General features: G+C 33.9%; 2 protein-coding genes and 1 pseudogene across 3 annotated transcripts; all 3 read right to left on the reverse strand.

Annotated features, from left to right (window-relative positions):
- Positions 1-31,742: 31,742 nt before the first annotated feature.
- On the reverse strand, positions 31,743-33,688 carry LOC149559981 (cleavage and polyadenylation specificity factor subunit 3-I pseudogene; annotated as a pseudogene).
- A 3,217-nt stretch (positions 33,689-36,905) lies between these two features.
- On the reverse strand, positions 36,906-55,043 carry LOC149559982 (uncharacterized). Of its 2 annotated transcripts, none has more exons than XM_089824390.1 (7): positions 54,682-55,043; positions 47,992-48,039; positions 42,489-42,590; positions 42,326-42,388; positions 42,152-42,193; positions 41,664-42,065; positions 36,906-37,245 (listed from the first exon to the last, which is right to left on the reverse strand). In XM_089824390.1, exons 2-6 carry the CDS (start codon positions 48,001-48,003, stop codon positions 41,664-41,666), a joined length of 621 nt encoding a protein of 206 aa, XP_089680516.1. In that variant the 5' UTR covers positions 48,004-48,039; positions 54,682-55,043; the 3' UTR covers positions 36,906-37,245. The 2 variants fall into 2 exon arrangements, with proteins under 2 accessions (XP_089680516.1, XP_089680515.1); XM_089824389.1 differs by having other exon boundaries at positions 42,489-42,602.
- LOC149559983 (uncharacterized) lies at positions 44,406-47,923 on the reverse strand. The gene is made up of 5 exons (XM_089824388.1): positions 47,198-47,923; positions 46,798-47,102; positions 46,143-46,702; positions 45,869-46,048; positions 44,406-45,785 (listed from the first exon to the last, which is right to left on the reverse strand). The coding sequence occupies exons 1-5, from the start codon at positions 47,294-47,296 to the stop codon at positions 44,914-44,916; spliced, it is 2,016 nt and encodes a 671-aa protein (XP_089680514.1). The 5' UTR covers positions 47,297-47,923; the 3' UTR covers positions 44,406-44,913.
- Positions 55,044-72,089: the final 17,046 nt, after the last annotated feature.

Genomic DNA, 72,089 nt, shown 5'->3' on the forward strand with positions numbered 1-72,089 from the left:
TCTATACCCAAGGAAACTAAGTCTTCAAAACTGCCCATTGCATCCTTCTGGATGTCATCAATGCCAATGTGATCCTGGGACTCATCTATACACACTGCCAAATATGAAATATCATCAACACATTCCAGCAAGTATGGCCGACTGGATATATGAACAAAGCCCAACATTGGTGTATAAAAACTAATACCAACATCAGACAAGATACTGGCACAAGAAAAGACAACACCATGTAATCTGCTAATCAAATCCATGATAGCACCCAAACAAACACTGCTACCAAAAAGTGTTAAAGATCTCCAGTCAACTGAATCCCAAATGCCAATATAACAATCTCGAGTCCATATCCGTAAACTAGAATTAGCTGGTAACTCAAGCAAAATCCTGACTTGAGTAATATGACCAATACCAACTAACTCCACATACCTGTCATGATGAGATAATGTAGTGACAATACTGTCTTCACACACCTTCAGCTGGCGGGATAAATCATGTGAAGTAATACTAGCCTCAACCTCATGTGACGAAGCATCTAACTGTGCCTGGTACTCTCTCTCAAAAAAGTCATGAATGCTCAATGTCTGCTCATCTACACCAGGTATCTCACCATCATGCACAACAACATCCTCATAATCATCATCCTTGAGGTCAAATCTATCTATCACTCTTTGACTAAAATCATCAAATGTAGTTACCTGATCATGACCTTGAGTAGTCATTCCATGATACCACCAATCATAGGCTGCATCTTCCAAGTGTAGACTTGCAATTTGAACAACATCACTCTCCTTCATGGGGTTAAGTGTGAAGAAGGTCTGTAATTTTTGTAGCCATGCTCTAGCTGAAATTTTATTTGTTCCATCAAAAGTAGGTGCTATAAACTTGCTTATTTTATTTTTGAGCTCTCTTCCACTTATGTCATGCTCCCTTCTGTACTCTTTCTTGGGTATCAAAGTGTTCATCATATCCACATATTCTCTAAAAGGAACTGAACTACAAAAGTCATCATCTAAGCCATTATAAGTAGCTCTTAATGTAATCAAGTTACCTGTAACCTCTTTCATAGGATTAATGGCTAGATTTGGTACTGGTGGCTCATCTGCAGGCAAGAAAATAGTTTTGGTTGATTTAGATGGTGTGGATTTCAGATTTCTTGGCTCCTCTGAAGTGCTCCCTTTCTCATTAATAGATGCAACTCCTTGTAGTTTTTCTGTCAATATTCGCAAAGCCTCTCTAGTTTTTGCCAAACTATCCACTGTTTGCTTCTGAGTATTTTGGATGTCTTGGAAGAATTTTTTTGCCATCTTATCTAGATCAGCCATACTTTTCCCTTCCTTGGATTTTGTACTTTTACTTTCAACTGGAGGTTTGATCAAAATTTCTTTATTCTTTTCTCGCTGCAAATATCTTTTTTCTCTTTCACTTAGTTGCATGCAACCATAAATTTTGACATGCAACTGATTAGAAGCAACATGCAACCACCAAATTCACCAAGAACTAACATGCATATGATTAGAAGTAGAATTCAACCATAAATTTTGACATGCAAGATTTGGGTAGTTATCAAAACTGACATGCAAGATCTGGGTAGTTGTCAAAACTAACATGCAAGATCTGGGTAGTTGTCAAAACTGACCTGCAACTTCTACAAACCCTCAGGCTGGCAAGATCATGGCTCTGATACCACTGAAATGTCCCTTTTCTGATTTGATATGGTATTTCACACCTCTAATCATATTTTCAAAAATCAAACAACTGCTATCACAAAGATCCATCAAATTTCTCAAGAAACCCCAAATCGGGTATGTTGAAAATAGTGCTAAAAGCTTCACAACTTCACAAATTATTAATGAATCTGAAAATGGAAATTTTTACAGAACTTTCAGCAGCATAACAGCCTACAAATTGACATTTCCAGATCCGTATAGCCTTTACACAATAGCTTGAAAATGTAGGACCAAAACTATGCTCATCGGGCTCCCGAAATAGCACAAAATATGCCCGGAAACACCACAAGAACACTAATAATCTATCTCAGAAGTTTAATCACGTCCCAATATATATATTCAGATTTATTTAACAGCTTAAAGTATAAAATACAGCAGCAACCAAAACTGATATGAAATACTCAACCGGAAACACCAAACTCTTACAAAAATACACCCGAAAACTCACAAATCTGCACTGTTCAGCACAAAGGCAAACTCTGTATGAGCATGCACATGGAATGGCTTCAAACTCCCATCCTTAGCCTTCCTGGAAACCTTCAAACTCCCATTCTTGGGTCTCCCTGGAAACCTGCAAACTCCCGTTCTTGGGTCTCCTTCTCCACAGGTTTGGCAGCCTCTGAAGAATAACAAAGAATGAGTGAAAATCAAGTCTGGAATGAGCCCAAAATGCCTCCAAACCCCTTAAAAGAGGGCATAACTGTAACTCACGTCCAAGAGAGGTTAATGAAACTTATTTTAATAATAATTTTCATTTATTAGTCCAACGGTTTCCAAAGATTAACCCCCTTTTTTCGAAACTTCACTTTCTTGGGCCTGCCTGCCTTAGCAAAGATTTTCTTTTTTAATTATTTGAAAAGGGGACATGACACCGAGACCCCCAGATTCCCTTGGGAGACAACAGAAATCTCAAGCAACTTTGTGAAAACCATGATGGTCAGAACCAGAGGCCCAAAATAAATCTCTGAGCAAACGTTCTAATTTGAGATAGGAAGCTTTGGAGGGAGCCCAACAAGAAGAATAATACACATGGGTGGCAGCCAAAATCTTAGAACAAATCTGGAATTTACCAGCAAGAGAAAGCGGCTTAGTGATCCAATTATCAAGCTTTTTGCTAATCTTTGTAAGCACAACATTCCAAAGTTCCACAGGGGAAGCCTGGAAAGCAAAGGGAATGCCAAGAAAGCGAAAGATTTCTCCATGAGTAACCCATTTCCATTGGAATTGGCTGAGCCAAGGTGGAGCTGGCAAAAAAGACTGTCGGTAGCAGAGCGTTTTATGCCATTGAATGGCAAAGCCAGAGGCTTGACAAAAAGTGTCCAGACAATTTAAAACATTTTTGATGTTTTCTTCATCTTCAAGAAGAGTAAGAAAAGAATCATCAGCAAAATGACCATTGACTAATTGGGAGGAAGAATCAGGCAAGGAAATGCCACGGACCAGTCCTGAAGACACAGAGTGAGCAAGTAAATAACCAAAACCTTTAGTAGCAAGGACATAAAGTGCTGGAGCTAGCGGACAACCTTGTCTAATGGAACGAAAAAGTCCAAAAGCTTCAGATTGCGAATTATTGATGGTGATGCAAGCATTAGTGTCACCAACGAGCATCTCCACGGACTGAAGGAAATTGGGACCAAAACCCAGAGCCTAAAGCATAGCCAAAATGAAAGGCTATTTTAACCATATATGATAAGCTATTTTTTTTTAAGACTACACATTGACAGGGTAATTTTTTTAAAATTGTAAATTTGATAATTAAATTTCTTAATAAATCATCAAAATTTCGATAATATAATACTTCACTTACTAATATAGATATAACATTATATTAAAATATATGTAATATATGTATAATAAAATATAAGATATTTTAATTAATATATAATATATATTTTGTATATTAATAGTAATTTAGAATCTAAAATTTATGAATTTTAGAAACTCAACTTACTAATAAATAATACTATGATTTAATCGTTAACATATTTTATATTATTAATTATATATTTCTATTTCTATATTTTTAGCTTAATTCATTATAATTTGTTTTTATTATTATTTTAGAATATTTTTTTATAAAGCATGTGATTTTAGGAACTTGTTAATATTTATATTGATTTAACATTTTTAAAATTAAATATATTAATTTTAGAAAGTTGCCAAGTTCCTTTAATATTTTAATGATTTTATATTTTTAATCTTATAAATTAAATCTTCTATGTGTTAACATTTTCTTATGTTAATTTAGAAACATCTATGATTTGTTAATATATGATTGACTTGTACTTATTTTTTATTATTGTTTTAATAATTGTTTTCAAAACAAATATGAAAAATTTAGAAACTTGTTGTAAATATGAGATTTCTTTATTTGTTACTAAATTATACTTATTCCAATTTGTATCTATATAATCATATCACCAAAAATATTATTTTTTGTCAAAATTCTTCTTCATCAATTGAATCGCATAAGGTAAATTTATGTAGTTTTCAAAATTCTTCTCTTCATTATGTTGAATCACATAAGGTAAATTGTATGTAGTTTTCAGAACTCTTATTTTCATACATAGTTACTAATGTTATATATATTTTTGCAAGTATATAAATGATGTAAACTGGAATGAAATATATCAAATATGCAAGAACACAAAGTCAAGAAAAATTCTTGACCTTTGATTAATTTATTTTTATTAGTCTATATTTTGTATCCCAATTTTTTAATCAAGAATTATTTTTCTTATAGATTGAAATATTAGATGGTTTACTTTTGAGTATATTTTTTATATTTAATATGTTGCAAATTATAGTGAAAATTATTAAAATTTAAAAATAATTTATTAAATTATTCATATAAAAAAATTTGACAATCAATAATTTTTTTTGAACGTAAAATGAAAGGCACTAAAATGACTCAACCACCATCAAAAATTCATATGATAGGCAAAGGTGACCATCAAATTTCAGGCCTACCTCCGAACTCTTGCTGTGGTTTTTAAGAACTATATTTTATTTTTGGAGTGCCATAAAATATTTTTAACCCAACATCTTTTTGGCTATGTTTTTCAAACTTCACTTTTGGAGAACTGGTAGTAGATCCGGCTGTTACATGATCCAATGTGTAGAAATAATTTTCCATGAAAAAAATGGGTGTACGTGGTGTGCTCACAATCTTGGGTCTACATAAATCCATAACATTAAGGTAACATATTTATAATATCTAATATGCACATCCAACCTAGTAAAATGTACACTATTGGAACCTAGCCTAATTCACCATGATATTTTATTAATATTTTATGTTTGACGAAGATGATGTTTTCAAATTACTATTTTAGCTTTATGATTTGAGTGATGATCAAAGATGAAATATACAAGTGTGTATGGCCTATAAAATTATGATGTGATGATTTGTGTCATGTAGTTCTCTTGATTTTGTTGTTGATAAAGTAAATGTGTAAATGAATGTATTGAAATATCAAAACACAACTCTTAAGTTACATGAATGTGTACCAGGATATCCTAAAATGACTATACTATAAGTGGATGGGGAAAATGGGAGATTGAATCGTAAATTTTAAATTTGGAAATCTCAAAGCTTTTGAAATTGATCTCAAAGTACTCAAGGTTGACCTAGAACATAGAAATGTGAATCTCAATATCATGGACAAGAGTATGTAGCTGTGAATTTAGAATGTGGTGAATGTATGGAAACATGTACAGATAGGGATGAGTTAAGGTCACTTTTATAGAAATAAGTTAAATTTTGTGCTGATAAAGATTAATGATTAGAAAATGAACCTATTTATCTATGAAATGTAATGATGCAAATCACAATTATACCACTAAATAACATCTAGATTTAGTGGAAGGATCCGGTGGAAGGCATGGCCATAAAAGCCAACAAGTTTGTTTTCTTGGAAGTTGTGAATCAAGAGGAAGATAAGATTGATGAGCTGGAGGCACAAAATCTTATGTAAACCATTTTGGAGGCGAATTCAAGATAATTCTAGGAGAAGTTTCTAGAAAATATAAGAAATGGGGTAGATACATTGTATCTTATCTAGAGAAGGTAATAAATTTTACAATTAATTATTTTAGATTTAAGAATAATATATAAGTATTTTAGAATTAAAATATTTGGCAAATATAGATAAAGCCTACAATAGTAATTTGTGAGCTTTTAGTTTTGGATAAATTTTTAATTTGGAAAATTCAAAGTTTTTGAAATTGATCTCAAGGTACTCAAGGTCGACCTAGAACATAGAAATGTGAATCTCAATATCATGGACAAGAGTATGTAGATGTGAATTTATAATGTGGTGAATGCATGGAAACATGTACAGATAGGGATGAGTTAAGGTCAGTTGTATAGAAATAAGTTAATTTTTGTGCTGATAAAGATTAATGATTAGAAAATGAACTTGTTTATCTATGACATGTAATGATGCAAAATCACAAGTATACCACTAAATAATATCTAGATTTGGTGAAGGATTCGGTGGAAGGCACAACCATGTTCTATATTGGTAGAAAACTTGACAAAATAAAAAAGGAGGTGAGAGAATAGAGCAAATCCTTATTTGGGAACTTATCTAAGGAAAAGAAGGTTACTAAAAAGAAGTTGAAAGCTCTCCAAATTCAACTTGCACCGAGAAATGCATAGATTGAGCAGTAGCAGCAGGAGAGGGAGTGTAGAGACAAATGGAAAACCCTCTTGAATAGGGAGGAAGTCTTCTGGAAACATAGATCTAGGGTCCAATGGTTGAAGGAGGGAGACAAAGACACAATGTTTTTTCATAGATCAGCCTCAAGAAGGAAAAAAAGAAACACTACCAACATGTTGATGGATGATAATGACCATGAGCTCATTGAAATGGAATAGATAGAAGATAGAGTCAATTTCTATTTCTAGGAAATGTACAACCCCCCAGCTGCCCAGGTTAATAGCAACTTACAAAGTGATATCCTAAGGTTGTTTCAACCAGTGACTAATGACCAAATGAATGAGAAAATGGTGTACAAGGTCAAAGAAGAGGAAGTCAGAATGATTGTTTTCAGTATGGATCAATATAAAGCCCCCGGTCCTGATGGGTTTCCTCCTACTTTCTTCCAAGAATTCTGGGACATTATTAAGTATGACATCATCCATGCTTCTCATGACTTTGTTAGGATGAGAAAGTTGCTGAAGGAACTTAACCAGACCTTCATTATTCTCATTCCTAAGATGGAGGACCCTCAGAGATTGGAAGACTTCAGACCCATCAGCCTTTGTAACATAATTTATAAGGTTCTTTCAAAGGTTATGGTGCCCCTCCTAGACAAATTCATTGGCCCCTTTCATAATGGCATTGTGCCTAGTAGGCAAATTCTTAACATGGTTATAACCACCCATGAGGTAATACACTCTATGGAAGGTCTAAGAACCTAGGTATGGCACTTAAATTGGATATTTCCAAAGCCTATGATAAGTTTAGGCATGATTTCCTCTTTTCTATTCTTACAAAACTCAACTTTAATGAGAAGGCTAATAGTATTATAAAAAAATTGTTACCTCTATTACTTTCTTGATGATCATTAATAGAGCCCCTAACAATTTCCTCTCTTCCTCCCAAGATCTTCACCAAGGTGACCCCCTATCTCCTTACCTTTTTATTATTGTAGTGGAAGTTCTAAGTAGAAATTTAGTTTCTTTGACTCACTCTAGAAAAATTAAGGGCATTAAACTTGCCTCCTGGTGCCCCCCACAAATCATCCAACAATTTGTACTAGATGATACTTTCTTATTTGACATCTCCTCCATCCATGAAGCTAGAGAATCGAAAGACACCTTGAATCAATATGCACTGGTCTTTGGTCAATGCATAAATTACCAGAAAAGAAAAGTCTTTTTCTTTAATTCCATTGCTAGTTTGAGAGAAAAGGTGACAAGTATTCTTGGCTGCCAGGAGGTGTCCCTCCCAGATACTTATCTTGGTCTACTGCTTACAATAAAGGAAGTCCCTAGTCTATTTTGGAATGGTTTGGTTGAACACTTGCAAAAAAAGCTAGGGGACTGGAAAGAAAAAATCTTGAATAATGTTGGGAAACTCCAACTTCTCTCCACCTCCCTATAGGGCATACCGGTGTATTTCCTCTCCATTTTCAAAACCTCAGGCAGGTTCAAAGACATTATTGAGAAAATCCAGTGGAACTTCTTATGATTTGGCACTGAAGAGAAGTTAAGAATGAATTTGGTTAGCTGGGAGAAAGTTTGTGGATTGAAATCTCTTGGAGGTCTGAATTTAAGAGGTATAGGACACTTAAATAATGCCCTATTACCAAAATTGGTTGGAAATTGGTGAGCTCCCAGGGTAGTTGGTGCAACACTATAAAGGCTAAATATCTCAAAAGATTGTCTCGCCAACAATTCCCCTGGGCACATGTTCTCCCCCAGGACTTCAAGATCTGGAACAATGTGGTTAACACCTAAAAGATCCTAAAAAAGGGGTGTCACTAGATTATGGGGAATGGTAATTCTAAGGACTTCTAGGAAGATCAATGGATTCATGACAACTCCTTCATGCATACTAAGTCCTTACCTTTGCGTGAGATGTGTACTAGATTGTATGGCCCTCAAAATAGAAACTCTATCACCCTTGATAGATAATGGATTACTTTCCATAACCTTGAGCCAATGGAGTTAGGGCTTTCTCAAGAGCTATAGGACCTTCTCCATACCTACAAGATCCCCCTCACTTCGTTTGAGGATTCCTTATTTTGGAAACTCATGCCCTTGGGGGAGTTCACAGTTAAGTCTTCATATCTTCATTGAATTGGGGGCGGGGTGGAGGCGGGGGGGTGGCCTAGGATGTTTGGAGAAAAGCTAAGTACCCTTGGATCCTACCAAAGATAAACTTCTTTTGGTGGACATCTTTGCATAGGTCGATCCTCACTATTGATAACCTCTAGGGTAGAGGGTGTCAACTTGCTAACTACTACATTTTATGTCTCCAAGATGTGGAATATATTTTACACCTAATTATCCACTACCCCTTTTCCATGAATGTCTATCTGGAGGGAAGTTCTTGCCCTATGGGAGGTCTAGTGGTGTATGGAGAGTGAATTGAAGCAATTTATTCATTGGGACCATTTGGCTTCTCACCCATACCTTAGAAACTTATGTCTGATTATCCGTTCATATGTTACTTGGCATATCTAGAAGGAGAGGGACAATACGATTTTCAGGGAACAAGCCATTACTAGTTTGGAGTTGGCCTAGTAGATTATCAGGCTCCTAAAAGAATGTAGCAGGATCTAGCATTGGAAGCCCCCCCTTGGGTGGACTAGATATGAAATGAGCTTCAACTTGGAATGTTGACTCAATTGTGGCACAATTTTACAATTCAAAAGTTTTGGCTAGAAAGAAAGAAGATGGAGAGGCACCCACCCCCTGAGTCTTGGTTCAAACTAAATTTTGATGGTTTGGCCATGATGGGCAGCTCTATGGTGGGAGGTGTCCTTCGTAATGGTATGGAAAATATGGTGGTCGCCTGTACTGGAAACTACGAAGGAGGCTCTAACAATGAAGTTGAAGCTCTAACACTCCTATGGGGTTTGAGAATTGTGAGAGCATGGGGAATCAATAAGATTTCCATTGAGGAGGATTCTATGCTAATCATTAAGGCTACTAAGGGTGAGGTTTAGTGCAACTAGTCAATTAAATTCATAATCGATGAAATCTAAAGGTGGATAGAAGATTAACATGAGATCCACATGGCTCACATATATCGGGAAGGGAATGGTGTGGCAAATGAGCTGGCCAAATTTCACCATGGTATTATGAGGTTAGTTGAACAGGGAAGACATCGTATTGTTGCCATCATGAACACAAGTTGCAATGGAAAGGGCGCATACTTTCAATAATGCCATATGAATAATCAAAACAAGTGGCAAGACTTCATTTTTTCGTGTGGGCATAAGGACAAGGTACTCCATAAAGGGATTTTTTTGGAAAGATTATATGATGATATGCATTAATGTTTTGACTTTCATGAGTATTTATTACTATCATAAAAGGACATAGAAGGTGGATTTAGTGAGATATAGAGAATGGTCTACTAATGATCAAAATGACAAGTTGTTGAATTCTCGCACAAACTACAACTAGAATTGGTTGTTTATGGTTGGAAATAGATTGCTCACACATGTCACAGAGGGTGGATTTCTATTTTTCAAGAAACCTTGTAGAACCATGATGATTATGCACTATCTTTTCATTTTAATTGTTGAGGCTTTTCATTTTATAGTCTGTAACTACTAAACCTACAACAAGGCTATGTCGTCTGAGGACTTAGTGGTTGAACTAGGAGAAGGCATGGGCACTAGTGATCACATTGAATTGATGGTTGTGGAGGAATGTATCCATAGCAGTGAGGTGGTGATGGTTTACTTGCAGGAGGGAAGCCTCTTATCATATATGGAGGGTATGGTGAAGCATGATGAGATTGTCTCAATGTAGTTCTTCCAGAATTGGAAGGACAGAAATGTGATTGTCAATGATATGGGATTTGAAATCTCGAAGGAAACCATTGTGAGGGTTAGAGAATTTACTATAGAAGGAAATAACTGGTGGCGGTTGTATGCACCCTAAAATGATCCCCTAGACTATGGCCCCCCATTATTCAATTTATCAAATTTCTTGAATCAATGGTTTGCAATATTTTATTAAATCAATTCAAATCAATTTCTTTGATCAAATTGTAATTAATTCAATTGTTTCAACATTTCCTAAGGTTTGATCATTTTATCCTAAGTCTTATTTAATTGAAAGAAAACCTCTCTTTTAATTAAATAATTAATCCACATTTAATTAATTTAGAGAAATACCCCTCTTTTAATTTAATTAAATATTTCCTATTTAATTAAAAGAACTTGCTCCTTTTTAATTAAATAAAATCCCACATGAAAAAGGAAATAAAATAAATAAAAGTTAAATAAATTCTTTTTTCCTCTACACTTAAACACACATATATCTAAGTGGGATTTTTTTTTTTTTTTCCTCTTTTCTCATTGGTGGAATTTTGTCTAACACAGATCATTCTTTCTCCACCCTTGATTAAATCTTATTGCCTCTTAATCTTAATTGTCCATTCTTTTTTATAAGGGAGAGCCCTCTCCTCATTTTTGACATCCACGATTGTGCTACTGTTATACTATAGGTTTGGAGAGTGATTTTTAGAGAAGGTATTTGAGCATTAAATCTTTTTGTGGAGAACTTCTATCTTCTTGTCTTCTTCTCTCAATCCATCCATGGCTTCCATCATCATGATCTATCCTTGCATTTTCATATTAGCTTAGATCCATATTTATTTTCATAGATTAATCTTCCATTGTTATTTCCTTTCATGGATTATATTTCCTTTCTTGAATTGCTTTGCATTGTTATCATTTAGATTAGCTTGCATCTTCATTTGCATGCATATTTTGATCTTTGAATCTCTCATTTTATGGTGTACTTGCATGGGCAAAAACTAGGTCAAACTGAGGGCCTCTGTCATGTCCCCTTTTCAGATAATTAAAAATAATAATCTTTGCTAAGGCAGGCAGGCCCAAAAAGGTGAAGTTTCAGAAAAAGGGGATAATCTTTGGAAGCTAATGGACTAATAAATGAAAATTATTATTAAAATATGTTTTATTAACCCCTCTTGGATGTGAGTTAGGGTTATGCCCTCTTTTAAGGGGCTTGGAGGTATTTTGGGCTCATTCCAGAACTTGATTTTTGCTCATTTCTTTGTTGTTCTTCAAAGGCTGCCAAACCTATGGAGAAGGAGACCCAAGAATGGGAGTTTGCAAGTTTCCAGGAAGGCTAAGGATGGGAGTTTGAAGTTATTCCATTTGCATGCTCATACGGAGTTTTCCTTTGTGCTGAACAGTGCAGATTTGTGAGTTTTCGGATGTGTTTTTTGTATGAGTTTGGTGTTTTCAGTTGAGTATTTCATATCAGTTTGGGTTGCTCCTGTATTTTAGACTTTAAGATATTAAAATAGAGCTGAATATATGTATTGGGATGTGATTAAACTATTGAGATAGATTATTAGTATTTTTGTGGTGTTTCCAGGCATTTTTGTGTTAATTTCGGGAGCTCGATGAGCATAGTTTTTCTCCTACATTTGTGAATTGTTGTGTAAAGGCTATATAGATCTGGAAATTTCATTTAATAGGCCATTATGCTGCTGAAATTTCTGTAAAAAATTTCCATTTTTAGATTTATTAATAATTTGTGAAGTTGTGAAGTTTTTTGGCACTATTTCGGACATACCTGATTTGGGTTTTATTGAAAAATTGGTGGATCTTTGTAATATTGGTTGTTTGATTTTAAAGATCTAATTTGAGGCTTGAAATATCACACAAAATCAGTAAAGGGACATTTCAGTGGTATCAGAGCTATGATCTTCCCAGCCTGAGGGTTTGTAGAAGTTTGCATGTCAGTTTTGACAACTACCCAAATCTTGCATGTCAAAATTTATGGTTGCATGCTACTTCTAATCATTTGCATGTGAGTTCTTGATGAATTTGGTGGTTTCATGTTGCTTCTAATCAGTTGCATGTCAAAATCTATGGTTGCATGCTACTTCTAATCATTTGCATGTTAGTTCTTGGTGAATTTGGTGGTTGCATGTTGCTTCTAATCAGCTGCATGTCAAAATCTATGGTTGCATGCTACTTATAATCAATTGCATGTTAGTTCTTGGTGTTTCAAGATGTTATAACCTATTGGGTTTGCACTCTACTTTATCCAGAATGGACAGGTATAGTACAGAGTCTCAGAGGACACGATCTTGGACAATTGATATCCAGAGTCAGAACAGTGGAAAGGATAGTTATTTAGACATTCAAGATAAACTTAAGAAAATAAGCCATGACATGTCTGAACAGTTGGTTGAGCATCACTGTATAATGAATGACATGTTGTCCGACCCAGCTAAGGTGGATAAGTTGACTGGATTTCTATTTGGCAAATTTTCTCACAGGGCAGATGACACAATTACCAAGAACTTGTATGAGGAGTTTGAGAAACTAGCTTATAGCCAGGCTGAGGTCTCAGATTCTACTTCGCCATAGGAGGTAGTGAGAAAAGATATTATGCAGATTGATAGTAATGGTCAACTTGATACTCAAATTGAGACAATTGTATATAGGTCGTCAAAGGGTGATGTCACAGGTATTCAAGATGGTATAGTTACAACAGGTAGTGACTACAGCGTAGTGGGTTCAGATGATGATTATGAGGATGTCGTTGTGCATGATGGTGAGATACCTGGTAGAGATGAGCAAACATTGAGCATTCATGACTTTGCTAAGAAAGAGTACCAGGCACAGTTAGATGCTTCGACACATGAGGTTGAGGCTGGTAGTACTTCACATGATTTGTCCAGCTAGCTGAAAGTGAACAAAGACAGTATTGTTACTTCATTATCTCATCATGATAGGTATGTGGAGTTAGTTGGTATTGGTCATATTACTCAGGTGAGGAGTTTTCTTGAGTTACCAGCTGATTCTAGTTTATAGATATGGACTCGAGATTGTTATATTGGCATTTGGAATTCAATCGACTAGAGATCTTTAACACTTTTTGGTAGCAGTGTTTGTTTGGGTGCTATCATGGATTTGATTAGCAGATTGCATGGTGTTGTCTTTTCTTGTGCCAACAACTTGTCTAATGCTGGTATTAGTTTTTATACACCGGTGTTGGGCTTTGTTCATATATCCAGTCGACCATACTTGCTGGAATGTGTTGATGATCTTTCATATTTGGCAGTGTGTATAGATGAGTCCCAGGATCATATTTGCATTGATAACATCCAAGAGGATGCAATGGGTTGTTTTGAAGACTTAGTTTCCTTGGTAGTTTCTTTTGGTATAGAGGAGTTAGACATTAGTGCTACAGTTTTTGATACTCCATATGTTGATATGAGCTTTGGAGTTGATTCACAGGATATGGATGGTAATACTCTAGAGACTAGTAACTTTGAGGATACTCCTTTAGACAATGCATCAGAGGAGGTTTCTAGGAGACAGTCTAGCTAGTGCCATCATGTGTCTAATCAGTTGAGAGTTAGTGAGTGAGACATTGCTATCGCTTGCCAGCATTTTGATGCTGCTCATCAATTGTTAGCAGTTTATGGATGGGGTTCTCCTACTAGTGATGAGCAGGGAGACAGTTATCTTTCCTTGACAGAGTTCCACTCTTTATGGGAGGCAATCTAGATTCTGAGACAAGATTATATGCAGTTGGTAGCCGATAGAGATTATCTTATGGAGTGGGGCAGTATAGCATATGATGCATTGTTGGCCAAGGAAGATGAGGTGAGTGAGCTTACTCAGCAACTTGAGGTGACTTCTGAGATTCTTGAGAGTACACAATTGGCTTTCAAGGAGTCACCGTTTCATTTGGCTAAGGTGACCATGGAGTTAGAGCAACTACAATCTTTACCAGATTCTATACAGTCACAAGCTATGGTGTTTGGTGATCCGAGGATGTCCATGGTCGAGATTGTCAAAGACAATGGAGATGGGGATGCATCCATCCTTGATACTAACATTGGCATATTGGGTTTTTCCCCACTAGAGTCAAGTTCAGTTGAGTTGGGTGTCACAACAGATTGTTGTGGTATGCCTGACATGGTGGTGACCTCTAGTACTAATGGCATGAAGACTAGAGATGATGTATCAAAGACCATGTGTGATGTTGGTGAGCCGACAGTTGGCATGGTTCCTACTAGTAATACTACTCCCTTGGCAATGTCTTCAGAGGTAGTAGTTAGTTCCAACTTGGTTAGTGATCAATTGCAATTAGTTACACCTGGATTGCAGTCTAAGCCACTAACTGAGATTGGTGCATTCTATCGACATTACATTGTGAGGTATGCTCATCAATTCACCTTTGATGACCATGTTGATGAGATGATGATACAGAGATGTACTTTGGTTCCTAGTGCTTATCATCAGTTATGGGATAGTTTGATGCCTCAAGATGAGAGTTGTGATGGGCACAACATGGCGATAGGTCCTACAGTTGACAGCTTGATAATACATGACTTAGAGCAGGAGTTTTGGAGTGATGCTTCAGTGGGTGTTGTTATTGATTCTACTCCTTTGGCTATGACATCTCCTGACTTAGCTGGTGATCAGTCAAAGTGGGCTGTATCACTTGTTCATGGTGAGCTGTTGATTGAGGTTGGTTTTTTTAATCAACATTATATTGCAAGGTATGCACATCAGTTAACATTTGATCCTTGTGCTGAGGAGTTGATGGTAGACAAACTTGGTTTGGGTTCCATTTCTTGTTGTTTATCTTGTGATGGCTTTTCACCATCAGGGGTGCATGGGATTTATGGTTATGAGACAGTGGCTAGTGATCTGCAAAGTTGTGTTGACTATAGGAGGTGTATAGTGTGTGAATTCTCCATACTTGGTACAATTTCATTCAGGAGTGTTCACCACTGTTGCAGAGTTGGATTGTACATTCCGTATAGGCCAGTGAGATGCGTTGATGGTATTTACTATGTTGGCAATTTTATTTTTCCACTCTACTTGAGTTTTGATGTTCTAAGAGTTTATGTCTCATTGGTTTTTGACTGTGGAGGTTGTGACTTTAGAGTTTGGTTGAGCAGTAATTGTCAGTTTGATTATGGATTCCTCTTGGTTATATTGCAGAAGATATTGCAAGAGCCTGTGTTAATTGACAATAGTATAGTTCATGACTACATTTGGGATCCAGGTGGATTGATTGGTCTATTGTTCAGCCATTGCTTGAGGACAAGCAATATTTGGAAGGGGAGGACTTGTCATGTCCCCTTTTCAAATAATTAAATATAATAATCTTTGCTAAGGCAGGCAGGCCCAAAAAGGTGAAGTTTTAGAAAAGGGGGATAATATTTGGAAGATAATGGACTAATAAATAAAAATTATTATTAAAATATGTTTTATTAACCCCTCTTGGATGTGAGTTAGGGTTATGCCCTCTTTTAAGGGGTTTGAAGGCATTTCGGGCTCATTCCAAAACTTGATTTTTGCTCATTTCTTTGTTGTTCTTCAGAGGCTGCCAAACCTGTGGAGAAGGAGACCCAAGAATGGGAGTTTGCAAGTTTTTAGAAAGGCTAAGTATGGGAGTTTTAAGCCATTCCATGTGCATGCTCATATAGAGTTTTCCTTTGTGCTAAACAGTGCAGATTTGTGAATTTTTCGGGTGTGTTTTTTGTATGAGTTTGGTGTTTTCAGTTGAGTATTTCATATCAGTTTGGGTTGCTTCTGTATTTCAAACTTTAAGATTTTAAAATAGAGCTGAATATATGTATTGGGACATGATTAAACTTTTGAGATAGATTATTAGTGTTTTTGTGGTGTTTCCAGGCATTTTTGTGTTAATTTCGGGAGCCCGATGAGCATAGTTTTTGTCCTACATTTGTGAACTATTGTGTATAGGCTATATAAATCTGGAAATGTAATTTTGTAGGCTGTTATGCTGCTGAAATTTCTATAAAAAATGTCCATTTTCAGATTTATTAATAATTTATGAAGTTGTGAAGTTTTTTGGCACTATTTCGAACATACCCGATTTGGGTTCTATTGAGAAATTGGTGGATCTTTGTAATATTAGTTGTTTGATTTTAAAGAACTAATTTGAGGTTTGAAATATCATACAAAATCAGTAAAGGGACATTTCAGCCTCCATTACAAACCTTTGCACTCGATGAATAGAGAGCTATGAGCCACCAATTGAGACCTCACTTTTGAGCAATCTTGGATATAATGACTCATAAAAGTGTGCTCACATTTTAGCATGCATTCTTTGGTACCCACCGTGGAGCAACCCACCTTTACTTGCTAGTTTTAGATATTTTTGGAGCTAACCCCCTTAAGAATATTTGTTTGGAGACAAAAAATCCTAGATCTTAAAGATTTGATCATATCTCTCAAACTGCTCAGTGTTTTGGTCTGAATGTTTTTTGTAGGTTGGCAACATATCAAAGAAGCTTCAATGAAATTTTTAGATTTTTCCAAGGTATTTTTTGTTTTTCATAATTTTTTCTTCATTTTTCATGAAAAATAATTTTAGTGCACAAATTAGCAAATTTGTTAGAAACATCTACATTTTTGGAAAGGCCTCTAAATTCTAAATAGGGTTAGTTCTTTGTATTTTGATTTTAGAGATCATATTAAGACTCAACAATTTGATTTGAAAAAAGTGGTCTATTTTGAAAAAATTACTCCCTAGGACACAAATGGAAAGATCTTTTCAAAATTTGAACATTTTTGGAAAGCTCTCCAATTTTTGATAGGGGTCTCTTTTTTGAATTTAGGGTTTTGGATCAATGCATGATGTGAACTTTCATTTGGATTATTTGCTAGTTATTATTACTCTTAAAAATTATATTTTCATATCTAACCCTAGTTATGCATAAGTTGGATATATATTGCATATTTTGTGTTTTCTTTTTTTTCTTGTTGCTTTATTCGTTATGGGCGAGCACTCAAGCATAAATGAATGGTACAGTAGAGAAAAGATGTGTTGCATAGATTACTAGGTATTTTGTTGAATTTCTATAACATTTGGATTTGGAAATGAAATGAACCCTCTTGTGTGTTTGAATTGAGTTCTTTTACATGCTTTCATAGATTCACACTTCATTTGATGCTCTAAAATTGGATCTAGACTCACATATGTGTTTCAAATAGTAATTAGGTCCTATGAACACTATTTGTGGAGTTCTTGAGGGAATGTGCTTCATTTGATTACCTTAAATGTGAAGCTCTTCTCGATGATAGATCCCTTTATAGGTAGGGAAGGATATTTGTTAATATCTCACTATTTTTCTTAGGTTTGTCCTCAACATCCATTAGTACTTTCTCTTTTGAGATTGGTGGCGTTGGTTGTTGGCTTTTCTAAAAATTTAGTGAGGTGATTTCGAATTAGCATGTCAAATAATCTTGTTTGCTATGTTTGGGTAAGGTAAAGAGGCTATAGGAGTATGCTCTGTTCCCTTTTGGGCACATAAAAAACTTGGAACCCTTGAGTTCAAACCAAGTCCCCATGTGGTACAACTTTGTGAGTCTTCCTTAATTAGAGAGGGTTAACCGTAGTGGACATTCCCTTTATTGGGTCAACCATGTGGATGAAACCTCAAGTGGTAATAGCCATTTTTGACATGGTAGTAGCAACCGCTATAAAAATTTCCTTATGGGGGGAATCCTCATAGGTGTAATCTTTTGTTGGTTTCTCAGATCTCCTTGATAACTTTGATAGATTAAATTCTTGGAATATGTCAAAACCCTAGTGTGTCGAACTTGGATTTCACCCACTCTAGATTGCAAAAGTTGTAAACTTGAACATTACTAAGAACCATAGTGCTCAAAATTTCTTTTCTAGGACTTTATGCATGATTTGAAAACATTTTGAGAACATACACAATGGTGGTTCTAGGGATTAGATTGATACTACGACACTATTCTTGTTCATGTGAAAGGTTGTTTTGTCCCCTGCTCATTGTTTGAAGATGTTTGCTTGAAATTCTTGATTGTTGTCTTGTGTGCCTAGTTCATGATTCAAAACTTATCACACCTAGTTGGATATTTAAAACAAATAAAATTTGAGTTCCTGAGTCGAGACTTTATGATCAAACTACTTTGCTATCCTGTTATTTCCTGTCTCCCTAGGTTGATCTAGTTCATATTAGTCTACTTACCCCATTGTTGGAAACTTGTTTGCACCTTGGGTCATTGTGCTTTAACCTCTTGAATTAGTGATAGTTGATTTCACAAGTGACCTTGTTTGGAGTAGGTGAGTTAGAGACCATCCTTTTTGAGAAAGATATACCTTTGGATTCTTTGATATTATGTTTGGAGAGTCTTAGTAATCTCTTGTCGATCCACTTTCATAAAAATTCAATTTTAATTATTTATAATTTGGGTAAATCATCCTCTTAGTCCATATGTGCTAGGGTATTCACCCAAAGTTGTGGGCACCTCTGTGGTAGTGTTGGTTTATGCCTATTGCAAAATTCTATCTTATCACATCTCTTTTGGACAAGTGAGTGCTTTTACTATCTTAGTTTGGTACAAATGTTTCTTAGGGTTATCCTATCACCTAGTACCTTTTCTTTCATGCCGGTTACAACAAGGTATCAAGCAGATCAAGGAAAGTAGCCTCAAGTCATCTTTAAACATTTACCTTTAGTTCAAACTCGCCAAAGACTTAAGAAAATTGAGCATTAAAAGAAAGCCTTCCGAGATGAACAAGCTTCAAAGGAAGAGCAACTTATACTGCTAGACTTGGAGAGACAAGCCTTGTTATAAATAGAAGAGACAAATGGTTGTACTTACCTTTATCTCACTAAGTGCATAATGGGAATGCAATCTAAATTTGAAAAATTATTAGAGGAGAAGATTATATCATTACATGAATCATCTTCTTTAAGGTCTACATCTTCTACTCAAGACATCAATTGACTTCATCTTCTAGATCCAAAGACTTCTTGAGAGAGAAAGTGATTAATAACTCCTTTGAGAATATGCCAATATTTCATGATGGACCTAACTTTGACTAAGATGAGAATGACAAAAATGGTCCTAGATATACTTTTGAGAGAACTTTTACTCATTTGGGATTTTCATATGACATGGTGCTTGAGACCTTAGTTGTAAAAAAGATCATCACTTTACCATACATATATTCTACACCTTATGAACTTGTGGTAAAACTTTATTGGTGGAGAGATGATCACTATTGTGGACAACATACATGTAAAGATCATAAAATTGAAGATTTTATTGCATTTAAATGTATAATTCAAGATCTTATTGATGATAAAATCATTGATGTTGAAATTCCTAAAGACCTATATAATGAAGATGCTTCTCTTTAGCAAGATCATGTTGAAGAACCTATGTCTAGTGATGGTCTCATTAAGACCCCCACTTCTTCCAGTATTAATGCAACTCCCAAAAGTTCAAAGATATCCAAAATTCCTCCATCAAATAGCCTACTACTCTCCAAACTGATTATGTGAATCCTCAAGGGCTAACTCTAAAAGAAACTCAAGCTAATACACACTTGGCTAAAAACCTTTTCCATGCTACTAAGACTAAAGATGCTCAACCTTCATGTGATGCTATGCCTACTATGCTCACTTCAGCTAGTCCTTTATTACCCCTTCAAGATACTATCATGCAAACCTCATATTATCCCTTATCCTTAGTAATGGCTCCATGTCAAGAGGATTCTCAGAAAGCTAAAGCTATGAATTTCAAGGAAGATCAAGATCAATCACCCTTTCATCTCCTTCAAGATGTCACTCTTCCATATCCTATGTCTTATCCACCTCCTAAGTATGATGAAGACACTACTTCCACTATTTCCCTCGCACTTACTGAGAATTGTGAAGAAACTTGTCAAGATCAAAGCATTCCATCTTCTTGTTCTATCACTCCATGTTCGCCTCCACTTTCTACTCTTCCTAAGTATTTTCATGCTCCAAAAAATCCTATAAAAAAAAGTTTCTCCTATTCAAGATGATCATGATCCTATTGAAAATCCTAATGCTCACTCTAAAGATGTTGATGTCCTTGGTTGTCATATAGATGTTGATGGACTTATTCATTATCCTTTCTCATCTTCCACATCCATCTTTGGACTTCCTCCACCAATACCAAGGGGCTCATGTATTCCTTCCATCTTGGGTCTTGATGTCCCTTCATTTTCTCCTCCTAATGCTCTTAATTCATCATCCATCTTGGGTCCTTACGTCCTCCAATCTCTTATCTTTCCTCAAGATCAATGTAGATGCATATCCTTGAATCCTTTTCATCCACCCATTCATCAAAACCAGTCACATACTCCTTCTTCTTCCACAAGTCGCAAGTCTTTTAGAAGTAGCTTGAATGCTCAATACAAGAAAAAGAACAAATACAAGAATCCATCTAAAAAAGAAGATCACCATGTCTCCTCTAATCGACATAGGAGCATAAAGTCAAAAGAGATATCTAAGAAGGGAACTACAAAACAAGTATGGGTTCCAAAATCCATCATTGAAGATATTCTCCATAAATCATCAAAAAGAAATGAAAAGCCTACTGCTATATGGATTTCAAAGTCTCTCTTGAAAGAGAATAATGTTGAGAAACAAGTGAAGTTGACATTCAAGCTTTGAAAGACTTCCACTTCATCTTCTTCCAAAAGAATTATTCCATTTCATGTGCCCAAACTGCAACCTCTTCTATCTATTCACCATATTCCTATTAGCATGAATGCTAATGTTATGGGGGAGCATTGCAAAACATTGATATGATGTATTTATAACTATGCTTGTCATTGATGACAACATAGTAATAAGTTTGTAAAAAATTAAAAAAGGAGCAGACTATGATTTTTTTATTGAGAACATTATATTACTAATCTAATAATGCACAATTACCAATGCATACTACATTGTGTATTTGTTACAAAGGAAATTGCACAAAACATAATGTGACAATGCATGGAAGATATGGTTGATCTATAGAGAAAAGTAAGGAAACAAAGTATTAGGAAAGAAATTCCTATTGTATGATTGCTACAGTTCATTATAGTTGTAGTGAAGGGTTGCGTAGTAAACTAGAGATAGTATACTGATTGTTGATGATGTCAAAAAGTGTGCATGTATGGAAGTCACACATGTGAAAGTTTGTGTATAACTGTGAGCCGAAAACATTAATTAAATGTGTGTTTCATTTAACTAATGTGTGGAAAGCTGACTCAAGGATTTATTATTGAGCATGGTATAAAGGAAATATGTTTTCCATGTTTTATAGATAGAGAGAAGAGAAGACTTCTGAATTATTGAGCAAAAAAGTGATACAAAAGTAGAGTAACTTACCTATGTGTGCAAGTGACCTTAAGGGTTATTGTTATTGAGTTTAGAGTTCCAGATCTAATTGCATGATCTGAAGGTGAAGGATTCCAATGTACTAGATAGAGGAAGAAGTAAAAGATTGTCACACATCTATTATTCTGAAAGGAATAGTACCAAGGTCAATTGGATAGTGGGTTCATTGATTTGATCCTGGAGTTGTTTGGAAAATGGGTTCAGTTGCCTTCCACAACTCCTAACAAGGTTGGAATCTCCTAACAGGGATTCAAAGTCTCCTAACATGGAATCTTTGTACTAAATGTTGTAATAAACTCCTAACAAGGTCCATCCTCTAGCAAGGAATATTCATATTAGTACATCATTTTGTGGGCATCATTCCCACCAGGGTTTTCCATCTGATCAAGGGTTTCCCTAATCAACATATTTGGTGTAATTATTTATGTGCGTCTCTTTATGGTTGTTGTTTACTTTGGTTGAATGGTCAAGAGGATAAATGTTTAAAATTTTCATATAAATAATTCACCCCCCCCAGTTATATTGGACTATTATTTCTAACAATTGGTATTAGAGCATCAGGTCCTTGAAGAAAAAGTTTAACAACTTTGGGAGATCCATGGTGAATATGTTCAGAATTTTTTTTTTGAGATTTGATGACACAAATTATGGCAGTTGGAAGGATAAAATGAAGACTCATCTTTTGTGCATGGGTCCAGGATATTGGCTTGTAATCAAGGCATCTAAAAACATTGTAGGAGAAGATAATATTGAAAGCTATATTGAGGAACAAAGAGAAGTATTTATGTGCAACATAAGGGCAAGAGAAGCAATATTGTCAGCTCTACCTAAAATTGAGTATAGCTAAGTAAAACAACTCAAAACATCTCATGAAATTTAGAAAACCTTAGAAGCTAATTATGAGGGTGATACACATGCAAAAAGAGTTAGATTAAAAAATCTACATTTCACATTCCAAGATGCTAGAATGATGGAAGATGAATCTGTAAGAAGCTATATTGGAAGAATATCTAAGGTTGTTGTAGGAATCACATCTCTTGGTGGAAAGAAAACTGATGAAGTAATATGGAAGATCTTGAAAAGTCTGACACCACCTTTCAAGACAATAACACAAATGATTCAGGTGATGATACCCTGTACTACTAATTTCACCAAAGAAACATTGCTTGGTAGATTGGAAGCTGAAGAATTCAATCTAAAACAATATGGAGAACTAGAAAAAGTTGAGACAACATTTAGTGCATTAAATATTAAACCTGGTCTGGCAAGGAACACAAAAGCGCAAGGAGACATTTCTAGCAACAGGAAATCTATTGAGGAAAAGATCCAAGAAGGAGTGGCTCTTCTTGTGGAAAGAGAAAATAATGGTAGGAATATCTTTAAATGTTGGACATGTAATGAATATGGTCATTATGCATCTAAGTGTCCCAAAAGAGAAAGGAAGTATAAGGGAAGATCCAAATCTAGAAGACCTAGAAATTGTTTTTATGCTAATGAAGAAGAAGAAGAAGAAGAATCTGATCAAAACAAAAGTGAAGATGAATTAGGATCCATAGCTATAAAGGAGGATGATCTTGATAGAGAGATTAGAGAAGTAAGTATGTTTATTTCACAAGTTGAAAGGAAAGATTGGATCATTGATAGTGGTTGTTCACATCACATGATTGGTGATATGAGCAAATTTGTCTTTTTCAGAAGCCATGATGGAGGAATTGTCAAAGTAGGGAACAATGCAACCTATCACATTACAGGAATTGGATCTATCACACTTGATGGTAAAACAAATACTGATGATGTTTATTTTGTTGATGGAGTGAAACCTAACTTGTTAAGTGTTGGACAACTTATGGACAAAGGTTACCAATTATAGTTTGGTAATGCCACATGCATCATCAAGGACAAGAAAAGAAAAATTTTTGGTACTGGCACAAGAACCAGAGGTAATGAATTTTAGTTAAACACCACTAAAATAACATGTTTAGTAGCTAAAGTTGACAACAGTTGGTTATGGCACAAAAGATTTTGTCAGATAAACTTTAATAACATTGTGAAAGTTACATTAGTACATTTAACCCCAAATTTCTACCAATCAAATATAGATTGCTTGGTTGGTCACATTATAAAGGAAACTTTTTTTTACCAATGCTTTATATTTTGTGTTGGTCTCAATTGTGACCAACACGACAACATAAAGATTTTTTAAAAAAGTGGCAAATCAATTGAGCATTTCACTTGAGCACAATATCAGATGAGCATTTCACTTTTCCAACATTCTATATCCCTCGAGCATTTAACATTGGAGCATTTGGAAACCTTGTGAGCAATGTAACATTAGAATTACTTTAGGCACCATTTTTGGGAATCCTACCACAAAAAATCAAGCAAATCAGGTAAGCATTCAAAATAGAAAAGAAAGGATTTTGTTTTGAATGAAGGTACATTTTGTGAAGTACTCCAATCTTGATATTATTTATTCGTATTTTTGGTTTTCTTATCAACTTATGAACGATGTCCTTGGAGAAAAATAAAACCCTTAATCTTAGGGTTTTGTGAACCAATCTTCCCCACACCATCAAACCATATTTAGTTCAAATCAATTAGAGTTGCATTGTTAATCACAATACTGTAGCTTCACAAAAATGATGATTCTATCTCATGAAATCACACTCTCAGATACAATAAATCTGAAAAACCTTGCAATAAAAAATGATACATGGTTGGAATTGCCCAGACATACATCTATTCGCACATCAAAAAATTGTTCTCACCTACATTTGGTGACATAGTATTAGCTTGGAGACCTGAAATTTTAGAATCCTAGAGAAATCCTAAACACATATCAAAGTTTCAAATTTGATTTGAAGATTTTTTGGAAGAATTTTAAGTTATTTTCCAAAAACTTGATATGTAGGCCTAATTGAATTGGGTATGTTTTTAGGTAGGATTAATAGTTCTTATTGTGCAGTTTTGAAATGAATCTTGTAATATTGAATTTGGGTGATTCTATGTTGGTTTAGTTTCTTAAAGCCTTTGGTATGCTTAGGGGGTGCCTTGAAGGTGTTGGTATTGAAGGATCCTAAGGGGGTGCTAGTGAGTGATAGAAAGTTGAAGAGCCATCTTGGAGTTTGGTGAATCTTTGTGTGTGGGAGTAGAAGTAGGTGAGATTGTGTTGCTTTGTAGATTTTTGAGTACCATTACCTTTCTACCTACTTGCTTAGCCCATTGGGAAATTGAAAACTTGCCTTGTATTAGCTTACCTTGACCAATTGTGGACTTCCCTTGCCTTCATTAGTCCTACTTGCATCAAAGAGACAAAGATAAAAAGGAGGGAAGGAAAGTGAGATAACTATAAAGAAAAAGAAATGAGAGATGAGAGATATAGATGGATCAAGGGAGAGATATTTAGACATTTATACTAGGAGAAATAGAGGGGAGAGAGAGAGAGATGTGGTGAAAAAGATAGAGATTGGGAAGAGAGATCAAGAGGAAGCTATAGTTGAAGATGGAAAGGGAGAGATATAGGTAGATAAAATATTTTTATTATATCTAAATATAAAATTATATTGATTATCTTACAATAACTAAAATTTTAGCAAAATTTCCTTCCATGAGGTTATAGTAGATTTCATTTTTTTGGTGAGCTCCCTTATTGACACAATTAAGGAGAAGGCATGTAAAGGTTTTGAGACTGACTTTCTACATGTTGATTGCATGTGTTGGAAAGTTTCTAGGAATTTTAATTTAAAAATTTTCATATTCCATGGTCACTAAGTAAACCAAATTAATTAAATTTATCTTTATATCTCTCTCACACACCCCCTTGTGTGCATGCGTGCGTGTGCATGACTTCCTATATCTATCTTCAACTTTATATTTCTCCCTCTCTTGTTCTCTTCTTATGTCACCTCTATAAATATTTATCTCTTCCATATCTATCTTCCCCTTTCTCCTCTCTCTTTATCTACCCCTTTTCTTTGATTCACATGCTCGATATTTATATATCTTCATCTCTATCAATCTTCCATCACTTTTACCTATTACAGTCTATGATGTCTCTCATTTTTACATTGGTTTTCTTATTTGACCATTTTATTTGCCAACTCACAATCAATTCCATGGTGTACAATTTCAATTCCTTTTTCTTGATGTCACAGTTTACAAAGGGAAATATGGAGGGAGGAGTTAACACATAAGGCTCTATCATAGACACACAAATTCCAATTTCTTGTTGTTCCACATATCATGTTACTCAAAATTCACAACTTGACATACTCCCACTTCATTACATTAAAATAAACTACACTCTCATTGTTTGATTGCAAAAGTGGAGTTAATGAAAAGGCAAGGAACCCAAATGATGAGATGGAATTTAATTGGCATTTTTTATTGCAAGTATTCATGTCACTTGATGAGTTGAGCTTGGGAAGAGCCTCATCTTGGCATGAGCTAGGAGTCCAAGAAGATTTGTGGTAATAAATCTACAAGTGAAATAGCCTTCCTCAAAATCAAATGCATGATCATGTGTAGTAAAGAAAGTGAGAAATGATGGAAATCCAAGTAGGCAACCCACCATAGACCCAAAAAATGATCCTTGACATGAGCATTGAGCTCTGATGGCTGCAATGCATATGATCCTTCAACTCACTTCTCTCTACAACCTATGCTACAACCCCCCATACTTCACCAATTCGCACAAACACCACCTCAAACTTCCAAATTCCCTCAATTTGCAGCATTAATCATCTTTGATAATTCATCCACCCTTACGCAAACCAAACAACACTGTGGGACAATTTTAGAACATACACCATAACTCTTCCCTCCCTCAAAATCCCAAATAAATTTACCTTTTTCAAAAACATCTGGTAAAGTAAAAGCATTTTCAAATGCCCTTTTCCAAGTACCTTAACATACCCAAACCTTACTATAGACTTCTTTGGACCAGGTTTGACTATCTGCATAATGTCACCCTTAAGTAGCATAAAATCTCATCAATTAATAGAACATCCTCACTCTTCTCTCATCCTTATCACTCCAAACTCTTAGAAGAGTCATATAATGGCTAAATATGACTAAATCCCAAAGTGTTAAGACTCAATCCACCGGAAACCCCCAAAACCCCAATTTATGAGTTCTAAACCCTCAATCGAAGGGTTTCTCAAATCCATTATGTCCGATCAATTCCAAGAACAACTGATAGTTGTTTCTCCTTTAGATGATCATACTAAGATGTTTCAAACCATAAAATAGGTTCCTCCTTCAAACCAAAACTCTATTGCTGCTCTGTACCCACGAATTCCTTCTAGGAAACCTGCACTGTTTCATAACAGTCAACCAATGTTGCATTCTCCTCTGCAATTAAAAGGTTAGAAGAAAATTATACATATTATAAATGTACATCCCATGAAGTCTAGGCCCTTAGAATTCATGGGATGGCCATAAAGCAATAGGTCTTAGTGTTGAAATAACTTAGATCATTTCTGCAAATGTACTTTGATTTCCATTGTAATTGATGATTTCCAAATGCAGATTTGGATCTCATATATGTATAATATGACAGGAAGAGACATGTCTCTATAGTTAGTCACCATTTAGTTTATAAATAACTATATCCATATCTCATCTTATATATTAATATATTAACCTTATATGTAATATAATATAATATTATTATATTATTATATAATAATATATAATGCATAGTATATATATTACATATTGTATTACATATATCATATATATTATATGTATAAGATATATAATGCATTATATATATATATATATATATATATATATATATATATATATATATATATATATATATATATATATATAAGAATCACCAATAACAATTTATCTGAAAAACATAAACATAGATTAATATATCAAATAATCAATGTTTTACTTCTACTGACACTAAAACATTAACACTACCTCTTTAGCAAGGGAGAAGTAAAACATCATTAGATTAGAATCAAAATCCTTATGTAATAAACACAATGTATATTAAAATCTCTTAGCAACATAAAGTATTTTCTATGATCTCTACTTGCACTTAAGCAATGTCTAGAGATGTCCATGACACATTTGCAATTCATGATCTCTACTTGCACTTAAACAATGTCTAGATATGTTCATGACACACTCATGATCTCTACTTGCACTTAAGAAATGTCTAGAGATGTTCATGATACACATGTGATCTCTACTTGTACTTGAGCAATGTCTAGAGATGCCCATAACACACTCATGATCTCTACTTGCACTTAAGAAATGTCTAGAGATGTTCATGAGACACTTATGATCTCTACTTACACTTAAGTAATGTCTAGAGAAGCTCAAATAATCTCTACTTGTACTTAAGCAATGTCTAGAGAAGCCCAAATAATCTCTACTTGCACTTAAGCAATGTCTAGAGAAGCCCAAACCTTGTTTCGTTATTCATGACTTCTGATAACATAGTCATAATAATAGGCCTATCATTTGTAAGATCGTCATCTTACAAAGATTACCTTCTGTTTGTTTGTTATCATGGTGTCTGAAAAATTCCGGCCCAAAGAACCATGATAAAAGGCATATCATATGTAAGATTGTCACCTTACAATGATTACCTTATGTTTATATATGTTAATGAAAGATCGTCACCTTTCATTACATATCTTTAACAACAATTATATAACCAGATATAGATTGAAATCAACATATCAAGTTTCACCTTTCAACTATTTTGATTTAACATTTCCCTTTAGAACTTTTCCTCATAGAGAAGATATCATCCATAAGGGATTGCATCTCAAAATTTCTCCCTCTAAATATTGATCATGGGATGTCAGGTCCTCTTGTTACTTCCTTAAAAACTCTCTTTTCCCAAGGATGCTTGAAAAACTCATCATTCCCTCATGATATACATAGGAGTAGGCCCATCAACATCATGCAGTCACCGACATGGATTTCTAGTCTCCCTCTGAGTATCAATCTTCTAAGCTCCAGTATTTCCTTCGGAGAAGTGTCATATTTTCTCTTAATGTAGAAGGATCTCATAATCTCAATCATCAAAGATACTTGCATCAAGAGCCACACTTTATCCATCTTGATCATCAGGGTCTTTGGAACTACTATCATTAGATTTAGTCTACACAATATTTGGTAGCATATTTGAAGTACCAACTTTCTTTTCCTATAAGAATATCCTCAAACATAAAGGAAAAGATCAAAGCAAATGACCCTTATTGTATGTATAGAATTTCAAATGATAAATGTAAAAGATATAAGTACTTATCTACCCATGAGGATTGTGGAATATCTCCTTTTCTAAGGATGTTTCAAATGGGAATGAAACATTGCCTATTATTCCCCCCTTCAATGTAAAATTCCTACTTTTATATCATTGAACACTTTTACATCACATCAAATTTGACAACTTCCCTCTAAGTCCCAACTTTCTCTTTTCCATTCATTGAAGCTCCAAACATTCATTAAGCTTAATAGTAGAAACTAACACAAGCTCATCTACAATACATCAATATCTTGATTGTGTATGATTGTGCCACTTGAATGACCCTTCAACTCATACATCAAGTTTTTTTAATCAAAGAGAGATTCATAGATAGTATAATTTAAAATCACCACTTTCATATGATGTACACAAAGGTTAGGCCCATTCACATAGTTGCACGAATTACAATCCTCTTGATTGTTATGATTTATCGATTACTGAAGATTCTATCACAACATTGGTTTACTCCCTCTAATCGATATCACTGACTGTAGACAAAACCATATCCTCTATCTACTCCCTTTCTTTCAAGGTTTCCTAAAATGTCATTATATTCTCCATCTTCTTGAAATAACAATCTTGAAAAAAAAGATCAAGGCACATAGCTCTTGGTTGCATACAAATAAGAAAGAGAGACTACGATAATAATAAAATAATAAAAATTAATTATAAAAGATTATTTAAAATATAGATAAATATCTTATATGCTTTGAACATACATACTAAATTTCCAATATATATTTAATCTATATTTAAACATATTATTTTATTATCAAATGGCTAACAATGAGTATGAAATTCAAATAATGAATAAGGAAGTGTTAATAAAAATTTATCTACACAACTGAATAATATATTAGTCCCCATAATGATAATAGAAATTACAATAATATTTTCTCTATCCTCAATGTAATATGATTTTCACAATCCATGCAATTGTGTAATTAAGCTAAGCACATGTATAATTCAAAATATAAAATTATACTAATTCATCATATATAAGATTAAAATTAATCATACAACTATACTTGATTTTCACCTTTTATATTCTCATATAAATAAGAAAACATTTTATCAAATTATCAAATATCATTTTGAACGTGTATATGGGTGTGTGTGTGTGTTTCTTATTTCAAAATGTTAAATACAGAACATATTATATATTATAAGACATATATTTCCAACTATAGCATCTCATATGGTATAGTAACAAATAAATAAATAAAAATCATACCTTTACACATACCTTATGGATGCCTTGTTACAATCGTATCCATTCACTCCACCCTTTAATATGGATGTACCTTACCATAAGTGATGTGACTTTCATGACTAATGCTATATGATGATTCTACAATCTATTATCTTTGAATATAACTATTATCATTCTCTGTGTTTCTGTAACTTGTTTCTATTTTCTCATCACTCTGTAATTTAGTTCTTCTGATCAATTTTTATTATTATTGTTTTTCTCCAATAAATCTCGGATCGATGGCTATGTTACAAGATTGGATCACTCTTATTGATACGTAACTGCTATGTATCTAAAACTTGTATATGCTATTGTGTGTATTGTTATATTCCAAATTAGCTTTGATTTGATATCTCTCATTATTACACTATCGATAACCCATATCATTGTCTCATAATTAATATCACACATGTCATATTTTCTATATACAATTCATTAAACTTTATCCATATTTGTGTGATGTTGGTCTCTATCAATGGTAACAATTTGATGACTAGATTTATTTGAATCGTAGATAGATTTATCCGAGTCACTAACAAATTTATTTAAATTGTTGATCTCTTTTAGTTTGGATTATAACCATAGTATCATTTAATCTCCCTCAAGTAGTTTAGTGACATGTTTGCCACATAATCACCTTTTATTATATATTTGAATGTCATCGCATATGGGTCAATTTTCATCTGAATACATTATTTCTTGTCTTTTATGTCACATATCATTTCCTTATTCGTTGTCTTTATCTACTGATTTGTATTCCAATAGATGATTATGAGTCTCTCATAGACATCTACATCTTCATTGACCACCATAGTGTATCCTAGGACAACACCTTTGGCTTGCACCAAAATCTAGTACCTACTTTACAGTCGAGCAATTGATTCAACCTAGAGGCACCATGATCTATAAATTTACGTTGAAATTCACCCAATTGTGATGTCCAATCGATTACAAAGGAATACGACAGTGATAATGTATCTAATTCAATTTTTATTACTTAGAGTACCCCAATAGAACGTACATGTGTTCTTCAGCTTATCATTCATATCGTTGTTTTAAAGTGGTCAGAGTAAATTGTCATATGTTATGGGAGGAAATTATTGCACGTTTTCTCCATCATAAGCCTAGTTCATTAGATTCTATTTGACTAAAACTGAACACACTACTACATAGAGGGTGATATAAAGACATTTTTTGTGACAATTTATTGATCAATTGTCTTAATCTCAGACAATAAAAAAGTTTAGTATCGTGGCAAATTTTGTCATTAACCGAGTTTCTTTAAATATTGTCTTTAAATATTGTCTTTATAAGACAATATCTAACAAAAGTAATTTTGTCTCATAAGAGACAATTTCACGGTTGTCTCTTTGAAGACAATATATCTTCAATCAAAACTATTATCTCTAGAGAGACAATATGTGTTTATTGTCACTCTAGAGACATTATTAAACAAATCTATTATAAATTATTTTAAATTGATGATTATTTTCTTTTCTTTTCTAATTTTATCCCACATAAAAATCATGAATATAATCAAAAGGCATCTCACAGTTCCTTGTCTTAAAATATGCTGGGAAGGAAGAAAACTAATGAGTACCAACAGGTTTGATAGCATTACACATTCTATTAAATGCAGTTTTGATGCGTTCTTTCAAGTTTTCATTTTCAGTCAACAGTATTGTTTGCATGGTCTACCGTGGCCACAATCCCATACACAAAGACAATCAGTTTTCCTTCCTCTTCCTTAACATCTCCAAACAAAGAAGAAAACAATGATTGAAATATTTTACAAAAATCCTTCTCTACCTTGCCTTCCTTTGAATCTGAATCAGATGACTTGGCCCTTGAAGACTCTGGATTGAAATTCATCATCATTACAATAATGGAGTCTGACACCATATCACTTATGGGGTCAGGCACCCATTGTAAGACGGCATAATCTGTTCCTTCTTGCTTCACTGTAACTTTTCCATGGACTTTAAGAGTGGGAACTTCATCATTTGAAATTTCTACACCCTCGTGCAATTGTTGGAGATGGCTCTTAAGTACAGAGAAAGCTCCCTTATATGGGATTGATAGTCGCTGTGTAATAGTTCCTGTTGAAAGCTGGGTGAATACATGAAGATCTTAAGGAGCTATCATATAGTATGTGAAACCTTTTCTCACCAGTAAACCACTCACTTGATTGCCTTCTTCAGGCATCTTTTTTGCTAATGCCTTTGCCATCTTCTCAGAATTAAAATGCATCTCTGCTATTTGACAGTTCTTTGGTGACAAAACCCTCATATTTTGGTCTACAAACTAAGAAAGTAGCATCTATTTAAGGCATCCCATTTCATTTGCCTCTCCATGCACAAGAATTATGTTAGGTGGACGTAGCTCATTTAAAAATGCACTTGTTTGGCTGAAATCAGCATGCGCAAAAAACAAAATATAGTGGACCTGCATATTCAATGGAGCTTGCAAGCCATTCATCAATGTCACCTCCTTTGGTTCATTCAGTATAGTCTTTGCCAGCATACCCTCAACTACATACCCAGGAATCACACATGCATTCTTCCTATTATGACACCAAATATCAAAGAGTTGCCTCGACAAACCACTCTACAAGCCACCTGGACTAGCCATGACTACTAAAGGCCCATCATCCTCAAAGTTCTCAATGTTTTTCAGAGGTAAGATGTGTTTGAAATCAAATGGATTTGAACCTTCAAATTGAGTACGTATTATGTCATTCATTGCATTGATGTATGTTTGATAAATAGCCATACACCTTTTTGCAAGAGGAGAAGCATAATAAATGTGAATATTATGGAGCTCTAGATATGCTGCCCAATATTTGTCAAGAATCAAAAGAAGCTCTTGAGCACGACCCAGTGCATATGCAAGAATGAGTACTCTTCCAACCTGAGACACAACACTATGCACAACATCAGTGAATCTTTTCTCTCAGACAGCTCTAGGCTGACGAAGTTGCACACCATACGTCGACTCAATTATGCAAACATCAGGTAGAACTGTGGAGTTTCAGCAGCATGAAGGTGATGATCTGCCTCACACGAGTAATCCCCAATATATAATACACACACCCCTGCAATGTCAACCATGAACATTGCTGCACCAAGGACATGAACATTGCTGCACCAAGGACATGCCCAGCTGTGTAACACTAGAATTGGAAGGCATTAACCTCCGAAGTATGGTGGAAATCAATAACCTCAATCTTATCCATTGATTGAATAATGTCTTGCTCATCATGCACTGAAACCTTGCTTACTTTAACATAATCAGAAAGTAGAAGTTTGTAAATAGCTTTGGTTGCATGTGTCATGAATACCCATCCATTGAAAGTTGTCTTCTCCAAAAAGTAAGGAAGTGATGCTGCATGATCCAGATGGAAATAGAACAGTCTTGTTCCTGTAGGTCATGTAAACACAGGAATGACCAACTTCATTGCCAGCCCCAAGCGAAGTGATGATCAACTGACTGCCTCTCTCCACACCATCGATTCCTTCCACTTCAATGTACTCATGGTTGCTAGTTCACAACTGAAGCCTTCACAATGTTTCCTTATTCAGTGTTTATGGCCTTGGAGAAATGGAATGAAAAGTGAGGAATGAGAGATCAGCTGGCATGCTGGTTTGGTTTCAATACCTGTTTCCTATTTTCTCACAAGAGAGCAAAGATAGTCTTGGGACAGCACACACAAACGAGACATCCAACAGTAGTAGAAAACATCAATACAAATATTCAATGTAATTATTTTCAATATTCAAGAAAGTAACATAACACACTAACTTGGACCAGAAAAAATATTTTAATTATTTTATTTCCAATGCTCGGTTTCTTACAAAATGATGTGGGAGCTCGTCACCACAACCAAAAAAGTATATTATGGATATGGGATGACCATAATTGAATAATAACATTGAATTTCTTTACTCTATAGCATCAATTACACCTACCACCATATTTAATGGTTCAGTACAAAATATCCTTGATTTAAATACATATTCTACTAAAGAAAACCATAAGCAAAGATAATCTTCAGATGTGAAGTGAGATGTCACTCTTTTTATAATCCAAGATCTTCAAATTCCTACACTTTTTGTACAATCTAATATGGTACAATCCCCAATGATGTGAATGCCCATCTTAGTGGGATATGTGGCTTGCAACTCATAGTGAACACCATCAAGCTCCCGTCTAAGTGCGTCTTTGGAGGTAGCATAAAGCATTTTTACTTTGATATGAGATGCTGGAAAAGACCTGATTATATCATTAAAAAATCCCCACATTTAGTCACCACATATAGATTTTGAATTTATACATTGATGTGCAATTTGTTTAGTTAAATTGATAACAAAAAACAAAGTAGATAAAATTGCATCCAATTGAGCACCACCTACTTTAATACTCGCGTTATTTTGGATCTAGAAAATTATTGTTTCAAATTTCAATTGATACAACATATTTATTTATGAATTACATTCACATAAGAAGAATGAATGAAATAAAAAAGAACTCACCAGCCACTGAAGAATATATAGCTTTTTCGGTTGTTGTCAACAGCTACAAAATTGAAATCAAAACCAACATATCTGCAGTCATTGTCAAGGGAGCGAGGCTATGAAATCAGCAGTCTTTTGTCGCACCTCTAGTTTTGTTAACAAAGAGGTTTGTTTAGTTTTCTCAGCTATCTTCAAAAACTATACTGATGCACTGTCTTCTGCATCAAGTCCAAAAACATGCTTTTGCAGCCGTCCGACACATTAATGCTAGTAGTTGCCTAGTTCAAGTACCATCAAATATGTCATTAATGGCCAAGTTTCTTTTCAACCAAGTTAATGTCTCGCCAAGAGCCTATCAAACAAACTCTTAAAAAGGGTATGAGCGATCACACTAGAACGTTACATTCTTAGCTTGTTTCTTAAATCAAACAAATCAAAGAGGAAGATACAAGTTTTAATGATAGACATGTAGATTTACAGATATCTGCATAGGCTGTAGGATGTTTATGTTAATATAGAAACCTGAAATCAGCAATAGGAAAAGTTTGAAAAATGATATTTTAATAAGATGCAGCAAATCATTACTATTGTACCTTTTACCAACCATATCCAGCTTTAAAAACATAGAATAAAGACAAATGAAACAATCAGCATCAACATTCGTTGTACCTACACTTAAAAAAAGAAGTAATCAGCATCATGAAACAACAACAGCAAATAGGTAAAAGGCAAGAGTTGGTATTCTGAAAAATGAAATTGTTCAGTCTTTAACCTCTGAAACTAGATCTAGACATAAATGATATGATAACTTAGATATATATATATATATATATCCAACCTATATTTAAAGAGATAATATCAGCAGTAAATGGAAAATTTGCATGCAGAGTTTCATGTTGCTGAACCTGCAAGTAGAATATACCAGTCAACACCAACTCATTTGGGAGCTGAACAAAATGATATATAACAGAAATAGAAATGTGTTAAAGCGAAACTAAATGACATGAAATATTTTCAACTTACCTCCTATCCTAGAAATGGCAAGCAATACCCAACACCACAAAATAAGCCAAAAGAATATTAGAAATGAATAACAATATTACCTGGATCTGTTGTAATATGTGGTAACCTCGAATTTAACCAAAAAATGTGTAGAAAACAATTAAATTAGACAAGATACATACAAAGAGTTCAAAGACTCTACTACCAACTCAATGTTCTTAATTAAACACCACAAATCACTACTACTTCATTAGCTTATACATATAAAATAGAGTTTGTTGCATCTCCAAGAACAAAATGTAGCAAAGCATGCACAAATAACATTGGCAGACGCATAGCCTAGAAATAGTGCATGCATTATTTTTGTAATTAAAAGGAAAAGTTCTAGAAAATGTAATCTATGATTTATGTTATCTTCTACGAATTGTTTTTATCCATTCTTGTCATTTTTGTTCTCCTTCTACGAGGCACTAGATCAATTGTTGTTTCAGATTGTTCATTGCATTGAACATCTTCCTCGTTATTCTTGTCTCTCAATTTTTGGGATCCAGCAATCGCTGCATGTTCAAATTCAGGATTATTGAATGCATCATGTGAATATATTTCCTCCTCATGCTCACTGCTAGACACTTCAGTAGAGGAGTTTGACTTTTGAGTTGCCTATACACAACACAATTTAACAATTAAAACATAATATATCTAATTAAATTAATCCATATCATAAAATATGTTAATTACTTACATCAAACTGATCACTAGTGATTAATTTCTCCCCGCGTTCAACCAAATATTGTCGAAGGCCTTGAGAACCATGTAGGAGAGCATACTTTAAGTCTTCCTCTGAAGCCTCCTTTTCAAATTGGTGAATCTATATTAACAAAGAAAACTAAACTTATAAGGTCCAATGACTAATTAAATACAATTAACTTGACTTTTTATTTAAATAGAAAATATAACTCATTAAATATTAACTTACCATGCCACCACGAACACTATTATATCCTCCAGATCCAAGTTTATGAGATCCAATCTTTGAAACCCGAGCTTGGGTTGCAATCCTTGTATCACGAAGACGTCTTTTACCTCCTTTTTTAGATGGCATATAGTTTGGATTGTCAACAACCTTCCTCTTAAACTTGGCATCTTTTAATAATTCATCCCATGTCACTTGGTCTGTGATCCAAGCTGGACGCGGATACTTCAAGTTTTTTGCCAATTTTGACCTTAGATTATCTCTTTTTGAGCGAATGTACTTACATGCAATATCTAGAATAACATCTCTATTAAAACCAGGATTACCAAATGTTTTTACGACATCATTAAAGAGTTCTTCCTTTTTATCCTCTGGTTGTCTCCTCCAATCCCTTTGGATGGTATCTCCAAATAGGTTTTCTGCACGGTGATAAATAAAGTGATAAAGTTTTAAGCCTGTATCATCCTTCAACACATTGCCTCCAGAGGTGAGTAAAATTGTTACTTCTTGCAATCCTTTTGTAGTTACTAATGATACATTTGAGGTCTTGGGAGTTGACGCAAATGCCATTACGGGCACATTAGTTACTTGGTCATTTACTTCCTGTATTTATAATGGAATTATGAAATCAGTTAACACCCTACCAAAAATATTTAACTATTACCAAATCTGAAACAAGAATAAAGACATTATTCATAAATGAGAAATGACATAATAGACAATGCTAACAAATAGAATATACAAAGGATACCAATTATTTTTCACATAGTTATGCGGCAAAAAAGGAATACTAGTTTGTTTATAATATCATTGATGTCATAATTGATAAATACATGCATACACATATCAATATTGTACTAAGAGCAACCAAAAACAGCAAAAATAGTGAGGTGCCTCCCAAAACTGAACCAGACATGCACGCCAAAAATTACCTGTACAATATTACAAACCTATGATAGCAGACCAAACTATTTAACCATCTGTCCTTATGAAACAAAAAATAATCCTTATGAAACCAAAAATAACAGTTCTATTAACAGGAATCTGTATACTATCATATCGACAAAATTCATTAAAGTAGTAATGTTTAAGTAAATACTTGTATCGACAAAATTTAGTAATGTAGTAACTTTTAAGTAACTACTAACAGTCCTTAAACGTATAAACAACTTCCACCAAAAGCAGCCATCTAAAAGCTGATTAAAACCATCATTTAGAACTATAAAGAGCTTCAGTAAGGCTCCAATCTTTTCCCAGCTCCCAAAGCACCTCTGGTCAGGTGTCAAGCTTCCCAGTTTGTAGGTGGCCACATACAGCTAATTTTTTGAGCTGTCTCCTAATCTTGGATTTTCTTGTGGTTATATCCATGACCGCTCTGTTCATGAAGCCATCCATAATCTGAATGAGAGAATTGAGGGCATTATCAATAGCAAGACTTTATTCAGTCATCCTTCTTTCCAGTTGATCGATTCTCTGAATGACAACAAGGGGTCATCACGAGCCTGCATATCCTAGTTTTCTTCCTCATTATTCTAAGTAGCCACAAAATTCTTGCTATCCAGGGTCTCATTATTATGATTATTAATAGACTGTTGAATAGGCCTAATAACTGAGATGAAGGTAATTCAGTTATTCCCACACAATTTATAAAACTTCTTCTCTATTGGTAGGCTTATAAACAACTTCTGATCTATTGGTTAACCACATTAAACATCCACAGAACATATAAACATGAAAAGCACAAAAACACTGACACAGAGGACACCAAGATTTACATGGAAACCCAAATTGGGGAAAACCGCGGAGAAGCTAATTGTCATGAAATGAACACCTGTTAAGGTGACACTAGTTAAGGTATTTTTACAAGAGGCTCATTGCAATTTGGGTCACTACCCGTAGGCTCACTGCCAATGTGGTTACTACCCAGAAATGTAATGAAGACTCCCTGCCAATACAATCAAGCTTGTAGGCAGAATATAAGAAATGAAGATTGAATCCACCACTAAAGACGGTCACTAATACTCTGCAACACAGTCTGCCACTACTTATATTCAAACAATATACTTCAAGATACTATAAGTCATGATGAGGAGAATGCCACAGTGGATTATCTGGGATGATTGCAACAGTTGATGCCTTATGTATCACATGTAGTTGGGAGAGAATCTAAGGCATCAATTTCTCATCGTGAAGTTGAAGGACAAAAATAAGCAGTGAAACATTGAACATTGATGTGTCTTGCCATCAAGTCAATATGAACATAAAACATGGATCTGAAGTATGCAGGTAAAGAAAGCATATGAAGTCAGCAATCCTCGAACATTGATAACAGTTATGATTTCAGCAGGCATGATCTCTCAGCTATTATATATGTGTCTTGCTCATAAGATCAAGTAAAAGCAATACATTCAATCTTGGGAAATTAAAAAAATGGAGTGGAGAAAGCCAAATCAAAAAGTCTTTCATTGCCGAGTATTACACAGGAATGAAGTGGAGATAGGTGAGTCTTTAATGCCAATAAACAATGATAACAAATATTGAAGGCCTCAAGAGTATGAAGGCACGGGAACTATGATGAAGGAACACGAACACTATCAAAAGTGGCAACAGTAGAGATACGGGAATCAATGCCATGAAAGGATGCAGATGTCAATATCCAGCCTTCAACGTATGAATACTCTATTGTAGGGAAGAGAAAAGGAAGAAAGGGATATTGATTTTGTAAGGTATCTAGCATGATTGAATAGGGGGAAATGATAACCATGCACAGCCATGAATCTACCTTCTAAAGTAAAATAACACATGATATGCAGGCTGACAAGGGCAAACAAAGGAAGGAGGTCAGACCTGTCATAGCCATTTTGAGATATTTTCCCCTGTTCCCTATTTTCCAAAACTTTGTTGATGAAGCTCTGCTAGATGTTCTTATGGATTTTAGTATTTTATGTTCCAAATGTTTTAAGACATCGATGATCGGTATCATTTTTTCATTTGGTATAAGATTGAAATTTCTATTGACCTTCCAACCATGTAGTAACTTGTGAAAGTTTCTCTAAATTTTTTAGAATTATTTTCCAATAAGATGTAGAATCTTTAGTAGATTATTTCATCATGAAAACTCCCGTGACTCACTGATCCTATATCCTGAACATCAGAGAAAGAGCCAAATCATGTTTTGTTGGTTGGGCTCCAAAGCAACAGAGATACAATCTGCAATTACTATAAGAATTCCATTGTATTCACTATTGTAAAATAATGTACTAGAATAGTTTTTGTAAATGTTATTTCTCAAGATTCATAATTATTTATCTCATTATAGTTTTATATTTAGTGTTTTCCAATTTTCTGATTTCAGTTGTGTCCTGCCTCATTCTGGTATGTGTTAGAAGTGTCCTGCCTCAAACCAAGTCTGCATGACTAATTGGAAAAAGTCCCTCACATCTCTTATGAAACACATAAAACCCAAAAATGCTTAACAAAACACATTAGAAGTTAAGAAGCGTCATGCACATAAAGAAATGGATACCAAAGAAAAATTCTAGAAAGGGGCAATACAGTGAACATAATGCAGCTTCTGATCAGTTCTCAAGCATAACTTAAACAGATTCTGGTACAGATGCAGGGTTCAGGGTGATTCAGGAATGTATTATGGCCACTACTTTATTGTAGCCTTGATATAGTTGTACACAAAATATACACATAAAATCAAGAGAAAATAAACAAAACTAAACATCATATGCATAGAAAATACAAAGTAACAATTACAAATTTATATTCATAGAGAAAACAAATAAAGTCAAGATGCATGAACTATGAGGTTTGAGCCCTGCATATTGATGAAAGGTGAATGCTGAAAGTTACGGTGAGTTTCATTTTTTCTTTCTCATGTTGTCCCCTTACTATATTTCACAATTTACCATAATTTCAAATTACCATTTTTCAAAAAGAAAACATGATTAACCCAGATTTTTCCCAAGTGTGCTCTGTGTTCAGACAGGGCCCAGTTCACACCAGGTATAGGTCCAGGACAGAATCCAGTAACTTAGATTCTAACCAAACAATAGAGCAGCAAATAACTAATAAACAAGAGAAGACTAAAACATACCTTGAAGAGAAATTATGATAGGAATAACTATGAATGTGTTGAACTTTTCCATTTCACTAAGTTATCCAAATGCCACTCTTTCTATTAGCGTGTACACAAGCTTGATGCACCAAAGGCTGAGATATTGTCTCTATTAAATAATGGGGACCCAGAACACCGCAAGCACACTCAAAAGCAAACTATGCTTTGTAAATAGTTTGTGCCATGTAAGTTGACAATAGCAAGCCGTGAGAGCCAACACTACTGTATAAAATCATTGAGAATATAACTAATTTTCAGACAGTTAAAAACATAAAGCCCTTCACATTCAGTTCTCATTAATTTTTTCTAGTGCTCCTACATATATGCTAAAATATATGTTGTTCAAATTTTTGAAAATCCAAAAATGTTAATGATTAGGCTGTTTGCAATTAATTTAAAATAGAGAAAGTAATCTCTCTAGCCTCCAAAAGCGATTTTGACATAGAAAAAGACTACAAATAATCAAATGGATAATTGTATTGTAGAGGGCCTTAACATTGGGATTTGGCTTTGAGATTTGAGGTTACTATTTTATCCCAGGGTATTGTAATGAAATGTTGACAGAGAATTATTGAATGAAAGGTCAGGTGCATTGAGCTTTGAGGTCAAGATTTTATCTTCTGATGCTAATGAAATGTTGATAGAGCATAATAGAATGGAAAGTAATTTTTTTTTTAAACAATAGGATATTCTTTACCCAAAAAACAACAATTTATATTTTAACATCAAAAAATTATACATTTTTCACAAAACTTTTCTTTTATTCCTTTCACACCTCATATGCTCACTAATGTTGTCTACTTTTAGGCATTACAATCAATTATAGATCTATATTGCTACAAATAAATGAACTTGGCAACAACAAGAATAATATAATATCGGTAGACAATTTTACCTATTCATCTGCAATGGTCTCTGTAGTCTGTAGCAATGCCCTTTCCCATAATTGAATTTGTTTAATCATTTCTTGTCTGAGTTGAACATTTTCAGGAGTATCAGGAAGGAGCCTTAGCATTCTTGATTGTGTGTCTATATTACTCCTTAACGAAACTTGTTCCATTGTTGGTGGAAGAATTCTTACTGAACCCATAGTTGATGTCCTTCTAATAGGGGCATTCATTTCCAACTCAACACTAGCTATGTTACGAACATTGGTGTTTGATGTAGAGAATATGGTATGGGGTTTTGCACTTGATTCCACTCTTGTCATTGGATTTTTTTGTCTAGACAGAATAGGTAGACCATGAGCCTCTCCACCAATAGATTGTACACTTGTTGGAGTAGCCCTTGAAATATCCTACATGCACAAATAAAAATATTTTGCTGGTATGATAAGGAAAAATAATGTAATCAGGCTTACACAATAATATGATGGGACCCGACCTTTTGCATCACAGTAGTTGTATTGCCAGGCATAGTTGGATCCTGTGTGCCAACATAATGCATGGTCAAATGAGTTACTTTATAAATTTCTTGTGTATAAAAACAATTAAAATTAGTAACTAAATAAACTAAAATATTTTAATTAAATGTATAAAAATATAGATCAAATTTTACCACTAGTATAGTACTAGATGTACTAACTGATGTAATAGCAGTTGGAATGACTTTTGAGATGGCCTGCATTCCACAGATGTAAAATAACATTATATAAAAGGTAACATCATATAGAAGGTAACATATGAAAAATAAAATTATAAAAAATAGTTTTCAATCTTACCTCTTGCACCATCATCGTTATCTGTTGCCCTTGTCCATTTTTTAACATTTCAACTAAAGCATTTAAAATCAATGGATCCCCCATAGAAGCATTTGTAGCAGTCTGAGCCACATTCTTTAAGAAGTACATAATGTTAATTTAAAAAAATTACGAACATACTTATTAAACAACATATGCAAGCAATATTACTAACAAATTTAAATTCACTCCCCTTTGAGAATAATATGTACAAATTTCATTAAACTTCAACATAAGCAATACTCATTATGCATTTTTTTTGAGTTTTTGGTATTACATTTCTATTGACTAGGTGGTGATTGCATAAAGTTTGTACGCTTCATTTTGTGTAAAGTTTCACAAAAATTCAATTTAGAATTTGGGATGTGCTAGATTGTGTACCTCCACCAAATAGAAAAATGTATTTAAAACAAATGCTTCAAGGAATAGAACATAAATAAACTAAAAACATATTTTTTTTCAATTAAAAAAGTACAAGTTGTATGCATTGATGTTACAAACATGCAGTAAAAAAGAATTCAAATTACTAAATGTTCATTACATTTTGTGTATAACTAGAAATTCAATACTCTAAATATTTAATAGTACTGCATTAAACCCTTACAATAATCTTGAAGTTAACATGGCAATAAAACCATATCATCCTCACATGAAATGTCCTCATCTGATGGCATAAATATCCCATCATCATTGGGCCCTAAATCCACAAATAAATTAATACCATCACTTTCATGGTCTTCATCACCTTCAGCTATAGGTAAATGAAAATCAATTAAGTCGTCATCTTCATGAACTTGTTGTCCATGCGGTTCCTCGTGTCCTTCAAGCACTTCATTAAACCCATCATGCTCTTCATCGTGGTCATATACATCATTGACAATACAATTTTCATCATCAACATCATGGTCATTTATGTCTTCAAGTGGAACTTCAACATCTTCAAGTAATTCACTATCCTCAGCTTCAAAAAAAGTTGTTCTCCATCCTCTTGGATCATAATCAATGACAAATGACCAACCAGGTTGCTCTAGATTTGGAATGAGAAATATCTGGTCACATTGATTTGGAAACACGTAAGGTTCAGAAGTGGCTTCAAACCTAGATGTATTGATCATATAGAATCCATTATCATGCAAAAAGATTGTTTTTTCATGACCCACTTTGATTAGCCTATACCATTGAACACGAAAAACAACTTTCTTGAATGATGTAAAATCAAGTTCTATAATATCCTCCAACACTCCATAATATTGAAGTGTGCTTCTGATTGGTTGTATATCATTTGCATGTGAGCGGCAATCCACCTCAAATGATGCTGAAACTCCACAGTCATAAGTCTGTCTCTTCTCATCAACTCTTCTTATGTGAAAATGATGACCAAGATTCCACATCACTTTGTAATATTTTACCTAAATTCATTAAATATATTTAGTGGTTACATTCAATGATACAAAATGTAAAAGAAAATACATTAAACGTGTCCAATATGTTAATATATATGTATCACCTCCCCATTCACAGATCCTCGAACAAAGTTTAATTGTTGTGGTGTCACTCTATTCTTCTTTTTTGTTGCCTCATGTTCAATATTGGTCTTTAGCCAATTCCATGAGCATCTCTCTGTCCATTTTTTTTTATGGCTGGCAGGTAGTCCTCGAGCAGTGTTTTGCCCATATTTATTATATATGTTGGCCCATTCTTGTTCATCCTCTAATTTCTTTTGTTCAGCATACTTCTCCATCCAGTCTGACATAAAGTTGGAATTATATGCAATATACAAATGTAATGCCTCCCACTCAATTGCATCTACAATGAAAAATAAATTTGTTCAATATGTTAATAAATATATGAAGTCTTTAGTTGTTAAATTCAACATCAAAACAAATTTCTATTTCATCATTTTCGCATACCTTTTATCCTCTTTGATGTCCCCTGACCCTCTAATTTTTCTCCTTCAAATGAGTGAGGTTGGCTATAACTCCATAATTGTGGAGCTTCAAGGTGCAATTGAGGCAAGTACTCACTTAAATGAACCATTGCCTGAAAGACCATGTACCCCTCAATCATGGATCCTTCTGGTCGAGCCTTTTGCCTAACAAATTTTTTTAAAACCTTCATATATCTCTCCACTAGCCACATTGTTCTAATATGAATAGGACCACACAACTCAATCTCTTCTACTAAGTGTACAAGGTAGTGCTCTTGAGAATTAAAAAAGCTTGGAGGGAAGCACATTTGAATATCACACATCAAAAGTGATATATTCCTCTTCCAGTATTTCAAATCTTCCTGATGTATCTCTTTAGATGAGACCCACCTATAACATTAGCATGTATTAGATAAAGATTAATAATATCTTCAAAACTGAAAGTATTAGCTTGTCTAAAGACGCAAGTAATGAAGCACTTCAAATGATAAGATTCTTGGATGATAATGCATTATTGATTGAAAATACCTCAAATATCTGGACATTTTGTAAATAGCTAATCTGACATCTCGATCGAAACTGCTTGGTATTGCTGTAGGCAACACATACTGCACAACCATTGATGAACACCATGTTAAAATATGCGTGAGTTGATAGTTTCACTTGGATATATAATTTTTTAACAATATTTCCAGTAATTCTAACATTGAAGAAAGTTACCTTTATCCAATTATGCCAATCATGTGTTTTTAGGCCTGACAACTCTGATCCATCTCTTGTTAATAAGTTTTTCAATGACGCGCCAAATCCAAAAGGAAATCTTAATATTTGCATTGTTTCAATGATGCTTTCTTTCTCATTTGACGTAAGAATCCATGGAGCATGAGCATATGAATTATCTCCATGTAACCACATGTTTGGCATGATATTGGCAACTTGAAGGTCCTTTCGCATTTTTATTTCTGCTTCAAGGCTGGCTCCGTTTAGATGTTTCCATAAGCACTCTGCCACATTTTTCCCAATGTGCATAGTATCAAATAGGTGGGCTATTGGTAAATTCTCATAATATTCTAGTTTATAGAAAATTGAGAGTCTTTTCATTCCTAATGGAATTCTTGCCCCTTCCTCTTTGTCATACATTGCTTTCCACCTACTAGGGTTCATTCTCCTTGGCTTCCTCGTTTGCACTTCATGTCCATTGAACCTGTTTTTTTGACACAGTCGATAGCGATGATTTTCTGGTAAGAAATGTCTATACTCATCATAGACTATTTTCTTGAGATCTTTTGACTGCCTAGACAAGGTTTTTGGCCCACATGATGGACAACCATGTTTCCCCTTTGTTTGCAGCCCTAAAATAAGAAACTGGAGTTAATAAAAAGTAAAATGAACAAAACAATTGAAATTTTGAAAAATTAAATTTATCATATATTACCACAACAAATGGAGAGTCCAGGGGCATCATGTATTGTCCATATAAGTATTGCATGAAAGAGGAAGTTTCTATCATTGATAGGTTTTGATACATCATACATATTTACACCTTTCCACAATTCACGAAGCTCATCAATGAGAGGCTCCATGTACACATCCATATCCTTTACCTGATACTTCCCTAAGTAAAATGACACCAATAATAAGGTTTAGTAAAATTGAAGAATTCATATAGAAACTTCAAGAAAGCATTGCAATCACATACGTTCTAATACCTGGTATAATAAGAGTTAGCATTGCATGCTCCTTCTTCATTGCCATCCAGGGAGGGAGATTATTGTTAATAATTAACACTGGCCAAACAGAATAAGTTGTTCTAAGATCTCCAAATGGATTGACACCATCCATTGCTAGAGATATTCTTGCATTCCTTGGCTCATTTCTTAAATGTGGCCATTTTCCCTCAATCTCTTTCCAATAGTTGCTATCTCCAGCCATACGCATGACACCATCTTGGCTTCTCCCATGTACATGATAACTCATATGTTTTGCCAACTCCTTACATTTGAACATTCTCTCAAACCTTGGCTTTAGTGGAATATGTCGTAGCACTTTATGTGGAACCTTCTTGGATACTTGGTCTTGTCGATACCTACTTGTGTGACACACTGGGCATTGCTTCAAATTTGCATTGTTTCCATAATACAAAATATGGTCATTTGGACATGCATCATATATATTGTACTCCATTCCAATATCTTTCATTATTGAAGATACTTCTCTATGAGAATGAGGTAACTTATTATCCTTTGGAAGTATTTTGTTTGCCAAAAGCCTACATGATAAAACAATGATTTTAATAAGTATACACAATACTTAAAAACACTAAGACATTAAATGGACTTCATTTATTAGAATATCAAATCCTACCTTAATATGTCAGTGAAGCATGTATCTGTCAATCCATGAGTCACCTTCAAGTTCAACATCAACATAAGTGTCACCAATATAGAAGTATCTGCATTTAAATAAAGAGGCATCCTAGCCAACTGAGCTATGGGTGAATCAATAACTTCTTCAGAAGATGTGTAGAAGTCTTGGATAAATTCATTCACGCCAGCTTCATTAATTTTTGAAGTGGTTTCATCCATATACGTGTCTTGCTCTTCATCTTGGGATTGACTATCATCAATATCATTCACTGGTTCTTCAACAATATTGGAAATCGGAAGTGGCTTTTCATCAAAAAAAGTTTGAAATGATCAATACTAAAATATTAACTAATAAGGATATAAATTATTTATTTTAAGATATGTTAATTACAATGTACCTCTTCTATGTAAACTCCATATTTCAGTCTATGGATACCAACAAGTCGTCGCTTCTTTAGTTTCCTATTTTTGCACCTTTTGCAAGTGCAATATATCATTTCATTGAAGTATGCATTTGTACCTGGAGTAGGTCTTGGTGCTTGTTCATCTGAATATTCAGATGATGACGATGTCCTATTATCCTGAATCCACCATGTACTATCAACAATAAGTGTGCTAAGTTTTTAACTTGCATAGTACATATTCTTCAAGAGCTCATGATTGGAACTGGAGAAATTCAAAATTTGAGAAACATAATTTGAATATGTGCATTTTCTTAGGTATCTCAAGATAATATCTTAGAATGATTTGTATCACTATTTAACAAAATTTTAAAGCAAAAATGGATGTGACCATAGGTAAGCACCATCTCATCATAAAATCATGCCTAAGCACCATCTCTTCATAACCATACCTAAGCACCATCTAAGATACATGGTTCTCTTCAAAAATCTCTCTCGCAAACCTTATGATTTTCTCGGTTCAATATCCCAAGAGTAAGATTAATGAATTTGTCTCACTTATTACCCCTACTATCGTTGTATGGTAAGATTTTTGAAGATGTTTTTCTAATTTCAAGGGTTTTATCAGTGACAATGACATTTTATAAATAGCATGAATTACTCTAAATAAAATTAAAACTAACTAGTTTAATATTTTAATAATACTAATTACTCTATGTTAAATATCAAATCATAGTTGATGTTTCATTTAAATTAAATGATATTACAAGTACAAAAAACAACATAAATACCTGGTCCGCCATTTTGTGTGGACACCAAGAAGATATCCAGATAGCAAGCTACAAAAGAAGATTGTAGAGAATAGTTACAATCATTACAATAAAAAGTTGTTAAAATATAGGAAAATATAGGTCAATCCTCCTTATTCCATAATTTCCAGTACTGACAATTTAACAAGATGAACACACATAGATAGTTACTGACTAGGTAATATTGAATGGTATTACATCAAATCCTATATATAGCATTCATATTAAAATTATCTCTACAACTAATATAAAGGTATTTAAATAGTAAGGAGAGATGTAGAGTTTAGACAAAACTTATATGTAGATGCTAACAACAAGCTAGTGATTCTCTACCCAACTGAAAAAAATATTTAATTGCGGCATAGTTCTAGTATGGTAGTACTCTTCTCAAAGTGCACTCAATAAAAGGATGAACAACAGACGTTGAAGTAAAACAAAAGAATGGCCATCTATGGGTTTAAACACCACAAAGATCCACACAACCTTAAAGGATAAAATGCCTAATAGTGGTCTGTTTCTTTTTGAAAAGCCTAGCAAAGACTCCACCTCAAGTCAAAAATAATTGTTGAAGAATATGAAAACACAATATCAATAGAATTGATAACTGTAATCCAAAATAATCTGAAATTTTCCAATATATATAGAATAATCCATGATTGTCATGGGGAGCACATGACTTTGATAAGAAGGGTGAGACGTAAATAAGACTAAGTCAATATCAAAGGCTGTAGGATAAGGACTCAACAAAAGAAGAGTCAATGGGATAAACCTTTACCATTGAACAAAAAGAACATAGAATTGAGGAAGTAAACAATTAAACTAGAATATGAAGTCTACAACAGTGACAAATATATATCTGCATAATTAGAGAACATATGGATAAAGAGGTGTGTATATATATATATAAAATTTAAACAAACCTTCATTGCTAATATCTCACCCAGCCATGTCAAAATAGAACATCGACCATAGTTATGGTAATAGATTCATAAAGTGATCATGTCAGATATGAACAGTAAGAATCCATAACTCAGAACACTATAACTGACTTAACATTTCTTTACCCGATCATGGAACTAGAAGAGGAAACCTCCATCGTGTAGCAAGATATAGGATGACACCACAGGGGGAAGAAATATGGAAGGCATGGGTATGCTACAGAGATACCTTGAGAAGACAAAGGGAAGATGAAAATAGAAAGAGAAGATAGTGAGAAGAGGAGGAGCCAATGTATTTGAGAGTAAGATGGCACCAACCATTGCCACATTTTTACAAATTGATGAACCAACTGTTGTAGCAGATGCAAAATGGACTTCAATTCAGCCTCCAATTAAAATCACAGAAACTAGAATCAATTGGAACAATGTCAAGATGAAGAAGATAAAGGGAAAGGGTTGGACAAAGTAATCTTGTGTAGAAGGACAGGGGAAGATATGTGGAGAAGAAAGATAGAAAAACATGTGTAATTATGTATAATAAATCAGTATTTTGTGAAATTCTTTGGTGTACTCATCTTGACTGCTTTCTTCCTTATTCCTTGGTTGTGGTGATCCTCAAGATTGTTAGATATATGGTAATGAAGTATAGTATTGTTATTGATGTTTACTGTTGTCTTGAATCATTGGGTTATTGTCAAAAAAACTTACTGCTCACTGTCAAACAGTAAATTCTACATATTTTATGAGAAATGTGCCACAGTAACTGCGTATTCTCATTTCGTGGAGAGAGGGAAGATTGTTAAAGGTTTTTTGTTGTTGAGATTGTCATATCATGAGCGTGCACCATAATGTTGTTCCCCATAAAGGTATGGACCAAGAATCAATAAGTAACTGCTGTTGCAAGTAATTATAGTGAATCAGCATTCTTGAAAAAATATAACAGGGGCTTGGTTAAGGTTAGCAAGTGTATTTGAGGGTTTCTATACAGTAATGATCTGATGAATGAGGTGTTAGGAGAAGGGCTCGTGGTGCTTGATGGTCACAAATGGGCACATCACCAGCGGACAATAAATCCATCTGTCCATACTCACAAGCTCAAGGTTTTTTGAACTGGGTTCCACTTTATTCAAATAATTGGATCCTAGAAAAATGGTTAAACTTTTTATATGATGAGAAATTTGTGAATAAAACTATAGAAGATTGTTTATTTATGTTTTAGATCGATTACTGAAGCAGGATATAGTTTGTTGCATGGTGGAGAGCACTGTAAATATGCCGCAGAAGTGAGAGAAAATTGTAAAAAATGGTGAGAAAGAAGTAGGTGTGGCTGAGGAATTCAAGTGTCTACGTTCAGATGTTATTGCCTACACAGCATTTGGCAGCAGCTATCTCCAAGGAAAGCATGTTTTTTCACTTGCTGGCACAGCAAATGTCCTTGGCCTGTCAGGATTGTGCAAAATTAATGCAGGTTCCATGCTATAAGTCAGATTCAGTTATTTGAAAGTTATGTTATGTTTCTTCTTCAAATATTTGCCTTTCAAAAGAAATAGAGAAGTACATTGGAGGCTCAACAAAGAAATTGAGAGTGCTTTGAAAGATCTTATTATGAAGCGAGAAAAAGGTGGTGCAAACACTACTCAACGCTATGGTAATGATCTGCTGGCTCCATGATGAACACAATTAAAGAGATGAAGAGATTTGAAAGCTACGAAGGCCTCACAATAGAGGAAATCATAGCTGAATGCAAAACATTTTTCATTGGCCGGCAAGAGACTACAAGTAATTACTTAACATATGTCATTGTTCTCCTAGTGATGCATCCTGAATGACAAGAGAAAGCACGCTCATAAATACAACAAGTCTGTGGAAATTCCCATCCAAATTTTGAGACATTAAACTAATTAAAAATTGTAAGAATTGAATAACATATTTGTAACCTAAACTTCATTACTTCTACTACATTAGCATTTTTCTAATTGAATTTTGTATTGTGGACTATAGTTAGGATACAACATTAGGAGGAATTGCAATCCTAAAGGTACACAGGTCCTTTTCCCCATGCTTTCATTTTATCACGATGCATCTCTGTGGGGAGTTGATGCAAATGAATTTAATTCTGAAAGGTTCAGTGATGGGATAAGTAAGGCTGCTAAACACGAGTCTACTGCATTTATCTCATTTGTATATGGATTAAGGTCCTTTGTAGGCCAAAATTTTGTTATGCTTGAGACCAAACTTAGATATGTAATTTGACTGTTACATTTACAGTAGTTCTTGTAAAAGAAGGTGCAATGGGTATGTGTACAGAAGTATGACATCAAATGACATTTTTAAATCTCAAATATTTATTTCATTCAACTATAATAATTTTGATCAAAGCTAACATCTTAAATTAACATCTTACAAGTAATGAAATCAAGATCATAAGATCATAACTATTTAAATGCCTGCAACCCATAAATCTTTCCCTGAGCATGTCATATTTCAGAGCACGTCTTTTTCTCATAATTGGTGTTGAAAGTGACGTGGATGATTTTTAAACCTTGCATCACTTCCTTGACATTGCAATGTTCACATTCAAAGTATGTTTGATGAATTATTCACTCCTTTAAACTATTTCCTTAGCCCCTGGAAGTTCCCTTCATGTTTCATGTGTAATACAGTGCCAGACTTATTGCTTCTCATAATCTTGCCTCCAAATTTGATATTGAAGACAAGACTTCTCCACCATCTGTTTGGTACATGAAAACAAATGACAGACTCTGAAGTTCTAAAATATTCCTTAGCAACCATAGGAAATTCCTTTCAAGCACAGATGCTTCACATTTGCATGACTATTGTTTATGAGTATAAACCGTGTATGATGAATGAATCTCCGTTGAAAACAAGTTCTTACTGGTTTAGAATTCTGAAGAGGTTTGCATTAAGCATGGTGCCAGATTTCCATCTACGCTTGAATTTCATGTTCTTTTGCTAATATCAAATTACTCTAGTCGATTCCTTTTGACCTAAATTTCACATATTCAAATTTGATTTCTACCTTTCTTTCTTGGGTGCACATTAAGGATATTGATATTGATAAAATTCTTTCAAACTTGGCCCAAATCTATTCTGTTTCAACCAACTTCTGATCACTCAATTTCAATTTGCGTGTAACAAGACTTTCTAAGAGATTCTAGGAATTTCCTTTGATAAAACATGATTCATTTGAATTCACAATCTTGACTTGAGAAAAGTTCTGAAACTGGAGAGCTAAAGGGCAAGGAAATAATTCAGTTTTTGCACCTAATTCATCAGTTCTCAGCTAGAATAGACAGAACGCCGGGGATTAACACTAGAGCTACCAAGATGAGAAAACAAAAAGAAGCAAAATACCCTGAAAAGATAGGAGCCTCGTCTCTGATGGGTGATCTCTGATTAGGTCACAATAAGTAGTAAAAACTTAATAAACTAGTTGTCAATGCATGACAGAATTATGATAAATCATATGACTTTCATTGATTTCTCGAAAGGGAGAACAACATATGCCAAATTTATCATCTTGAATTGGATCAATCAATGATGAATGTCCGCAGGCAGGGAGTTCTGGGTATTGCAATAGATACACTAAATTGGAATGCATGCTACATTATATTTAGCATTACAAGCATATATACTTTATGGATTTGCAAGATCCAAGTGATTGAGTTCAGAAGAGGTATGATTCCTCTTGACAGGTTTAAAAATCTCAGAATTTTTCAAAGTTTGTGGTGGTTGTGAAGTTTCATCATTCAGAAATAATTTGTTTTCTACGTTTTGAGTGTCTGGGCTATGTTGAGAATGGTGATAATCATTACTACTCTATAAGAATGATGCCTTCATATAAGCAAGTGAAGTCATTCATTGTAGTAAAGTTTAAAGTTTTCCAGCATTTATCTTCTTATAAATCTTGGAGGGTGTGGGCAGAGGGAGGGGGGTGGGTTGCGGGGAAGGGGATGTTGGGGGATATTCCCTAGATATTGTGTGTATTAAGCATGAAGCATGTAACCATAAGAATGATAAGTATCTTTTGATGTCTCAGCAAATTCTTTATAATGAGATTTTCTCAGCATCAGTTTTAAACCTAAACTAGGGTGTGACTGGTTGTTAGTTCAACCATTTTTGGACTTTTTAATTGCAAGGTTATCAATAAGTTTTAGTCTTCTATTGTAAACTTGTCACGGGTGTGCCCTACACGACGGTACTGTTGTTATGGACTGCTCCTGACATGACTTTATATCTACAGTCCTATGATATTATGGCTATTGTTACTATGATCTGAACGTAGATGGTAATATCAGGTTTCTTCATTTTGGGAGCTTGGAACGCGTCCATAAGACCTTCACAGTTGTCATGTAAAAGGACAAAATGATAATGTCTTGTAAAGGTGAACAAACGGAACTCCCAAATTTAACGCATCCTTTGATTTTTTATGAGCTTGTTGAGCTTGAAAGAAAGTGGAAACCTAAATATGAAGCAATTTGATCTGCCGGAGATTTGTTTTCTGGAATGCTTTGTGTTGCTGGGGATTATATTTGTGTCATTCTAGAAACTGATGGCCATGTCAGCCATGTCCATCCTACTGCTCAAAGAAAACCAACCTTGAACAGTGATGGTTGAACATGTACAAACCTTCCTTTACCATGTCTCTTCTTTCTCATTCTTCAACTACTAAAAGATAGTTGAAATGCACCATTTCTATCCTTCAGCTACCAAAAGATAGTTGAAATGCAACATTTGTCTCCTGGCCAAAGGAAGTTGTTTGCAAATTATGTAACTACCTTTGAGGATAGTAAAACCCATATTAGTATTTCTAACTAATAAGCTCTGTTAAGGTAGATGTGATATTCAACATTGACAGGGCAGAGATAAATAATACAACTATACATTTTGATATAGATGAACCAATTAGCCCAAGGGATAAAGGAAGATACAGAGAAAAACTAGGGGTTTCTATCCAAACTAAATCTAGCGTAAGGAAAAATTGGTTACAGTCAAAGCATGTAACAAGCGAGAATAGATTAGCTTTAAATCTCAGAAAACAAGAAACAACCATCAAAGTTCATTAGGAAAAGCCAGTGGAGCTCATCATTAAAAACAAACAACCTGAATTGCTGAAAGGACACTTTGTTTTACAACCAAAGGCAGAACTATCTTCTAAAATCTGGTTACACCAAAGAAGAAATATCGTCCGAGTGAGAAATGACAAATTTACAATATGAAACTTACTATGTACGAACAAAAATTTAATCTACTCAAGATTTCTGAGCAAGGGAGTACACTGTGATTAGAGAGATTTGTAAGCCTGCAAAAGCATGCACAATTAATAATGACCAACTCTCACGAAAATAAGTCCACATTCCAAATCAAAAGCACGGCCCCAAACAAAACCCTGAATGAATCTATAGACTTAATCTGCACATACCTAAGAGGCCAAATTTAGTGACATTCCAGGCAAATCTAGAGGCATGTGAGGTCAAATTTGGAGAATAGGTGGTGTTCCCCAAGCACAATAGCCAGATTTTATATAGGACGCTAAGTCTACAGTGACAATCATCTTAGTGATAGGACCCATTTTTACCTTCAACAGACTAAACTAAAATTGAAATCCAAGTTTTTTTGTATCTACATAGAAAATTTTGAAGAGAATCTCGCCATTATATATATGCAAAACCATTTTTTCCTAGAACATAAACTGTAAAAAGCGAGAACATACCGTTTATGTCCAATTTCAGGGCATGGAGGCCGAAATGCAACGGGAAAGGTTGCTAGAACTAAACAGCAGAAACAAATAGATCCTCCATTGCTACAGGGCAGCAATACGGAAAATCTCCAGGGAGCCAAACTGCGGAAGAAGACTGCAGCGCCTAGGGCATAAAAACTAGAAGATATCATTCTGCTTATTCTTATAGCAGAAATACCCCCTATCCAAGTTTCGTGCCTCTGATTACTCCATTTAGAAGCGTTCGCATGAGTACCCACTGTAAGATTCAGTGCCTCTGATTACTCCATTTCGACGAGTTTGCTCGGTGATGCCTCAGAAAACTCCTTTTGATCGATGAGTTTGCTTTGCGCGGTGAGTTCTCTGCTGCGGGAGAAAAGGAAATTAATAAAAAATATGTTCCCATCCATTTAGGTATTGTTTTAATTAGAGCAATTAAAAATTAAAAAATATAATGTAATTTTTTTAAGACAAAATTATAATTTCGTCACAAATTATTATTATTATGTTTGTGCAATTTCCGCTATTGTCTTTATTTTAAAAACGAAAAAATAGTTTAAATATAAAAATATAATAAAGACAAAATATCAATTTTGTCTTTAAGTATTGTCTTTAATACAGCTACCATGTAGTAGTGACACTGACCTAATGTTCGGTATAAACTTTCTATCTGTCATGATTTTGGATTGTGTTATCCGGTTGTCAGTTTCTCTTAATTAGAAGGTGATTGGTCTATTATTCAATGGAGAGTTCACTTCTCTTATGTCATTGTATCCAACCAAAAATGCCTTCTCTTTGTCTCGACAAAAATTGACTCATCCTAGCTATTGAATTCAAATATATTTAAATTTCCCAATTGGGGATGGAATGTCATTGCCCTACCTCTATATCATGGTCGATTCAGATAGGCTTCCTACTAAACACTTAATGAAGGGTAGGTGCTAATGAAATGACTATGTTACGATCCTCCTTCCACCATGTGCTTGCTTTGGCAGAGTGACCCGAGTATTAGATTTTAAATGAATTCCAAGTGCATTCGATACCTTTGTAAATGGTTTTCCTCACAGCAGGTGACTTTTGGACATGTAGACCATCCACCTATTATACTTCGTATGACTCCTTTTTGGGAGCTTGTTACACATTGCATATTTCTTGACTTACTTCATTTTCAAAGGGCATGACTATATCGACAAGGTAATGTGCCTTCTACTTTTGTTTCTGATTCATCTATGCTATCCAAGTTAAATTTTCTCTATTTGTTTGTTACCAGTTGATTCTTGCTTTGGTTATCTACAGGCTTTTGTTCTTTGCTGACTTCAATGTGATGTCACTATGGATGACCCCGCTTTCACTTCACTCTAACTAATTGTGACTTGCGATATTGATCTTCTCCTTGGGCTACACCAACCAACCCAAAGTGGCATTATCCTTAGATTTGAGCTCATCGATCCATTAGAAGTGTTGCGGATCATTATAAGAGTTGAGCTTGAATCATCTAACCATTGATCATAATCTATTATCTCTTATATGAATCGATAATGGACTGTAAATCTCATGCTATCCTCCAGTTCCCACCGAGTCTAAGTTGACTACACCATTAGTGCAAGTAATCTCTTGACATATGAGTAGCATATTACTCACCAACTTAATCTTTCTTGCCTTAATGTGAGCCCCTCTCTGATACAAACATGTGAGATGTGTCCTCATCCATATCAATCCAAATTCACGTATTTCCTCAACCTCCTTTGATACCTTTCTTACATTTGCAGAATGCAACCTAGCTCTGATAACATGTTGAAATAACTTAGATCATTTCTGCAAATGTACTTTCATTTCCATTGTAATTGATGATTTCCAAATGCAGATTTGGATCTCATATATGTATAATATGACAGGAAGAGACATGTCTCTATAGTGAATCACCATTTAGTTTATAAATAACTATATCCATATCTCATCTTATATATTAATATATTAACCTTATATGTAATATTATATTATATTATTATATTATTATATAATAATATATAATGCATAGTATATAATACATATTATATTACATATATCATATATATATATTATATATATAAGATATATAATGCATAATATATAATATATATTATATTGCACATATAATAAATATTATATATATAAGAATCACCAATAACAATTTTTCTAAAAAACATAAACACATATTAATATATCAAATAATCAATATTTTACTTCTACTAATGCTAAAACATTAACAGTTAGGACTGGTTACAAGATAACTAATAGAATCAACACTTGTTTACTTGCACCAAGCATACAGACTTCTCAAAATGAAGTGAAGTTCATTCAACAATGATTAAAATGGAATGAGTAAGCCTTGCTAATTCATAGATATGTCAATCCAAATAATGAAGAGTTCAACAAATCAATGAAACAACAAAATGAGGATTTTATTGCTCACTATTTTTATCAGTCTGTACAGCCAGATCTCTATAGTACAATAGATGCATTTATGTTTTAATAGCCTTCCCCAAACTATCACAACCAACTCTTACTGGTTGGATGCTTAGTTTAAGCCTAAAGACACCCCAAACACTAATTCCCTCCAAACACCTTTATAGCCATTTGCTTTTAAATAACAAAAATGGTTTTAAATTTATTTCAACCCTTATTCTAATACCTAGAGCTATCCCCTACCCATTCTAAACTTCCTATAAACATAACTTAGGTTTGGACAACATTAGTCCAATACAAACAAATTCTTGGTCTTTTAAGGACATTACAAGTATGACTTTCAGTCTTTTAGGACATTACAAAATAAACTCATCTGATTACATTGTTTGGTTATGAAAACCATTATAGCTTTTAATTCTAGTCCATTTGTATTGCTTGGATATCTCCTTATCCTACTGACTCCTCTGGTCTTCATGGTATGTTTTGGTGTCTTCATATGATGATCTTGGTGCCCCTACACCACTAATTAGGCCTCCAAATTTTCCATTTTGAAAATATTTCAAAAAAAAAAACTCAAGAAGATACCAATTAAGTTATGGTTTTAGAGAGCTTGAATATTTTCAAGGTTTTAGTTCTTCAACCCCTCTGTACAACTCATTCCTATAAAATAGCGTACTTACAAGGGTTTTAAGACTTTACTTGTTGGCAGGCCTTACAAAGATTCAAAAGGAACACAAAAAGATTCAAATCCTTCTTAGTTCTTGGAAACTATACCTTTAGATATTTCTATACATACTCCAATCCTTGATTGGTACAAGCTAATCAAACTACTACTCTATCCAAACCCTATGATCATCAAGTCACCTTGTTGGGTATGCTTGAATCCACCTAGGGATTGATTCCAAAAATAGAAGACCAAATTTCATATTGACCACAAGTTATTTATAGTTCCCTAATAGATTCCTAAAGGTTGTTGTGTTTTAACAATTAGATATCAAATTAGAGCAATTTCTATGATAACTACTGATGTAGAGGAAGAGTGGTTGGTATTAAATACATAATAAAAGTTGCAAACTTAAGAGACTTAGATACTTGTACTGATTGACAACTTCAACTTCTTCAAGGAATTAACTTTTTTAAGTATATCACAATATTCCTAGATGCTGACTTGGTTTCTTAAAAACCCAATTAATTGGCACAGGGATCTTTAAGACTCTAAGACAATACCATACTTCTATAAATTTGGCTCAAATGCACAATACCCTACCTATTAGTCCTACTGCATGCTTGGAATGGGGACAACTTTGGTTTTCCTCAAAATTTTTGACAATTGAAAGACACTTCCTAATACCCTTTTTAAAGAGTTTTATAACATAGCAAAGGATTGTATATGGTTACCATAGACCAATAGGATTGTATAAGGTTACCATAGACCAATATGTTTTCAATTTTAACCCTTGATTGCATAGCATGGCATTTGACATACATTATAGACTAAAAAAAATTCATGCATTTAAACTCAATCTTTAAACTTGAAAATCCAACTTTTTATACTATAGATCCTGAGCCTTGGTTTCAGAAGTCATGTGCTACATCTTTCTCCATCTAATTTCAAGTACAAATTTTCTCTATTTTTCTTTATTGAGATGGTTGATAGCGCAACATAGATTGTGCATTAGTATAAAAGTATTAGCAAGCCCTACCACATGTGGCTCTCTACCTTCCCAGATGGAACCCACTCTCCTAGGGTCTTTGTCTTTGTCTTAGAGTGAACTAGAACATTTATGTTGAAAAAAATACCAGATCTGAAGAATACCGGTTATTTTGTTTCTTTTTGGGATCATATTGATAATATAACATATGTTTTGACTTTATGGTACTCATTTTTGTGTTAATGCTCTATAGATAAAGGTGAAGCATCCGATAAGAAAAAATCTTGCCATCACAAAGAAGCTGCCAACAAAAGATTCTAGCAGTGAGGACTCTTCTTCTGAGGAGGTTAGTCATTTTGTTGTGGATAATTATCTATAGAACAGAATCATGTTTCGGTGGAATTACAAGCTTATGGAATTTTTATGTTCAATAGTGAACAAATGGTTAATTGAAATACCTTATCATAGTCACCTCCACTCCATCCATTTGACCTGTATCACAGTTAGTAGTTCCCTTATAGGGATACAAATCACAAACATTAAAAATGTTAGATAAACCAATGTCAGTAGGGAGTTCAATTTTATATGCATTTGTGCCATATTTTTGCAAAATTTTGAAGGGTCCCATCTTCCTCATCATGAGTTTGGTGTATTTTCCCTTGGTACAATTTGAAATTACTTCTTCATACTTGTCCAATAGCTGCCTTACTTCCTTAAGTCCCACAATCCTTTCATTGGATCTGCCTTCCTTTCCTTTTTCTCCAAGTTGTGGCTTTACTAATATGGCAAAGCACAAGGTGTTCTTCACCTTGAAGGTCTTCAAAAACTCCTTCTCTCCAACAATCATCACACTAGATCTTGTCTTTGTACTCCCCTATTTGAAATTAAATATTAACTTGTTCATTTACTATGACCTGCTCCTCCTTATTTAGCCATGAAACCTTATAAGGGTTAGGATGAGGTAACTTCTTCAATCCAGGCTTCTCAACCATTTCTACTGAGGCTATATTATTAGTTGAACTGGAATCTACAATAACTTTGTAGACCTTACCTCTTACCTTGCAGAGAGTTTTGAATAATGTCTTTCTTTGGGGAGGTTCTTTCTCTGTGGCAGTCTTTAGCAGGGTTCTATTGAACATTAGAGACTCTCCCCTCTCTAGATCAGCATTTACTCTTGCCCCATGGTCACTTTGTGCATCCTCCTCTTGAGCCAAATGGACTCTTCTATTCCCTTTGTAGCTGTTGTTGCCCATTTTCTCAGGAAGTGCTTCTATGTAGAAAGTGCAATATTTAGCGGTAGAGTTATGGAAGATCAACTAAGTGTTTGTTTCTTTTCATTTTTTATATTTCTTTATCTCTTTATCAATATATCTCTCTATCTATACCTCTTTCTATCTATCTCACTTTAGTATTCATTTATATATGTTTCTTCCTCGTACTACTCCATCTACAGGTTGCAAACAAATCATCCTTCTTCCACCAACGAGTCATTCCATTCAAGAAAGACCATATGTGACGATATCAATGCACAAAAAAATAAGGAAACAATTGCTAGACTATGGTCTAACTTAAAAAGAAAAGGTGATGGAAAATGTTATTGTCCTTGCAAAATTTGTCAGGGCTTAAAGACTTGAAGATATCTAATCAAAACAACTGAGGAACATTATAGGCAACATGGTCACATTGAAGGGGGAAATGAATATTCTCCATTGGTATGTATTTTAATAATTTATAAATTACATAAGATATGATTTGATGATGACATCATGGTCATAGCTAATATAAGGTCATCATTTTCATATAGGTCAACATCCCTAAGTTTCATGTTATGGACCATGACAATTCGAAGAATGTGGATTTCCACATGAGGGAACATGGAGGTGTGAATATTGAAGTAGAAGGCAATGATACCATGGAAGAAGACCACGATGATGAAGATTACGATCATTAAGATGATCATGATGATCAAGATGATGATGATGATGATGATGTTGACATAGAGCTTGATGTACCTATACTTGAGAAGGCAAATGAGTCCCTATATGAAGGCTCTAAAACAACTCTTCTTGCCATTGTATTGTTGTTGGTGAACTTGAAGGTTATGAATGGTTTATCCAACGTAGCAATGACACATATGTTAAGGTATATCATCTTCTTTCATTATTTTACTCGTAGTTCCCTTACAATTAACATTGGGTTCATGTAGCAATTAATATTCTTGAAATTAACAAATTATATTTTTGGTCATAGGTTGATAGGTGAGAGTTTGTTACTACCATAAAACATGCTACCTCACTCATAGAGGAAAAATGGACACACTTTAAAGAAGAACCTCGTAATATCAAGCTTTCATTGGCAGCAGACAGTGTCAATCCTTTTGGAGAGATGAGATCTACTTACTTGGTGTGGCCTGTTTTTGTTATCAACGATAACATACCTCCTTGGTTGTCCATAAAGAGAGAGCACATAATGTTGACACTGATTGTTCCAGGTATTTTTTGATTTAATGTTCATCTAAATTAATTTATTATTACTAATCCATCAAAATGGTCATAATAATTATGTAATATTTTTGTTCATTCAAATAGGTAAGTACCAAGTTAAAGATATCAATGTATATATTGAACCCCTTATCAACGAGTTGATGGTGTTATGGAATGGGGTTACTATGTATGACATCTGTAGACCAATAGGAAAAAGATAATTTCAATTTCATGCAATACTTGTATGGACAATACATTATGCCCATGGGCTAACACATTTTTGTGGTATGTTGCCTTCTTAACACCTCTTTTTTGGTATGTTATAGTGACAACACAAAGTTAACACATTTAATCCAATTATACATGATCTTGGGAAAATTTTCATGTCCAGTTTATGGTCCAAAGATGAAATCTTGTCATTCAAAAAGTTTATGAAAGTAGGTGTTCGATGAGAATAGACACTTTCTACATAGAAATCATAAGTACATAATTATCAAAAAACATATTTTCAATGGGAAAGAAGAGACTACATCAAAGCCACAAAAAATGACACCTCACCTATGGAAGTTGGCATACAATAAAATAAATCGTCGAGGTAATGTCATTCCATCTGATGGTTTTTGTTTCAAATTTATATTTTGATATTGTGTTTTGTTTATTGATGATGTAATTGATGCTTGTGAAGGTTGTCAAGGCATCAATGACCAACTTCCAAAAGGACTAAAAATTTATCCTACACAATTTACTAGGTTGTCATACTATGAGCAACTCCCAATTGTGCACTTGTTTGATCTTATGCATATTGGAAAGAATGTAATAGAGACATTATGGAAAATCTAGGATGGAAGGCATGACAAAGACCAAATTGTCAAAACTTGTAGTGACATTGAAAAATCCAACCATGCAATGAAAAATGGCATTCAATCAAATAAAAATGGAGACTAGATTGATACAAGTGCCCTTAGTTGGTTATTGTCAGAGTAGCAAAGAAATGCTATCAAAGAAGTCATTAAAAATTTATGATTTTCCACATGATTTGTTGCGAACATAAACAATCTCATATCAAAGAAAAGTGAATTTGGGCCAAGGTTGAAAACACACGATTGGCATACATTTATTAAGGTAATTCATGATATTTTGTATTCACTATATATTTTTATACTGCATGTAGTTTGAATTGCATTCTTTTATAAAATATTGATCCAGATAGAACGGTTATCCAACATGACAATGAATTTACAATGATTAATACAAGGTCATTTGAGCCAATTGGAGATGAGCCCTATGTTCTTCCAAGCCAATATGAGCAAGCGTTTTACTCAGAGATTCCACATAAATAGGGTTGGTCATTTTTTGTTAGACATGATCCAAGAGGAAGGCCGATAAAGTATGATGTTATGGAAAAAGAAGATATTGAAGATGATGAAGAAGCAGATGATGAAGATCAAGATGATGGTGATGACGATGATAGTGATGATGATGATGATGATGGTGATGATGATGGTGATGATGATGATGATGGTGATGGTAATGATGGCAATGATGATGGTGATGATGGCGATGATGATGGCAATGATGATGGTGATGATGATGATGATGAGGAGGAGGAGGAGGAGGGGGATGATGAAGAAGAAGATAATCAATGACATAATTGAAATGATCAATGAAATGATTGACATGATTTATTGCTTTCAATTGTAATGATTACATATTTATTGTGTTCAATTCTAATGATTACAACATATGTTATTTATAATTACCATGAATGTTTATATTGTGTCTGATTAACACCCTTTTTGCAAATAGGCAATTGACTACAGACATTGTCACCCCTTCTATTGATGATCTTTCATTCCATATATAAGTTAAGTTTGTTCATGTTCACGATGTTTCGTATTGTTCATTTTGTGTTCTAAGTTATTTGTAGCATACACGTATAATGTAAATTTTAGCTAACTTAAGATAAATGATTAACATATGTAGGAAATTTGATTATATATTTATTGTGTTTAATTCTAATGCTTACAAAATATGTTATTTATAATTACCAATGTTTATATTGTGTCTGATTATCACCCTTTTTGCAAACAGGTAATTGACTACAAACATCGTCACCCCTTCTATTGACGATCTGGCATTCCATATATAAGGTAAATTTGTTCATGTTTACAATGTTGCATATTGTTCATGTTGTCTTCTAAGTTATTTTTAGCATACGTGTATCATGTAATTTTTAGCTAACTTAAGATAAATAGACATAATTTTCTTATATTCTTCTTGTTTATCATTGAGCACATATGTTATAAATAGACATATTATATAATCATATAATGTATATATAGACAAAGAAGGTCTGTATAGAAATATAATTGAATAATCACTTTCAACTTATTACATTTTATATCTCTCACATATAGACAAAGAAGAACTGCATGTATGAGTCACGACTTGATTATTCTATATATATTATTTAAATATTATCAAATTTCCATTTGATGGGTTGCAGGACCCACCAAATAGGTACTTGTCAGATCTATCTGCATCGAATGAGGGAAATGAGGAAATGGAAGATGAAAGCTCTACATGTAGTATGGCTAAAATAGGGAGCTCAACTAGAGGTCAAAATATTATAATTTTTTTTGATAAATGCATGCAATTTTTCCTTGCTAATGGGGGATCATGTTCTTATGATGATGAGAGCAAAGGCAATATCAAGGTGCCCTTTCGGTACACACACATTGAGAAAGAATGGGTACCCAATGAGCTACCTCCAATTAACACCATTTTTTGTGTTAATGAGAGGATATATCACATTGGTCCATCCTCATTACATGGTTTGGGCCTATTTTCCATGGATGGGATAAAGGTATGTTACAAAAAAGTTGTCAAATTGTTCAAGTATGTCGGTCCATGTTACAATTACAATGATTGGATGCAGATTGTTTGATATAAAAAAAGTACGCATAGGTATGCACTATCAGCTAATTATATAAAATGGAAAGAAAACAATCAAAGTAAAAGATTTTCTATGTGCATTGATGGGAGACCAAAAGAAACAAGTAATATTGTAGGTTTTATAAATAGTATGCGACCTTCCTCAACTAGTAAGCAACCCAATTGCATATTTGAGGCACGTGAGGGGAATGAAGTTTTGGTTTGTGTAATAAAATCAATAAGTGCGAGGGAAAAACTGCTAATAGATTACCATTTAAATTGCATAGATACAAACAAATTTACTATTATGAGGGTTGTAAGTACTATATACCATTTTGTTAATAAGTTTTTTTTTTGTTGTATATTGCTTTCAGTTAGCTGAAGTTTTTATGTTTAATCTTTGTGACAGGATGATATGGATCCCACCACCCCTTCCTCAGCAAGGGTAAACCTTATTAAAATTGTAAAAATTAGATAGTTGAATATTTTTTTATATTATTATGTTATTTTATTTATGGTTTTTGAGTTTCTATGATAATTTTACTGATATTCCTCTCACAATTTGATGTTCAAGATAAGGGAAAAGCACCTGCAGTAAGTATAGAGCCAATAGCTACCCCTTTTGATGATGATATTGCAGAAACACCTAATGTAACAATTATGTTGAAGAAAAAAATTTAAAAAATTAATTTAGAAATAATGAGAATTTTGGATGAAGCAAATATTCCATCCGAGGAGATGATGAAGAGGCTATCTGATTTGAGAGCGCAAGCTTGTCGTTATGAAGTAAGCAGTACTGAATCTTTAGTTATAACAAAAGTTCAATAAAGATTTATATTTTATAATCTTTTATGTTGTGAAGTAAAATATGTAATATGTGTTCTTGTTACAAGATTTTTTGGCAATTGATCTAGAACTTGGTCAAGGACAATGCGGTGAGGCCAGTACTAGCAGAGCTCCAACTGCCACTGGTAAAATAATCTTTTAGATGGCAAGTTACAAGAAAATTTTTATTTTGAACATTCAAAAAATTCTTAAGTTAACTCTTACTTTTATTACTTCAGAATGTCTTTGCTAACAATGTATTGTTCAGGTCATCAAGTGTAGCACACTCCTATGAGGTTGACGGACGTCCATATGAGATTGTTGATTGCAATGTCGACAACAAGGGGACATCTAGCTGGTAAATCCTTTTTTTCCTATATTTGGCTTTGCGTTAATTACGAGTTGATAATTTGTACTTTTATCTTGGGTGCATCACATAGTGGATTATCTTTTTTCTGGTAGCAGATGCACCATTTGCTACACCAAATATAGATCATAGTGCATGTATTGGTGATAATTCACCATCATTTCCTGGAGCTACTTGTGTTTCTAGCACGAGAGCTATGCAGATGTCATTGTTGATTGACAATGATGAATTGATGCCTTTAAAATGTCCTAAGATTCTAGGTACTTTAAATAATTATTTTTTATATTGTAATATGCATTTACCTATTCATAAGAAGCTTTGGATTAATTATCCCATGACATTTTTTGCAGGAAATGATACATTTTATAAGAAACTTTATGACCTCACACTGCAAATATTTAGGCCCACCATACATACAAGGTGAAACATCATAAGTGAACTAATTTTATCCCACTATTTTTTTTCATATCATTAATTGGTGCAACATTTTTCCTTTCATTCAAGTCTTTTCTTTTACTTGCTATATCTAACAATTTTGTATTTTTTCTTAAAAGGTGGAACTTTCAAGATAAAAAATTAAAAGATCAGCTCATCAAAGATTTAGAGCATGAGTTTGGTATTAATATTTTTTATCATAAGATAATGTTACAAAAAGCTTGCAAACATCTTAAGGTTGTGAGAGACTCATATAGAAAGAGTCTCATCCTAAACCTGAAGTACAAGTGTCCTCCCTTTATTACAGTGAGGGAATGGAATGAGTTCATTTTGGATGCAAAGGAGAAAGGGGATGGTCAAAGAGAAATTACACCAACAAATGCGAGAAGGTATGCAATAGTATTAACTACTAGTACATTAATTTAATAATGCACTAATTAGTACTAATCTTTATATCTATATCATCTAACATATTTCAAAATTTTCATAGGTTGCAGGACACATCAAAAGCAACAAAGGCCAAGCTGGAAAAGGTTGGGCAACATAGACTTGGCTCTAGGGGATATTCTAAAATCAAAGCACAAGTTGTAAGTAGCAGTAAATGAATTGCAAAGAAAAATTATTTATAAAATGCAAATAATTTTGTTAATTAATAAAAAAATGTAGGGTGTTGATTTTTATCTGGAGGCCACAGAAGAACACAAAAGAATTTGCTTCAAGCAAGGCTATGTAATCGTGGCTAAATGCCTATGACAAGCTTCCATTGCCCCAACCAAACAGTCTCTTGCATCATGTGCATAGGAAAATATGCCAAAAAATATATTATAAATTGAATACTTGAGCAATAATCTATTTGATAATAATGTGCATGACATTGCACTGTAGCCTGTTAATCGTGACACAAATCATACACTGCATCATGAAGCCCCTAATGTGTATCGTATTATCCATGGAGGTGCTCATTTGCTATTTAAAACTAATTATGTAATTATTAATACAATTTAACATCTTTAATTGAGCTCAGTGTAACCTTTTTGTGTATATTTTAGAGGATATAGAATCATGACATGTTGAACGAGTGCTAGAGGATGTTCAGACTAGTCAGTAGGTAGATCATGTCACACATTTAGGAAAATAAAATCTATGTTTTGTTCTTTTAAATTAATTTTTTGATTTATATTTCTTTTACTTAAATAAAAACTAATAATTCACTAATGTAAAATGGTGTGAATTTAACTCATGAAGTACTTGTTATTGCAGTGGACCCCCCTTTGGTGCAACGGCCTCATGTTCCTCAAGAGATGAGGAAGAGACATGTGTTGCAATTAGAACTAGTAGAGGAGGGGGATGATGAGGACATTGATATTCCTCTTAGAAATTTCATGAAAAAAAAATAGCAAGAAAGCCAAAAAGAAATGATTGTTGTGTGTTAATGAATTTTGTGTTAATGACTTATTCATGAATGTTGCATGTGTTAATAAATTTTATGTGTTAATGAATGTTATCATGTGATTATAATGATTGAATGTTATATTTCAAAAATGGATGAATTAATGAATGTTATTAAATGTTAATGGGGAATTTAGAGTGATGTTGGGGGGGAAGGGGCCAAATGAGCTTCCACCTTCACGTGGTTGGACTTGTTTAGTAGAGAATATTAAACTATTCTTGAAACCAAGTGAAGCTCAAACTTTAAAGATAATCATATAGTTAATAGTGACAACCAATTAGCAAGTCCAAATGAAGTTCTTCGTTACAAGTACCTTTTTAGTTTTTAAAGCACAATGTCATGTTTTAATATTGTGTAATTTTTTTCTTAAGTCAAAGCATTCTTTTACTATAAGAACATAATTTATGACTATTTTAGTAACTATTCTAACATCACTTTATGACAAATCCTGTTTTGGAAAAGATGGTGATAAGTGGTATTGTCTATTCCTTGGGAGATTGGATTGCATAGGTCTATATCTCAAAATAATTTTCATGTGGTAGAAATGCATACTTACAACCATTTCATTCTACATTTAAAAACATTGATTACACTCTAGACACAAGATAATGCTCATGTTGTTGACTTGATAGTGCTATAAAGGCAAACCAATTTTTGAATTTGAATGAACCTAGATGTTCAAATTTGGTCTCCTTGGATTTAGTCTTCATGGTTCTTTGTCTCATTATTATTATCATCCTGGTGAGGTAACACGTTTGCCTTCTTTCTTAGTCTCTTATAGTTCATACTTGTTTAATTTACTTGAACTTGAACAAATATGGTTATACAGTTTCTATTTCCTTTACTTGAACTTGATGTTATGATTTATCATTTGAAATTTTATTATTTTGATGTTGAACTTGAAGCATATGATGATATGATGGTATGGTCATGATGTTATGATTACAAGTTTATGGTGTTTTTGTTGTTTATATGATATTATGTGACATTCTAATATGGATTCATGCATGTAGCCTATGTACATTTACAATGTTTCTCCAAATCATCCCTTTGTTGCTACATCTTTGCTCTCAATTTGTCTACCATCTTCTATTGAGAGTATGGACATAATTAAGATCAAGGTTCATGAACTTCTAGAGCTTACTTTCTCCATGTAGACCTTGTGTGAGTAGATATGCAAAATTTGAAGGATTTAGATGAGTTATACTCTAAATCGATGCCAATCTAAAGTAGATATTTGGTTATGATATCATAACAACCAAAACTCCTTGGTGCACTGTTGTCATTGTACCACTCTAGAATAGGTAGAAATATTGCTGACACACTTTTTGGACTATAGTTTACATCAATGAAAATTTTGACATTAATGGAAATCCAAAATACATATTTGCATCAATACCTCCCTTCATCATTTATGACAACACTTGTGGACTCTTCACAACGTCATATATTCCCCCCCGCCTTGACATTAAGGACAAAGGGTATCCTCTAAAACACTGTATGGACTTTGTGTTACCATACATTACTCCCTGTAATACAAAAATTCATATCTATAACTAGACCCACATATCCTTCTTTTCAATTCATGACTTCAATGTTTACATTAGCTTCCTCTATCCCTATCGATTCCCCCCTTAGAGAATGCACCAAAAATGAATGCAATAGAAATCAAAATTGTAGTCCTCATTTGCCAGTGTATATACAAATCCAAAAAATGTCTTACCACCAAAGTTGAGTCTTATACGTCAGGTAATATGCTATTATACTGTATCTTCAACAATCCAAAAGTAGATTCCCATGAGGAAATGGTTAAAGATAGAATCCTGTTTTGACATTAAATTGAAAGAAAAGATCTTTTGCAATATCAACATTATCTATTTTCTACATTTTCTTCTCAATATATTATGCGCCTTTCAAAACCTAAGATAAAGTCACCATCATTTGATCAATTGATTCCCTTAATAGAAGAAATTCTTTCTTAATTTGATTTGTTTTCTCTTGTAATATATCTAGCAGAGAATGAAGTTGACTAGTCTGCAACAGGAGAGATGTCATTATCTTCCTCTAAATCATGTTTCCATTAGCAAAATATGGGTTTCAATTGAGTCCATTTGTGCTTTGATGTGCTTGGTAGATTCTTACCATTTCAAACTATACTTGAATAGATTTGTAGTATTCTTGACACACACTCTAACCTTCTTTAGATTTTCTTTCAACATGGTATGAGCATTAGTGCACTTGTTACATCTCTTAACTTTCCTTTTATCATTCATCTTCATTATGACCTCTTATGATTTTTGTTCAAGGTGTGAAGAGTGATCTTTCAATGAGCCTATCAGTAGTTTCATTTATTGTTCAAGGGAAAAAGATGCATTAATATGAATGTAAGGCATCATGAATAATCTTCACCACATCATCAATCAAACTTTTTTTCCTCCACAATTCCTTTTCTTACCTCTTGAGTTTGAGGAGCTAGTTTGCATCATTCAAGGTCTTCTTTAGAATCACATTTATTGTTTTAACAAAATTTACAAGGATAGCACCTATTATTTTATACAGGTTACAAGATGGATATATACCAATTCTGGTGTTGCTCTTTTATCATTGGCATCAAATGCACTCCACAAATTGTGGAAATGACCATGGAATGAGCAGAATCCATGTGGAAAGGTGATGCTCTTAATTTGGAAAGAATTTTTGTGTTCTTCTTAGAAAATTGTCTTTTAAGTGACTAAGACACTGATCTTCTCTACAATCTACTACAAATGTTCAACCACAAATGTGGCAACCAGCTCATGGGATTGTGATGACTAATGATATCGGTGCTACAAATCTAGAAGAAGTTGATGCTTGGATAGCTTTGTCTAAGAATGATGCCTATGTAATGTCTGCCTCTGGTGGAAAGGTCTCCTTGTTCAATATGATGACATTCAAGGTGCATCTCTTGAAAATATGTTCCTCTTCAACATGACTACTGAGCTAGTCAATTTAGAAGTTATATTCTTACTTGGGTTCTTGATCAAGTTTTTTGTTTCCCTTTTTCAACCAAAGCTTTGAGAAAATATTCTATGGCATGCTTGCTAATGAGTTTTTATAGAAAGTTATGAGTACCTTCATGGCACCTCCTCCTGTAGCTACTTTTTTGGCTTTTGACCCTTAGGATAATAACATCATTTCAATTGGGATGAAAGATTCAACAATCCAAATATACAATGTCTGAGTAGATGAGGTGTGATCAATGAGTCTCTTTCTTGCTCACTCATTTAGTCAGTCATTAAAAATGGTGACTTCTAACTTGTGTCTTTTCAAAACTTGTTTAAACTAACTAGGTAAAAATGAAGCTTAAAGGCTACCAAAAGAAAATTGTAGGCTTGGCATTTTCACACACTTTGAATGTATTGGTATCTTCTAGGGTTGATGCTTAAGTTTGTCTTCTTTTTGTATATCCATTGCCATCTCATTTTGTACATTCACATGTTTATAGATTCAAATTAGTAAATGTTTGGCCAATGTTTTGGTAGCTCTGTTTCTGGAGCATTGATAGATGAGAGAAGAGAAAGTCAAAAATTTTACAAGTGTAGATAGGAAGATCATTACCACTGGTTAGGGACACAAGAATACAGTTCCATAATGATCAAGTTCACTTGTTGGTTGTTCACGAGAGCCAGCTTGCTATTTATGATGCTTCTAAGTTTGACCATTTGTATTATGTAAGTCTTTGTTAGCAATTTAGAATTCAAATTTAGTAAGTGATAATGATATAAGCTACCTTCTCTATTTGAGTGTAAACTGATATCACATTTGTTTTTAGTACAGTGGACACCTCATGATTCTCTATCTGCTCCCATTTCAAGTGAGGTCTACTCATGCGATAGCCTTCTTGTAATTGTAGGCTACTATGATGGTGTCGTTGGAGTATTTGATGTAGAGAGCTTGAGGCCACACTGTTGTATTGCACCTTCTACATATTTAGCTTTAGGCATGAATAGGTAAGTTGGCCCATGGAGGCAAAATTTATGTTATGTATGGATAAATGGATCCCCAAGTATATTATGATTTAACTCAAAATGTATCCTTCTATTATTCGTGCAGTCTCTATCCTCTAGTAATTTCATCACATCCATCTAACTCAAATTAGTTCACTCTTGGAATGACTAACGGAGGAGTTTATGTCATTGAGCCTTTAGAATTAGAAGGAAAGTAGGGTGTGGGAACTCCTCCAAATAATGGTACCGTTGGATCAAATCCAACATTAAGCAATCAAGGTTCATAACCAACTCCAAGGTAGCTCATCATATTAGAACATGGAAAATGGTGCCTTATACTACCTTTTAATGTTTATCACTTATGTATTTGCAACTTCACAATTGATATTGATAGTCTCTTTCCCTCACCATGCTCCTTTTGATATATCAGTCTTATAACCTACATATATATCTTCAAGAGCATGGTGCTTCTTTGTGCATAAGTTTTAGCTTTTAGAGAAAATCATTCACTTATGAACATTCCATCAAAGATGATGTATACTGAGGATATGGATTTCTAGCTATTAAGTGGAAGTTTCACATTTTTTGAAAATTCAAATAACTTTACTTTTATTGATGCAACTGAACTACGAGTGCCTTTTGTGTTCTTTAAAAATGGTAAGCTTTCAACTTTTGTGAAGCCATTACAGATGCAAATGAACTACAACCGATGAGGTGTCAATTTTAAGGCAATTTTTGTTTCTATAGTACAGTTCAATTGCTAGAAATATTTCATCTAGAGGTGTCAATTGATAGATTGTTAACTTTTCATGTCATTTTCTAATT

The sequence above is a fragment of the Cupressus sempervirens genome, chromosome 4 (assembly GCF_028749045.1).
Source record: "Cupressus sempervirens isolate cs-2001-9-10 chromosome 4, ASM2874904v1, whole genome shotgun sequence".
NCBI lineage: Eukaryota > Viridiplantae > Streptophyta > Pinopsida > Cupressales > Cupressaceae > Cupressus > Cupressus sempervirens.

Excerpts from the sequence above, each read along its gene's own strand:
- LOC149559983 (XM_089824388.1), bottom strand. The coding sequence starts at position 47,296 with ATGATATATTGCACTTGCAAAAGGTGCAAAAATAGGAAACTAAAGAAG. Across the intron at positions 47,103-47,197 it reads ATGGAGTTTACATAGAAGAG|CCACTTCCGATTTCCAATAT; the intron begins GTACATTGTAAT and ends TTTGATGAAAAG. Across the intron at positions 46,049-46,142 it reads GCTAACTCTTATTATACCAG|GGAAGTATCAGGTAAAGGAT; the intron begins GTATTAGAACGT and ends CATTTTACTTAG.
- LOC149559982 (XM_089824389.1), bottom strand. Across the intron at positions 42,389-42,488 it reads TAACGATGATGGTGCAAGAG|GCCATCTCAAAAGTCATTCC; the intron begins GTAAGATTGAAA and ends TGTGGAATGCAG. Across the intron at positions 42,066-42,151 it reads CAACTACTGTGATGCAAAAG|GATATTTCAAGGGCTACTCC; the intron begins GTCGGGTCCCAT and ends TTGTGCATGTAG.